Below are 72,089 nucleotides of genomic sequence, written 5' to 3'. Positions count from 1 at the left end.
TTCCAAGGAACACGTAGCTACCGACAATTTGAATGCTCTTCTAGAGCATTCAAATTGTACGTATGTATGTATATACATACATAGATATATATGTATGTATGTATATATATATATATATATATATATAGAGAGAGAGAGAGAGAGAGAGATAAATTGAAGGCTGAGTGGTTAGGGCATTCGGCTCACGATTGTATGGTCGTTAGTTCGATTCTTGCCGACCCGTTGTGTTCTTGAGCAAGACACTTTATTTCACGTTGCTCTAGTTCACTCAGCTGGCAAAAATGAGCTGTATCTGTATTTCAAAGGGTCGACCTTGACACGCTCTGTGTCACGTTATATGTGTATACACATATATGTATACACACACACATATATACATATATATATATATGTATACACACACACACACATATACATATATTAGAAGAAATAAGGTACTCAGAAATCTGGTTCCTTATATATTTACAGATGTTTATTAATATGTCATATGTTTTTATAAATCATATATAAGTGCTTGCATCTACTGTAGTATACTCTTCAGATTTGATTGTATTTGAGATGATTCCTCTGGCGAGAGATATAGGATAGTAAAAAGGTGAGGAATTGGAAGAAAGTGAGAGAGAGAGAGTGTGTGTGTGTGTGTGTGTATGTATTTGTGTCTGTGTCTGTGTATCTGAAAGGGGTGTCAATGGAAAAGAGAAGGAAAGAAAGAAGGAAGAGAGAAAGAAGAAAAAAATTGTTCACATCTTTACAGGTGGTGAGTTCTTTCAATAGAAAGTGATGAGCTGATTCTTGACCTTTAAAATGGTAAATCGCACACACACAGACACACATACATAAAACACACACACACTCTCTCGCAGGAGAATGATGATGATGATGATATTAAATCCAGACAATTTTTTGAAAAATAACTTTTATCAAGACCTTCCTCGGAGTGGCCCCCTGATTTTACCACTTTTTAAAGGCCTAGAATCAACTCATCCCTTTCTATTGAAGGAACTCACCACCTGTAAAGATGTAAACAAATTTTGTATTCTTTCTCTCTTCCTTCTTTCGTTCCTTCACTTTTCCATTGACACCCCTTTCAGATACACAGACACATACACACACACACACATACACACACAAAAAAACACACACACTGTCTCACTTTCTCCCCATTCCTCACCCTATTTTACTATCCTATATCTCTCCTCAAGCCCACGCACTTTATAATACTATGAAAAAGAGAGGAATCCTCTCAACCACAATCAAATCTAAAGAGTCTACTAGATTAGATACAAGCGCTAATATATAATTTATAAAAACATGTGACATATAAAATAAATCTGTAAATATAAAAGCATCCACATTTCTGAGTACCTTATTTCTTCTACTATAGCTTCGAGTGGATTTGGCAGATGGAAACTTAAATAAGCCAATCGTATATATATATATATATATATATATATATATATATATTATATATATATATATATATATATATATATATGTATATATATATATATATATATATGTATATATATATATGTATATATTTGCGTGTGTTTGTCCCCCACTATCGTTTGACAACCGATGTTGGTGTGTTTACGTCCCCGTAACTTAACGTTCCGGGAAAAGAGAACGTTAACTACTAGGCTTACAAAGAATAAGTCCTTAGTTCTGCTAAAAGTGGTTTTGGAGCATGGCCTCAGTCAAATGACTGAAACAAGTAGAAAAATAAAAGAATGCAATACATGCACACACACACACACACATGCACACACACACACACACATGCACACACACACACACGTGAGTGTGTGTTTTTGCTTGTGTGTATTTATTTGTGTCTTTGTGGGTGTGTATGTGTGTGTTTGTGTGTGTGCGTATTGCTGGCACAAAGGAAGAGCGACAAAAGGAAATTTAGGGATAATAGGTAATTCTCTGTTTCATGGGTTTTATTAGGTCATTGTCAATAGAATTGCAATATCATGAGGAATTGTTAACAGATCCATAAAGTATTTTATGACAGATTTTTCATTAATTCTGCTGTGAATACCTCTATATTGCATCTTTTCATCTAGATTTGCTCTTTCTTGCCTCTACAATATTGTTATCTTCTTCAGTATAATAATGCTACTTCATACTTGATACATTACAATAAGAATGTCATCGCTTCATAATATATTCATTAATAATATTATTTTTTGTCACCTGTTTGATCGTCATATCACCTACTACAATTATTTTCCGTACGATATAAAGATCACATTGATCTGAGAATATTACTTTAAGTAGTTCTGATCTTTGCTGCGTTGGGTTATTTTTTTTTTCTCGTTTCTAGAGGAATAGAGAATAGAGTTAAGTGTAATTTTACATTAAGAATTCTATGAATTGATGTTATAAACCTATATCATGGCAACAAGGAAAGGAATATAAATGAGAAAATATCGATTATTATGCGGTGGAAGTGAGATAAATGCGATTTATTTCAACAACTGGAAAACTAGTACGCCTAAAATTAGAGGGCATATCATACGCATCAACTATTCATTTATGTTATATATTAGGAATCCTGTATATTACGCTCGTTATAAATACGATATTTTTGAAACACTGATTTATCTGTTATAATTTCTTTACTGCCTTCAATTTCTATTTTCTACTTCGTTAACTCTTTGTTAGCTCTGTCACAATCAGCATATATGTCAACTTAGAACTCCTTGTCAGAGTTGGTATATGTGTCTTATAGGACACACATTCGGATTTTTCAAATAGAAAAAATTGTCTTTTTGAAACCCGATGAAGGAAACTGAAATATATTATATACAGCAGAGTTACGTACGATTTATAGTTAGGTGGACCGAAATTGCAATATTAGCTATAGAAAAACACTCAGATAAAAATGTTTAATATTTTATGAACTATTTAGTCGAGCATTAAATATTGCATTTCTAATTAATATGCATGATAACAATTAATATAATTTGGGGGTGAGTAAAACTGGGAAGGATTTAGAGTATCCATTTAGTGCTTAAAATCTAGTCTTCCTGATTTATTCTATGTACTTAACTCCTGTATCTTTCATCAGGAACATTTGTCTAACGTCGGTTAACATTCCGTTTATAGTGAGATGAAATAGAACTTTACCAAATAGTATGGGATCATGCAAACGTATTAGGATGTGTACGGAATAAACAACTCAGGAGCCTATTCACTCTTTATGTTATCATATAGAATCTCATAACCGAAAACTTGAAGGACCGAGTCGAACTTAAACGGTTAGCATTTCCATGAAACACTGTTATCTCCTGCAGATTCATTGAGTGAGTACGTACTTCACAGCCGTTTGGGAAATGTGAGTATCATCAAATCAATTTTCATCTCCTTTCCTAGAAACGCCTAGTTTAAAGTCAGTAATTCGTTAACATTGATACAATTCAGTGCTAATTATGCTCGGCTGACAATATGTTACGTCTCCCATTCATGTAAGAAAGGCGAACAAAATAATAATAATACGCTCTTCCTAACTGAAAATAAAATGTTTCAATCATTTCACTTCAACACAAAGAGCGTATCGTAACATATAGTAAATCCACCTATTTTTCTCACACTCTAAATGTAGCACCTCCACAACATTTACACAAAAAACAAACAAGGCATAGGAGTGGCTGTGTGATAAGTAGCTTGCTTACCAACTACATAGTTTCCGGTTCAGTCCCACTGCGTGGAACTTTGCGAAAGTGTCTTCTACTATAGCTTCGGGTCGAACAAAGCCATGAGTGGATTTGGTAGACGGAAACTGAAAGAAGCCCGTCGTGTATATGTATATATGTATATGTGTGTGTGTTTGTGTGTCTGCGTTTGTCCCCCCCCCCCAACATCGATTGACAAAGGATGCTGGTGTGTTTAAATCCCCGTAACTTAGCAGTTCGACAAAAGAAACCGATAGAATAAGTACTAGGCTTACAAAGAAAAAGTCCTGGGGTTGATTTGCTCGACTAAAGGTGATGCTCCAGCATGGCCGCAATCAAAGGACTGAAAGAAGTAAAAGAGAGTAAAAGAGAGTATACTAAGAATTGCAAAATATCGTTCCAAAATGTTTACAGTTTTCCAGCTTCGACATTTGACCAGTTGAACAAAATAACAAAAACATTGCACAAATCAAAATCTTAGTTACCTCATGAATTAGGCCGAGCATGCTTGAGGCCAGAACCTCACAAAGATTACAAAATAACGAACTTACTCTCTTCAAGGAACATACGCCTTCAGATCGCATGCATAATGGAAAAGCATAACTATAATCATAAACCTTGCAAATTGTACTTGTTGATATTGTATTACACTCCATTTCTTACATTTCATATCTCAGCAACTAAAGTCACTGTAATGCACGGATTTTTCTGCAACTGTCAACTAAATCACTCCTATCCTTCCTAGTCAGAAGTAAAAATAGACATTTACACACAAACCTTAGTTCAGTATCATTCGGCGTATTAATGCAAGAACTATGCAGTGGAAAATTGGGCTTTTGTTCGTCTTCTGCCCTGATCTAATCAAAATACTTTGCTCCCCTTCCTTACACTCATCGCCGGATTCTCTAGAGCCAATAAGGAACACTCTAAGTGTTTGTTTAAATAGCTAAAACAACATTTAAACTATGTAGGATACCGTTTCTTCTCTCTTAGAAATGAAATGACACTTTGGGATTTGTATAAATGACGAGAAAGAAAATATAATTGAGATATCTTTAACCTGATGTCACTTTGGTCAAGGTGATGAAAACCGTAATAAATGTGCGTATAAACAAATGAGGGAAATATTATTTAGTCGTTCATCCTGATAGTAACAGTCGCCAATACTTTTTAATTAGATTAGCCATTTATATAATATAGTCTGAGAAAAATCGGCTGTAAAACAAACAGGATCATCGCTTGTAGAATTTGTTTGATCGTTATTCTATTCTATCAATGCCTACCTGGTGTTAAATAATAACGATGTGTGAAGAGAAATAAGCACGGTCAAGAGTGAGTACAAAATATCTAGACTGCAATACTGCGCTCCGAATAACCGAATAATATACATATCAGAATATGCACTGTTGTCCTCCGTTAAGTAGGGGCACGGTACATTAAATATGTAGGTTGCGCAATATTGTCCGGTCGTCAGACTATGCTGGATAAAAACATACAATAAAAATATGGCATGCTCTCTTTTCGATGACTGATCACGACTGGCTAGCCATCAAATATTATGTAGCCGTAATTTGTCAGTGCACAGAAAGAAAAAAATGTTCTCTCTTGCCAAGAAGAGACTGTTTCATAAGATCAGAAACATATATGGGTTATGGAGAAAACGTGGAGAGGTGAGTAGTCTGAAGACTGTTTAATAGAGTAAAATGAATTCTTGAATTTCATGCGAATCGAAAGCAGCTCTTATGGTTTCTGTCCAGAGAGGGAGAGAGAGATTGAGAGCGACAGATGGGAGAGAGGGAGAGAGAATGAGAGTGACAGATGGGAGAGAGGGAGAAAGAGAGGTGTTTTACGTAGCTTATCCATCAATTCTCCTTTTCACATTTGCGAGATGAACATTGTGAAATGTGTACGCTTTCCCAAAGGGAAAGTCGTTATGTAATACATAAATTTTCTTCGACTGGAATCTCATCGGGTATTGATGGATAATATTATAAAATAGCTTACTTCTTATTTTATGACATTCTTCACCAAATACTGAATATTTCAACGTAGTTAATGGCGATGATAAAATATTGGATAAAAATGACTCTAGATCCTCATTAATCACCTTTAAATATCAGATCAAACTAATCATGCTGCTACATCTATATAAAATGTTATTTAAATATAGGAAACAATATTTTAAAATCATCTTCCAACAGTGAATAGAAACCTTCTCTATAACGAATAACATCGATATCACACCGCTGTTTCAAGCAATGGTAGCACCTTAGGTAATAACATTATCGACAAATGAAATAGAAATGCCAAAAGCAAACAGCAGCAATAGGATCTGCTACAAGGCCTAGACGTGGACGCATCAAGAATAAATAATGAAAACATGGTAATTTTCGCTTTCATTTTCTTATTTGCTAACGTGGTGTGTTCAATCAAATGTGTTGTGAAGTAAATATTAGAATCTCTTATTGAAGAGTTTGAATCTATAGGTTTTCATAAGTACGTCTAAAACTAACACATTCTAGACAGAAGGCATTCTGTTAATTTAATTGGGATTTTATATACTGGGCAGGAAATTGCGTGGATAGTATTTGGTAGACGAATGATAATATATTAGGTAAATCTTGCGTTGGGCTTCATATAAAGAAGCCCGTTCTAGCCATTAATATTGCCAGTGTATCAAAATATAAAAGGAAATTGACTGCTAAGTTAACGAATTATACATGGCGGATGCTTTTGTCTTGCTTAAAAAAACATTATATGAAGCTGAAACTGTTGAGTTCCAACAAAAGAGGGAAAAAAACCTAGTTTCAAAGCGATGCCACAATAATGAAAATATTTAATGCAAATATAGATACTGGTTATCGTTATCTCTTTTAATTGCAGATGTGTATTTAATTTGAATGGTCCACGAAGAGATAAATCAATAAAAAGAAGTAATAACTGAGACTATTGATTGCTTTGGCGAAAGGAGATATATTTGCCATTAGGATAATCTGTTAAATAATACGTGCCTGAAATTTTTCAGTTGTTAAAACGTTCTGTTTTCTGATACTATGAACTGTTATGCATTTTATAGTATAACTATTATAGTATAACAACTTAACGTGGGAACATCTTTAAAGTTAAAATTATATTTTATGAAGATCGTTCCATCTACTTTGGTTCATGGAAAACTCCAAATCATAACTAGTCGCATAGGAAGATTGTCATCATACCTCATTTCATGAGTGCCAGGATCTCTATCAACAGAATGATAAAAGTAGCAACAACATAGTACATCCATAACTTCAGCAGCAGCAGCAGCAGCAGTAGTAGTAGTAGTAGTAGTAGTAGTAGTATTTGACACTACTTGTAACAATTTGAAGCAGAATAAAGTAAGAAGTATTCTTTTATTCTTTTACTTGTTTCACTCATTTGTCTGCGACCATGCTGCAGAACCGCCTTTAGTAGAACAAATCGACACCACGCCTTTTGTAAGCCTAGTACTTATTCTACTAGTCTCTTTTGCCGAACCGCTAAGTTACGGGGAAGTAAACACACCGACACCGGTTGTCAAGTGGTAACGTGGGGGACAAACACAGACTCACGCAAATATACAACAACGATAAATGAGTCTATAGAAATGAAAAATGACTAATGTAAATTTTAGACTAATTTCAGAGTAATTTATATTTAAGGAACAACATCTCTCAACGTACACCATAAGACATATTTTTCAAGGCTTTCAAATACACGCAGTATTACTTGAGTGTCTTTAAGATCTTATTATTCAAAGTTTTCTTATCCAAAATTTAAGCAACAACATGATATAATCTATATGTTATACAGTTCTCCTTTTTTAACTTTCATTCGAAGAGCACTCGTAGTAATTAACTGTTTAGAGATAATGTGTCAGAAACAATTTGTCTGCTCTTTGTCGGAATTATGGATACTCGTTTGGTAGAACGATGCGATGAAGTAATTAGAAGGTAGCTTTTTACGTTTGTTTCTGCCCCGTATTTCATGAGCATATTCAAGTATTGAGAACGAAAACATACAGTGCTCCGGAGTCGATAAATTTCCCATTTTACTATGTCACAGCTTCGTTCCTATTTAATATATAATCTTACTATAACGGGTATTATGTCCGTATGTCTGTCAACTGTCTGCCTGTTTCCTCTTCGCAGCCATCGGCTGGACCAGTGGTCAAGATGTTTTTCGGGATTACAAAGGAGATAATCAGGAAGGTTTTTAGCAAAACAAAAAGTGAAGAAATATGATTATTTAATGGGTATTGAGTTCTATATTAATAATTCACCTTTGGAATTTTTTTATTTGTTAAAATTACGGCGACGAGGATTAACTTTAGATTTCACCCCGTATAGTTCGGGAATTTAGACGATTTAGATTTGCGATATTGTCCCTTTATTTCCCATTGTAGTTAGGCAGATTTGCTATCTTACTATAATGGGCGTTATGTCCGCTTATCTGTCCATCTGTCCGTCTCTTTGACCGTTCCCTCTTCACAGCCAGACAGCTGGACCAATGGTTACGATATTTTTCGAAATTACAAAGGCTGTAGTAAGGAAGATTTTTAGCATTAAAAAATCAGAAATTATTATTTCACGGATATAGCTTTTTGAATTGAGAAAGAAGATTCGCATTTTATTAAAAATTCACCGACCATGAGTAACTCGGGATTCGTATATTTCGTATTTTTCGTGGCCCCATCGTTGATACGAGGAAGGTTGCAAGACTTAACAGTGAAAATAAAGTTGGAAAAGTGTGTCAGTATATAGTGTGTGCGATTATTTTATGGTTATTGAAGCGTGTCATGTTCGAGATGGATTCGAAACGGCTAATGGAGGCAGCTGTTTTTTCCGTCTCAGTTTTGTCAAATAACCCACGGTACCAGAACATCCAGACATTATTCACACCGAACAGTGTGAGGTATGTTTTAATGGATTTTTGGCAAACTTAAAGTTTCCGCTCACAAATTCACATCAAACAAGGCATAGAGCCAGTTATAGGTCACTATGAGTAGAGCAACGGACTCCAGTAATTTAAAAATTAGTGTCAGCCAAACCGAAAATATCGTCCACAGAGAAGTTTTTATCGAAAGGAGTACGATTCATAATTTAAATAAGGAAATTTATGAGCTTTGAATGTATAAGAGTATAAACAAGCGCAAAATAGTGTAAACAACTAAACTACAAGTATATTTAAATAACATTTTTTTATGCAGTGGTCGAAGGAAGCTTTGGCCTTTAGGAGTGGTTCACATAACCATTCATGATACAGAGCCTGGGAGCTTATTTTATTTCAGGAGTGAATCATCACATGTCAATTAGTCGCAAACACATGTCATATAGTTGCAATAGAATACTGTATCACCAACAATAATGTGATTTCTCTAAGACTTCATCCAGTAATCTATCAAGTCCATTGACACATTTCTCAATACATACTGCTGTTATGACTTCCCTCCCTCATCTTATGCCTCAGTCGTAGAAGGGCAAAATTGCGAGTTTATATAATACATGGCGAGATCCGTTGCACAAAATGTCGAAGCACCACTGAAGTCACATTTAGTCTTCAGTTACTCATTAATATCATAAGCATACACTTAACCGAAGGAGCAGAAAACAACCCACTTACATATATCTATTTTTTTCCAGCCATAAACAAACATCACATTTCCTATTTGAAAACGGTTATAAATTGCTTCCATTGTGGCCTTTCAGAAGACAAATATTAACAATAGAACTGTAACTTCTTAAATGAAGAGAGCACTCAGTAGTATATGCTATCTGACAAAATTGCAACATTATCCCTGATTAATGTAATTTACTGTTGGAAGGAATTAAGAAAAGGTATTATGTACATTTACTATCTAGTATAGTAATGTATATTGGAAATGATTATAGGGTAACATGAATTGAAAGGAAAATTAAATATTTAAATACATAAGATTTTATTTTATAACACTGCCTGCGATTTCTCTACAAGTAGAGGAATTCAAATTAAAACGTTTCATCTTAATGTAACACTTCATGCAGCATCTATCGGAATATTAAATTCTATTTAAAGACCAACATCAATGGGTAGGGCATAATTGGATTCAACAGTTCTAGTATGCAGTGACAATGAACAAATTCACACAGGTACTCTAGAATTATATGAATTAAACATTCTATAATATTTAGAAATTTCAATGGATATATAATACAATTAAGGCAGCATACATTTTCATAATTGAGCTAAATTCTCAATAAAAAATTCTTTCAACGTACTCTCCAAATTTGTTTTGATCTTCAATAGGAACTTATCAGTTATTTTCTCAGTATTTGAAGCAGTTTCAGGGGAAAAAGATACCGATCAGTATTTTTGGTTGTTAATTCATGTAGATATTCTTCAAGTAACCTTACGTTATCAAAAAGGCTTACTTATATCAGTATTCTTATTAGAAAAAGCACACACCTATATTGTATGTATATATATATAAATCTATGTGAGTGTGTATGTATTTGTATTAATAATTTCACATGGTGTACATATATATATATATATATATATATATATACATGTATATATATAGAAATGCATACAAGCACACACACACACACACACACATATATATATATATATATATATATATATATATATATATATATATATATGTGCAAGAGTGGCTGTGTAGTACGAAGTTGCTTCTGCGCATATGTCGTTGTCAGTGTACGCATGCGTTGTTTGTCAGCGTTGTGCGTATCACCGAAAGATGTGGCCAACCTATGTACAGCTGGTGAAAAAACCTCAACTTTAAGGTATGGCTTGTGTTTTGGGAGTCCAGTGGGGTTTGTTGTTTGCGGTAATTATTTTTGTACAAACAAGAGGTCCTCGCTTGATTCTAAAGACTGGTATGTCTGCGGTTGAGCAAAAGTGGTTCATGTTAAGTAAATGTTTTTTCTCACTTAATTGTGAGAATTATTGTTTGGGGCGTATCGCCCCTCCTAAAAATTTCTTCACTTTTTTGTGAATTTTAAAAATAATTGTGAGAATTGCTGTTTTGGGGGAGTGTCTCTGCCTCCGAAGACTGAACGACTTGTAAACCAGTCTTTGTGGAAACTGTGTTTCAGTTGTAGCATTCTGGGTTCGACCTTGGCCGGGAGTAGCGAGTAGACAGAAGATTTTTGTTGCTGTGTTTTTGAACTATTGACTTACTTTCTTCTAAACTTTTTTGACTTTCTTCTTTTGTGAATTGTTTTCTTTTTCTTCCTTCCATTTTATTGTGACTTTCTTTTGATTTCTTTCTTTTTAAGTTATATTTTGAGCTATTTTCGAACTATTATCACAAGAAAAAAACATGGCAATGAAAAAGACAATGTTTTGGAGTGGGAAATTGAAATTGAAAAGACTGTAGTTGAAAAGGAGTTGGCAGAGTATCTGCCAACTATTAAATTCATGTCCAGCGAGGTCAAATACGCAACGGTGTGTTGCTATTTGACACACATGAAGAGACTAGCAAATTTGCGAGTTAGGCTTTTAGAGGGGAAAGAAATTTTGTTTCTTCCCACGTGTTGTGGGAAGAGGTTGACAAGAGCTTGGGTCTGCGGGTTGCCACCCGGGAAAAAACCCGAGTGGATAGAGGAGACTATCCTCCGTCGTCTGGGGGGAAGTGGAGCTAAGCACCTTAAGTTTTTTCTGCGGCTGATTCGGTTGGGTCATAAGCTGTTCTGACCCTGTGAACCCAATCATCCATTATGGTTTTACCAGATATTTTGAAAACGGCAGGTTGCAGGTACCCGGTGATTATTCAGGGTGCCCCCTTCAAGTGGTATCGGTGCCTGGAGCCTGGCCATATAAAGAAAAAACTGTCCCTAGGAACAAAGTAAGGTCGTGGAGCAGTTGTTTGTGACCTCTGTAGAAGAGGGGACGAAGGCGGCCGAAGAGGTGGAGGACTCCTCAAAGAAGGGCTGTAAGAGGAAGGTAAGCTACAATGAGTGCTCACGGAAGGATCCTAGGGATGAAGGAGGGGAGGCGAATCTCCCGGTCACGGAGGAGACGCACCCTCCCTCAGGTGAGAAGAAAAAAGAGAGAGAGGCAGCGAAACGGGACATTGCTGGCAGTCGGTGATATAGTAGGAGAATTCCGGAACATCTTCGGTGGGGGTTGTGCCACTGGCAGGAAAAGGGATACTGTCGGTGGGAATTGTGCCGCCGACAGTAGAAGTGACTGCCTCGCCCTCAGAGGAAGAAGAATTATTGGTCTTCTTCTACAGTGGCGGAGAGTTGGAGAAGGTGTTGGAAAAGCACCCTAAGGGAGTACCTTTAGCCTGCACACGGGATCTCGAATGGCCTCCGCAGATAGCTGTCTAGGTCATAACGTTGCCCGTGTTGCGTTCACTGCAAGTACTCAACCAAGGATATCGCTTGAGGCCGGGTGACGCCGATACGGCACCCGCCTTGTGCTTGAATGAGGCGTGGATGATGGCGGAGGATGGGGTCACAAGCAATGAAGGGGAGGAATATGGATAAGATGTTGAAAAGCCTCAGTGCTATTGAAAGTTCCTAGTATGGGAAAAAGGTAAGAGTCTTATGCCTGATTTTGTTATTTAATTGTGAAGAATGTAAGAAGTTTCTTGCGTCATGAATAATATAAGAGATCAATGTTCTCGGGAAAAAACGATCGGCGGGAGTCACTTTTCCCCCATTAATCATTTTAATTTTTCATTTCATATAATATTATGTCTGTGTCCAGCCCGCAGCTTCCTATCTCTATGTAAGGCCTTTGTGGCCAATATAATGACATAAAGAAGCTTGCTTCCCAACCACATCGTTCTTGGTTCAGTCCTATTGCGTGACACCTTGGGCAAGTGTCTTCTACTATGGCTTTAGGCCGACCAAAGCCTGGTAGACGGGACCTGAAAGAAGCCCATCGTATATATATATATATATATATGTGTGTGTGTGTGTGTGTGTGTGTGTGTTTGTGTCCGTGTTTGTCCCTCTGTTACCGCTTGACAACCGGTGTTGGTGCATTTATTTCCCCGTAACTTAACGGTTCGCAAAATTAACCGATAGAATGAGTAACAGGCTTCAAAAAATAAGTACTGAAATTTCAACTGAAAATTCAAGGCGGCACCCCAGCATGACCACAATATTCTTGTATTCAATAGAGTTTGTGCTCCTGCTTCATATTCACACTTTTTGTAGTCAGGTTACCTGTTTTCTTGTTCTTTCTTTTTACCTGGTGTGACCTTGCATGCTAGGTCCTTGCCGTCACCAGCTAGAACTAGTAGCGGGGTAATAATTATTATATTATTTGTACACTGTTACTATTTAATACAGTTACATTGTCAAAGGATTTTGTGAACATGAAGCATGTCGTACATGAAAAACAAAATATTATTATGGTACTTTCAGACTGAAATTCATCCAACACAGCAGATATGAAATATTACTGCTAATTATTAAATTTTGACTGAATTCAAACATTAAATTTATACCTTAGATGCATAAACAGCATATGAATGAAAAGAAGTTAGAACTCACTCGTAACCAGTAACTAATTACTGACCTGAAAGATATTCGTCAGAATCTCTGGGCTCAGATTTAGAGTGTTGGTCAAAGATTAAATCTAGCTACGGAAAAGAAAAATTTTACTGCAAAGCAGAACATGTATTCTTCATTACATTGTTATCATGTTATAAATCGCCATCATGACTGAACTTATATATATATATATATATATATATATGTGTGTGTGTGTGTGTGTGTGTGTGTGTGTGTGTGTGTGTGTGTGTATATATATATATAATATATATATATATATATATATATATCCATGTATGTACGTATGAATATATGTATGCATACATGTATCTATGTATGGATAAATACGTGTGCGTGTGTCACTATCTATCTGTATGTATGTATATACATATATAACGTATGTATATCAAAGGCAATGAAGTCTCATGACACTTGAACGCTGAGTTTTATTAGAAACACACATTTATCATAATCACACATATACAATATAAAAAGTCAATACACAGGCGGTTCGTATTTACATTTGTGATAATATTTTGAGGCATTTGCTTTCAACTATAGCCATTTCCGTTACTTGTGATTTTTATATAAAAATACTATACAAACTAATATACAAAGTAATAACAAACATGTCATCCTATCGACGCATGCTCAATTTTATTTATGTACATATTTGTCTTCAGGAAATTGTCTGCATATATCAAATTATAGAAAAGTACTGCGTCTGAAGCCAGCAGTGAAACAGAAAACAAATAAAGATTTTATCATGTTTATGATTTTACTGTGGTCTTTTCATTCATTTTACAATGAAAATGAGTTACTTCGAAGTTGATATGTAGTGATGCATTACAATCATCAAAGAACAAATTGATATTGGTGAGAATAAAGTTGAAAAATATCATATTTGTTATTTGTTTCAGTCACTGTCCTTTTTCTGGTCATCATTTTAACTTTTGCTAATTTTTCTTTGCTTTTGACTCTTTCCTGTAGAGTATGGGGTTCTCTGCAAGAGATGTAGTAACAAAAACATGGGTTGCAATTTCATGGCATCCTACTTATTTCAAAATAGAAAGTTTCCAATAATTTGTTTGAGTGTTTATATAAATATCGAAAGAGCAAGGATATTTCAAGGCAATCCAGTTACAGAGAAACGAAAGTCTCTTTATTTGAGGTTTTCTCTAACGAAAGATTATGATTAAAATGATATGAATATCTCTGATTCGTGGAAAGTTGGAAAGTAATTTCATATAGTTGACGGGAACTGTAACTTTAAGTCTTGAACAACACTAGGCTCCAAGTGTACATTCATGTGTTCGATTTTTAATATTAAGGAGATTAAAAAATAAGTTAACATTAGCGCGCAACTACACTAGCAGCATAATGCGAGTATGACAATAAAGGAAATTTGTGGCAACTGGAGCTTTAAATCTTATCGTCTCAGCGCTACATTACGCGCATAAAGTGAGAGCTATGTTGGCATCGAATGATATGTGGTTAAAAAAGTGTTTTGATAGGTTGGTATCATGACTACTAAAGATTCAGAAAAACCCGGCTAGGTATTTATTGTTAATGCAGAAAGAGGTACCGGTAGTATTTTGTTGAAGCAAAGTTTGTACAATTGTTCTATGAAGATAGACAACCTCGAAAAGCAGAGTTGCAAATCGTCACGAAGCAACATTTAGTTGAGAAATAGCACCGAAATGTTGAATGTATTATAAAAGTACTGCATGAAATTTACCAGAATATTTCAGAAAAAACATCCTCGTTTTAAACAAACATTTATATGCAATTAATATTAAAGGGTACTATTACCTACGGTCTCTAATCTCAATAAACTCACTGTAATATGAGAGGAGACATCCGTCATATTTACACAAAACTTTTTGACCAAGTGTTATCTTGCCTACCCTGCTTTCTTCTTTCTTCATTTCCCATTTTCATGCTACGATAAAGCAAAAATTGATAAAGCCGTTTTGTCGAAAACGCAACGCAGGATAGACTTCTGTTCATATATTGAATTTCTTTATTTCTGTATTTAATTTCATTTTTCCTATTCAGCACAAGGAGAATAAACATAATGTCAAGTTATTGTTCATCTCCGTTTCATACAAATCATATCGCACTCTTCTAATTGTTCTTCTTCTTCATCATCATCATCATCATCATCATGTTATTATTATTATAATTATCATTATCATAATCATCATCATCATCATCATCATCATCATCGTCATCATCATCATCATCATCATCATCATCATTATTAGTAGTAGAAGTAGTAGTATTAGTGCTAATATTAGTAGTAGTATTAGTATTAGTGTTATTATTATTATTATTATTATTATTATTATTATTATTATTATTATTATTATTATTATCAATTTGGTTTGGTTCAGGTTCAGCCTTATTCCCGGTAGGAAGTATGTGGATAATGTTGTGTATCCGCAAGTATTCAGCAGACTTCCTTCATAATTCCTGCTGTCCCTAAGAGACAAACTTTCTGTAGGAGACCTACAAGCATTCTATTTGAATGTTTTCAGGTATTTGTCTACACCTTGCGTTACTGTTCCTACGGCCTAATCGTTAAAGACACGACCGTTATTTTTGGCACGCTCCAAATTCTTCCTATTTCAAACTTCAAGGGATTGTATTTTCTTTGTTTTGTATTTGTTCTTCTTACATTACGTTCATGGAATCAAGCGGGCACGATGGGTCAATAATTAAGCAATTTCGCTTTTCATTATCTACAATCAATTTTTCTTCTTCTTCTTCTTCTTCTTCTTCTTCTTCTTCTTCTTCTTCTTCTTCTTCTTCTTCTTCTTCATTATTATTATTATTATTATTATTATTATTATTATTATTATTATATTATTATTATTATCATTATTATTATTATTATTTTTATTAGCCTCTTCTTTCAATTCTTGCATGCTGGATACCAGAGACTTCGTTTATTCCTAGGTATTTATAGGTTTGTTCCTGCTCAAGTTCCTTTATTACTGTTTCGACATCTAATTCCATTGAACTTGACTTTACCAATTTCCCTTTCTTAAAAGTGGCTTTGGCACGTTATTATTATTATTATTATTATTATTATTATTATTAATGTCCATTTCACATCTGAGTTCAAATTACACCGAAGTTAACTTTGCCTTTCATCTCTTCGGGCTTCATAAAATAGGTAGTCTACTTAGCACGGCCCTTGAAGTAGCTGGCATTATACTAAAATTTGAAACCAATGTTATAATTAATGTAAATGCGTCACGTTGGCAGAATCTATAGCACGTCGAATAAAATATGGTTTTCAGCATTTCCTCCGTCTTTATGTCTTAAGTTCAACTTCCATTTTCTCTTTCAGTGACGATGAAATAATTATCAGTTACATACTTACATTCATATATATATATATATATATATATATATATATATATATATGAATGTAAGTATATATGTACATATGTATGTATGTATATAATTTTAGGAGGGAGAACTTGACAGTGACTTCAGTTTTTAAATTTGATCATCTCCGTAGCTTCAGCACACTGTCGTAGTTGACAAGCCAGTCGAATGCTGGAGATCTTTGTGAAAGTTCTGTTTGTAAAGCCAAATAAGCATGTACTCTATAAAAGGTATTGAATAATCCTTCACTTTAAAGTTAAATTCTCCTTTGTATATAATTTGACAAAAGCAAGTGGTAATACGCACATGCACGCACGCACACAGACGTACACACCCACCCACACACACACTCGCACACACATAAACTCAAAAAAACAAAAGTACATACACACACTACATAAACCCAACATCATTGTCTTAATGCTTTCACAAAATTATTATCTCACTACGAGTTGCTGTTGCCATGAGTAACTACCAAAATAATGTTTATTGATGAATGTTACTTGCGTAAACTTTAACACCCAAACTTGTTTTGACATTATCATCAGAATTAAAGTCGTTTCTTAGATTTATAAATCATCATTTTTAACTATAGAATTCTCCACAAAATTAGATGATTAATGATGGAACGATTACATCCACCGTAAAATAATATTAATGTAAACACGAAGAGGAAATATACACGTCATAAGCAAATATTCCTGGTGATTGATGACAGAAATTGTAGCGATTAAATTTTCAAATTTCATCGATAAAATCTAAAATAGTTCCAGTGATAAAGCCTGCACATCTTACACTCGAATAATATACGAATATGATATTTGATATACACGCCAGTATGTGAATGTAAATACTGTATGCTCCACGACAAATCACAATCAGAAAATGATGCGAGAAATGTTTGGAGTATTTGACGACGAAAGAAGTAACTTTATTTTCCAAAATAGAAATAAAATACGCAAGTGTCTCCTACAAAATTTTAGACAGAAACAGAATCAGTATTTAAAATTAGAGCGTATTCAATACATAACAGAAAATATGTTTTGCACAGAAACAACAACTTTCTTCCTGCTCCTCTTTTTTCTTTACATTCTCTTTCTGCCCTTGTCTACTCCCATCCCATAACCGTTTTTACTTCACCATCTTACGTCCCCGTTTTTGCCATTTCTTTCTGCTTCCATTTTGACCTGGCAACTTTACTTTTGATTTCAATACGCTTGACTAGGACAGAGAAAATAGAAACGTCTAGCGAGGAAATGGAAACAGAAGAGAACAAAAGAGATAATCCTATCGGAGGTGCGTGGCAAAGAAACAACGAACAAACAAACGAAAGAAACTAATAAACAAAGGAAGGAAGAAAGAAAGAAAGAAAGAAAGAAAGAAAGAAAGAAAGAAAGTAAGAAAGACAGACAGAAAAAAGAAAGAAGGAAAGTAAGAAAGTAAAAAGGAAAGAAAGAGTTAAAGTAATGCCGAAACAAAGAACATGACTCTAGTTACGAGAAAACAACGAACAAATCAACGCAAAAACACCCAATCCGTGTCAAACATGAGATTTACTAAGATTCAATGAATTAGGCACTGTCATAAAACTCGAGACGTCAAACTGAAATAGACATGTACTACACACACCTATATATATATATATATATATATATATATATATAGGCACATCGAATACCTATGAGATAGCCTGATCCATAATATAAAAAATAATCTAGTTTCATGAGTCAGCTATCAACTTATTCTAGTCCATCAACTCTAACAGACACACAGGTATTAATTTCTGTTTTCCACCGATACCATGCAAACTTAAAAACAAAACCTTGTACCGGGTTCTTCCTTACTAGAACTTCAGTCATCTACGATTGCTTTCTCCCTCGTGTATATTGCTTAATAATTGAATTACATTTGTTCAGTTTTAACAATACCAGTATCAATATAACCTGCCTGGAACGGTCTGAAAATGTCAAGGATAATCCTCATCCTGTTCTAGCTAACTCATAACAACAATTCTGGTATCTTAATATCTTTATATTTATTGTCTTTACAAATTCATTTATTTTATTGTATCTTATTTGATCTTCAATATTATCCTTTCTGTATTGATCAACTGAATAGTTCCGGGATGAAATTTAAGAGATACGAGATATATACGATAGTAAAAAGTATTATACTAAACAGAAAATGATTCCTAATGAAGTGGTATCGCGTGACTAACAATGGGGGCGATTGTATTACATTTATGTTTTCAGAAATGGCGTAGTAATGACCATTAACCCTTTGAGATCTGACCTCCCGAACCTTACTTGACCATATACCTGGCACTCCACCGGTTACGGTATTGAGTGGCGCTACGGTATAGAGAAAAATAAGGCAGTCACCGATAAACCGGTGTTACACGTTCAAAGGTTTAATGTTGATTTCAAGTTTGTAGCAATTAATTTTTGTCTGGTAAGAATGATTTCTGTATATATAGTCATTGAAAACTATTGGCAGTAGAAAATTATTGGCCTTCCTTTCCATCCTTGTTTCTAGTTTTGTTTACAGAATTGCATTCTTGCAGAGTAGCCATTTCGTCTATTATTAGTCGGTTACGTCGACCCCAGCGCTTTCTCGAGTACTGAAATCATTTTTGTCATAAACAAAGAAATGCAAAGGAGATAGAAACGAGTGACAAGTTGGATTCAAATTCATTAGGTTATTTTTGTTCAGTGACATCGATGTCTCCACTCTACTTTAATGAAATCATTCTATAATATAATAAATATGTCAAAGAGGAAGCTTGTGATTAGTAACTAATATAATGGATATCTATGAGATTTTATGGTCATGAATTTCCAGTTTTAACACCGAATAATCTGTTCATTGAATTAGGGTGTTTGTGTTTGACCATTTAGAGACACGAATAATTCAAAGTTAATCGCAGGTAGATTTAGCATGCCACTGAGTTTGCAAAGGTTTGTGTTTTAGATTATAGGTAATATTCATTCGACGGTATTCCCTTTTGTATAGATCTATTCAATAGTTCCGCAAAATATTCTAAGAGATATGAGGTATATACCATAGTCAAAAGTATTGTACTAAACAGAAAATTGTCCATATTGATACGACAGTGTATGTCTAGGAACGGAGAGGATAATAATATATTGAAATTCGTTCCAATAAATTGTGTCGATTTAAAACACGCACGCGCTCGCACATATAGACATATAAACACACACATGCACGCGCACTCCCGAACATTGCTCATACAGCATAGAGAGTGAAATCAAAATTCAGAGCTCATGAATGCGAAATGAATTTAGCATGCACTTGACTTAATATGTCTTCAGTAACTAATATAATGTTCAATGAAGAATATTAGATGTGTATTGCAAAAGAACATAGTTTGACGGAAGATATTATGATTAAATATAGTGCAGCGAAAAAGGAAGCTAGTTAATTGAAATCATAATTTTGATATGAGAAAAAGTCATTAATTTTAAAATCAAGCCAAAATGAAAGGATAGCATGAAAGAGAGGAGGGTGTTAGATAGCTTGCAATTAACCAAACGTAGCTTATGCCCAAGGCCTTTTGGGAAAACTTCTCAAAGCCATTATTTTTATATATGTAATCAGTGAGTGGCGTGTACACTCAAAACTAAAAATATTCTATACATTGCTTCTCACATCTTCGCATCTATTGTGTACACGTTGCGTCGTTGAGAAGTTATATTAAGACTAAAAGTTATCCGAAATTTTTACATTCAGGAGTAAAGTTCAAACGGGCACAACTACGACCTCACATTACCTATATACTACCATATTTAGTAGCTGATTAGAATTTCTGGTGTACCCTATCTCGGTTTTTCTCAAATCAACTGTGATTAAGACTGAATAGATTGTTCTTCGCATTAGCGCTTTAATTCTAACTACTTATAAAAGTATTTTGGTTTATCTTTTTAATTGCTATAGTCCACACTAAATTATATTTTTATTATGAGATACATCACACTAAATGTAACGACAAAATCGTTTTTAATTACTTTGCAATTTAATGTCAGACGCAGCCTATGTAATAAAAATAATTTTAAAATTTATTGAGTATTATTTCGCGTAAGACGAAGCTTCTATTATACGACTTGTATGTACCATAAATTGTCGTGTCCCTCGGTGTACCATCATGTGAAAACCCTTCTTGCAATAACGTGTATTTAGAAACGGGCTTACTGTTATGGTGCTTTAGTCGCATTTTTAATGGATGTTGATTATGCTACATCTTCTTAGGAGGTAAAAATGTTTACCATTTTAAACCAATTTATCTCATCCATCAATATTTTAAAAAACGATACGAATATCTTACATCTAGCCGTTAATTATGTTGATTAGCAATTTTGTTTATCATATGTAGACTTACTTTGAAAAACATGAACTTTAAAAACAAACAACAGCTGCCCTATCACAAAGTCTGTGTTATGGATCAACGAAAGATATTTCATGCAGTCACTCGTATAGGTAGATATAGCAGTTAAATCACATTCAAATCACAATTGGAATCAAAGATTTGCTCCATTATGTTTGATTCTGAACCTAACAACGCTAACCTATTTATCAGTGACTTGATATATATATATATTATATATATATATATATATATATATATATATATATATATATATATATATATACATATACTTGACTGCATTAAATAATCTGAAGCACTAATAACAGTTATTGTTAACTGTGTTCTATTTTTCAAGAAAAGAGCAGTTTGTTAGAAAAATTGAAGTTACGCATAGTCGTATGTAGGCGTTAGAGTTTAATGTACCAAAATTAGAGTTCTCTGATATATGTAAATGATTTCCAAACAGGCAGATAAATATCTAAGGTATACGGCTCGTAAAATTTCTAATGTAATTTCAATGACACTTTTTATATGCCAAAGGCGAGTGCTTGGATTTTAGGAACTGAGTCTATGGACTTCGAAGCAAACAGCTTTTACATTGAAAACTTGATAGTTATCAGAAAGTATGATAGAGTACAAATTAAGTACAAGACCATTTTGAAATTCAAATTGAAACTATTTCTTAATAAATTTGCAAGATTACAGAACTATTAAAAAAGGCAATTAATTATCCTAATTTTAAAAATATTTAATGGAAACAGAGGTAAATAGAAAGATAGAAAACAAAATTTTTCTTACATTAATACCAGCACTTATTCTTAACTCATTTGAGCATGTTGAAATCCAATCTGAGGTTAGTTTTTCTCTGTAAGGTCTAGATTTAACGCAATTCAGCTTACTCTGTTTTTTCGCGATTTGAACACCTGATACATGGTGACATGGCCTATCTGAAACATTTATGGCCATACAGTCTTAGAATTAGACTCAAAATAATTACCTGATGCATACATACATACATACATACATGCATATATATATATATATATATATATATATATATATATATATATATATATATATATATATATATATATGAAGGTGCATGGCTTGGTGGTTAGGGTGTTGCACTCACGATTGTGAGATCGTGCTTTTGATTCCCAGACCGGGTATTGCATTGTGTTCTAACGACGGGACAGTTTACTATTTATCTATCTTTATATGTATCTATGTGTGTGTTTGCATTGATATCAACACTTGGTATCGTCTAATTTGAGTGGATAGGTATCAGGTCTGAAGTTGATTATTTCCTAAATACTCTAGTTTTTTTTGTAATCAAGGTATTTCAAAACCAAGGTATTTAAAATTTCTTCTTCATCACATTGACGTCACAGTCTATCAGGAAAAATATCTGATGTTTTAAAATGCAACATAGTATAAATTTATTGAAGAACACAATCGGAAATATCTTCCCTAATAAGCGAAGGTTATAGTAAATAAAACTTATTGATAAATAAGAAATTAGTTACTATGAGGATGTAAAGCTCAATTGTGGTCTATTCGGGCAGGAAATTTTCGCTTCAAGTTTTGGGTTTGTGAACTATCTCAGGGCTACGGCACTAGTCTGCCACCATGTGTTTGTTCCATATCCCTTGGTAAAACTCTTCCATGGTCTTCAGGTCCTGATGTAACCGCTCGCATTGTCCTTCATTTACTGCTCCTAGGTTTTCAGGTAATCTATCAAGATGAGTGTGCGTGAAATGGAGTTTGACACTCATGTTACATCCCAAATTATGAAAAGCTGACAACATATTAGCTACAGGAGTTTCATAGTTGTCAACCATTTTATTACCGAGAAAGTTTTCTATTGCCGCCAAGAATGAAAACCACGCAGTCCTTTACGTGCCATTCATCTATCTGACAAATTCTTTGTCACATACAAGCTACGAATCAGCAATGTATCAAACACACTTGTTTTCATCTTCTTCGACAGAGCAGCGAGAGCAGAGACTATGTATTGGAAGCATTTTAAATAACAAACGTCTAATTAATTTGACCGCAAACAGCTATAATGCAAAACTTAAATTTGCCTGAAAAGTAGAGGAAGTAGAACATAGGCGTTTTCAGATTTGAATTTAGCAGGTTAAAAATAGTAAGAATCAGTTTTTCAAATCTTATGAAACTGAAATTTCGAAAAAAAATGTTGTTTTGTTTTATTGAAGCAGAGCAGAGACTACGTGTATAAGTAAGTTATTCATAGATAATTATTCATAATACATAAAAGTATAAAGTAAAACAATAAATCAAAAATTCATTTGCCAGAATATTTGCACTCTTACGTCATTATAGATCGCTTGGTCTTGTATGCATACATGCAGTTATACACTTCAATACTACATGACGAATGTCTTTAAGCAGTATATAGGAAAGCACATTTACCAACAACACTATAATCAGTCATACAATATCCTATAACTTTGAATAGGCATCACAAAACCCAGTTTATGACTATGAAAACTTACGACTCCTCAAAAGATTTACTGTTCTGATACTGTATGATTCATAATTCATACGCCGTTTCGTAATATCACACTAGACTTGTCTATTTTACACATCCATATCTCATGAAATCTCATGTAGATTAACTATTAAACTACAGTAAATTAGGCATATTATTCTTATCCTACAAGTATGAATAATTTGAAACATTCATAGATATTGCTATCCGCAGATTAACAAAGGGATTTTAATATTTTGATATTTAATTTAAGATGATATTTCAGTATAGAACCGTCGCAGCTGCTGAATAATATATGATTTCTGAGAGTTATTACTTTCTCAATTAATGCGTAGGATAATCGAAATACAAAGTTAGAATGTAAGGTTTCATGACTTATGAACATTTTCGTATCCATTGGTAAGATATTTCTGTTATGGAAACTATATGAATGAAATCAGACTGAAATATAATAGCAACAAAGATTGGGCCACCTCATCATGAAACACTAATTGGGCTGATGTACGAATGTATCACAATAAGGATAGTTGTAACTCGTGAAGAATATAATACACGGATTTTTTTTTAATTAGAATTGCGTTCATTTTGAAAATGGAACTTAAAATTTAGATAGATGCTATCAAGTTAATATCATTATTAGTAAAACAACTTTTTGTTCACATAGATGCAAGATTAAATGATAGTTCATTCATACAATATATTAATCATATATGATATTAATTAATATATTACCATGAAAAAGGCGGCTAGCTGGCAGAATCCTTAGCTGCATTTTGTCCGACTTTACGTTCTGAGGTAAAATTATGCCGAGGTTCATTTTGCATTCTGTGTTTTCGGGGACGATAAAATGAGAACAATCTAAACATTGAGGTTGATGTAATTAACTTATCATTCCTGTGAAATTCGTGGCCTTGTCCCACTAATTTGAAATCAATACAGTAGCATAAACAGCATCACATACATATTTGTTTACATATTAATGACCCACTGACGCACCCTGTCGTCGAATGAGTGATTTCAATGCCGACGAGGGAATTCAAAAGCAGTTAGCAGTGTGAATAGTTGAAAGTTTAGCATTTGTCAATTTAATTATATTTTATATTCCTCAGCGTAGACAATATTAATGTTTACTTTTTCTAGTAATTCAGTTAAAATACAACTATCCATCAGGTCTAATATATGTATCTGCATATAGCGCAAAACATGAAAACATGATTGTTTTTAGAACTCTCGCATATCACCCTTTTCACGTCGACAAAATGTATCCAGGCGAAAGGTCGCCGATTTATCTCCAAACTCACATAGAGAAGCAGCAAAAATAAGCAAAGTATATTTCCTGACACCTTGATACAGGTTTCTCCAAACAGCAACCTTGGAGCTCTACATATTTTACCAATCCCAAGCAGTTGAGAAGAAACATTAAGCACGGAAGAAAATGTGTTCTGGAGAACATAAAGTAATCATCTTCAGCAATAAAATATTTCTAGCACTACATAAAAAACAAAAAAGTATGGTTAGAGAAAATATCTTTGAAGAACTATGTTGCAGTAAGTTCATAATTCAGACTTATATCACAGAAAGTCTAATCAGGCATTTATATGGCGCAAACATTGGTTTGGTCAACGTTTTGAAAGTGTGAAACAGGAATAGGATTTTTTTTTACAGCGTGATTTAAGTTAAGAAGAAAAATTAAACGACATTCTGTTCCGAATTAAATTCCAGATATCTACCTTCATGATTTTAAGTTTCTTGTGAATTTCCAGAACATAATACAATTCAGTAAAAAATCAAATTTGTAGTTTTTGTCACCAGTGTCTTTATAAATGATTGTTTAACTGTTGCTACATGGATGGGCATCTGTCTGTGATTCTATGGTTACTATGTTTTTTGTATAATTCTTAAGACAAACATACAGACATACACATAAATACAAAAAACGCACACGTAGTTACGCACACATAAATATGTACTGACTTTTACTTTGCTGTTCGTAAGATTCTGTTCTGTCATGTGGATGTGTGTGAGCGTATGTGTGTATGCATGTGTCTAATATATATATATATATATATATATATATATATATATATATATATATAGGAGGTATATGTGCTACATTGAATAGCTGTAGGAATCTTGACCTGTGTTCACCAGGTGCTAAATCTGGCGAATAGGGCGGGTGCAGAAGCGATACCATATTGATTTTGGCGAGGAACACACGAGGGACGAGAGCTCGTTAACAGGGTGTATTATCGTTGTGAAGAACCCAATTCTTTGCGCTCTACAGATCCGATCGTTTTCATCGAATGTCCTCTCTCAAAAGCTTCAAAACGTTGGAGTACAACTCTCGATTGACGGCCTGGCACAGGGAGACGAATTCACGATGCACAATACCGTGGATGTCAAAAAAATATAGCATGGTCTTGAGTGAGCTGGAGCTCTGTAGTACATTCTTCTGTCGAGGAAATGCAGGGTTCTTCCATTTTGGCGACTGCTGTTTCATCTCAGTGTTGTACCCGTAGACCCAGCTCTCTCAACATGAAGGATGAGTCATAAGCAGCATGCTCACTGAGATCTTGACAGACGTCCACGCGATGTTCTTTATACACAGTGGTTTGTAGACAGGGGACAAACTTAGCAAAGACACGCCGCATATTCATTTCAGACGTTATGATTGTCTGTGCGGACCCATACGACATACAAGCAACATTAGTAAAGGCATTGATTGTCTTCCGACGATCCCTTTGCACAAGCAGGTGAATTTTCTCCACATGTCTGGGGGTGATGCTCGTAGCAGGACTACCATGTCACTCATAACCTTCCATGAACTTCTCTCGGTTTTTGAAGTGCTTGTTACACTCGAAACATTGCGCGCGACCCATTGCTTCGCAGCCGTAAGCTTGGCTTGGCACACTCAATTTCTCTGTAACTGACTTCCCAAGTTTAACACAAAGTTTCATGTTGGCTCTTTGTTGCGCCTTCCTGCCCATGACAAATAGAAGACTATAGCGTTATCTTGATCACAAGAACACAAATTTAACAATTTGCGAAGTAAACAAAAGTATGTCACTCGGCATACTATCTCAAGAAGGTCACTGTCAGTTCTCACTGCACACGCAACCGTGTATTGTCATCTATCGGTGCGCTGCAAAAAAGATGTCCGGGAGCTTTTTGATACTACCTTGCATATGTGAGTGTATGTGTGTGTGTATGTGTGTGTGTGTGTGTGCGTGCTAATGTGTTTTACTAACCTTCTTTCTAGCTAGAGTTTTCCGTTTGTTTCGTTCACCTTTCTTAAATTTATATTATTCTTTTTTTGGAGATTATATATCCATACAACGCTGAAAATTCATTCTCGATTGAATGAATCCATACACAAGCATTGTGAGTTTTCTTTTTGCTTTTTCATGTTGTTTTTGTAGTATGTTACTTATGGCTCAAATTTGCAATAGTGGAAGCCAACATTAGCTTTATTATATTTTGATATTGCTGTATTAATATAGTAATAGCGATGAAGTTCCAAAGTTTCATTTTATTTTACGATAAGATTTATAATTCAATATTTGCAGTCGGACATCGATTCATACTAAAGGAATACCATATGACTTCAGAGAAAAAGTGTGTATTCTTTTTGTTTTTGACATGTTTATTGCAACATCTTGTCTGTAATAGCACTCTCTTTCTTACGTTTGTGTAAAAAATTATGATGACTGCAAGACATCGAGAAAGTTTACTATTTTAATCTTATTATCAACTTACAAAATTGGTTTATATATGACATTAAAAGACTTTCGTTTAAAAACAAACTGTAAAAAATAAATTTCTTGTTATTAGCAAAAATAATTTTCTTGTTTTTAGCAAAAATAATTTTACTATTTCCTTCTGTTTTATTGTACATAAACAAATCCAAATACCTTTAAACAGAAAAACCATATCGAGAAATTAAAAAAATTATAAATCCGATCATAGTCTTTAAAAGGAATTCTACGTGAAATATATATTTTGACCTCTACCTGATATATGTTGTGAATGGTTGTCCCATAAATGAAATTCCCATGTCTATGAAAAAAAGACTTTCAAAGAAAGAGCTTCCATGTTTATTTTCTGAATTACGTATGATACTACTTTCATCAGACCATATATTTACGCGAAGTTTCAGTCTCATAATTTCATGCTTTTCTTTGAATATTTTGACATAGCGAGATACATACATACATACTGACACCATAGACACACATACATACGTATATACTTACACATATACTGTATATATATAGGAAGATAGATCAATAGAAAGAGAGAAAGAGAGAGAGAGACAGAGAGAGAGAAAGACAGAAACAGAGACAAACAGACAGACAGACACACAAATTGATAGATAGAAAGAAGGAGAGAGGGAGAGAGAGAAAGAGAGAAAGAGAGCGAGAAAGAGAGAAAAAGAGAGGGGGAGAGAGAGAGAAAGAGAGAGAAAGAGAGGGGGAGAGAGAGAAAGAGAGGGGGAGAGAGAGAATGGTCGATAATTATTCACTTCTGAACTTTTCATGTGATTGACTAAGTTCATGCTTTTGTTCATGCTTAATGAGACACGTATTTTGGTTTACGATTATTGTGTGCCAAGTTTACGATGAATAAGTATGTCTGCCAAAGATCCCGAAACAACTTGACACTTTTTGTATTTTACCACTTTGACCCTCTAAAGACAGGTTATACTTTGGTACTCAAATATCACGAATGCAAAATAGATGACCTTACTAGCACTGTTGATAAATAAGACATGGCATAACACATACAGGACCACTTCTGAAAGCTAGAATATAATTATTTATCGTAGCAAGTGATATTCAGGATTTGTAAGAAATTTTGTTGGAACATCTTAGGTTCTTCATTTTCAGACACTACGTTCTGCGATGGAATATTTCCACGAGATTATGAATGAATGCAGTAAGTGAGGTTGCGCACCATTAACTTAAATGTTGTATTCTATATCTGGTTAGGCTTCATATAAACGTGAGCGCATATAATAAAATAGAGATATGTCAACAATATATTATGACTTCACAAATGAAATTACTATATTTGATCTTACATTTAGCAGTTTCGTTTTAAACACAAAGTATGAATAAAAGCCAGGTGCCATGGAATTTGAGATCAATTTCCTCTTCTACCATAACTTTTGGGGAAAGTCACCTTACCGGAAACCCTGAAACTTTAAATACTTATATTGAATATATGCAAATATTTTCCGCTTATCTGATTTCTTGCCTATCATTTTGTTAATAATTTGTATAACTCTTAAATGATATATCGCTGCACGAATTTTAATTCAAACCAATATATGAATTTGATCGATTTTGATAGATATGCCCTTAATCAGTTGTATGTATGTTCAATTAGCATCATATATTTTAATAGTTAAATGATCAATAGATCAGTTACGTAAGTTGTCTATTTCTTTTAATAGTTTTACGCATATCATTTGCTCACAATTTAAATGAAAGTATTTTAAATGTAGCCATATAAAAGCGAACCTTCAGTGTGTGTGCGTATGTGTGTATGTCTGTGTGTTTACATACATGCTCCCCCATATATATATATATATATATATATATATATATATATATATAATATATATATATATACATATATATATATATATAATATATATATATATGTATATATATATATTTATGTATATATATATATGTATATATATATGTATACATGTTAGAAGTAAATAGACACTCCATAAAACATCGTTTTTTGATTATATATAAATATATAAAATAAGATACAATAAGGGAGAATACAAATAGGTAATAGGAAATTATTACATGAAACTTAGCAAGAAATTCCACTTAGCAAGAAATTCCACGTAGCAAGAAATTCCACAAGAGAATATTCACCACCTGATCAGTAACATGCCTAATACGGCAGACAAAAGGCTGAAAAAGAAAGACAAATCATTGTGTATGCACGTCTATATGTGCGGTAAACTATAACATAATAAGAATGAAAAGCTAACAGGTATGTTTAATAAAATCTTAACAGGTCGAGACAAGGTATGGTAAACGGGAGCGTGTGTATATAAGAATTTAACGTAACAGGTGGACATACCAGTTAGCTTTTCATTATTATAATGTTATAGTTTACCGCACATATAGACGTGCATACACAATGATATGTCTATCTTTTTCCGCTTTTCGTCTCTCTTACTATTATTATTACTATTATTATTATTACAGTTATTTTCCACCTTTTAAAATTTGCTTGCAAATATCTGATTTTTTCCTATTACACCACTTGTATTCTCCTTTATTGTATCTTATTTTATTTTACTTCATTCTATTAAACCTTATTTTCGTGTCCTTACAAAATACTTCTTCACACTGATGAAAACCACAATGCATAAATGTAATTATAATTACTACGGTTATAATATTTTTTCTTACATTGTCCTTTGAAACGCGCGTATGTATTGAATCCTATTTTGTATTTCATATATATATATATGTGTTTGTGTCTCTGTGTGCGTGTATATATATATATATATATATATATATATATATATATATATATATATATATATGTATGTATCTATAATAATAAAACGTAAAATTAATTAATTAATTAATAATTAATAATTTTAGCAAGTAGTTCGGTATGTTAAAAGAACCATTATCGGTGACCTTATACAAAAATTCTATAATTATAAGCATAATTATAATTAGGGTTCATTTTACCCTTTATTATTATTGAAAATATAATTCATTCCCTGATAGTAAACTGCAGTTTCTGCAGGATTACTCGTAATACACGTGGGTGATTGGGGAAGAATGCGAGTTCGCACTCGTCTGTATAAATTCGGAAGTGCTGGTTTTTGGATATTAGCTATTCGATATCGCTTGGTCGAATACGAATTTAATTATTAATACTCTCAAATTTACAATTGAAATACTAAACTGAAGACGGAAATAAGTGAGTAAAATAAAAAAAAATTACAACTCTTCAATCCAAAAACGCGTATGTGGTTGATCAAAGCCAGGTGAATTCGTTATTTTTTCTCTTTACCTGCGTGAATTAAGAGTATTTCTGTCTGAGGGATATCTTATGGTAGAGGAATAGTATTTAACTGCTATTTATAAATTTCGGTATGTGGTAAGGCAATTTGCTGAACCCTAATTATAATTATGCTTATAATTCTAGAATTATATATATATATACGTATATATATTACGCCATTTGGGCTTAACTCTGCTCCCCTCTTCATCTAACCTCCTCCCCGACTCTTACTTCTCTTCATTCCTACATCTTTTCACCCTTACTATCTTTCCCTCTTCTCTCTTACTCTCTTTCTCTCTTCTCTCTTTCTCTCTGCTCCCTCACTCGCCTTCTCTCCTCTCTCCCCCTCCCTCCTCCTTCTTCCCACCCAACTCTCCTCTTTTGCCCCGACTCCTACTACTCTTCACTCCTACTTCTCTTCACTGCTACTGCTCTTCACTCCTACTCTCTTTCCCTCGTTTCTCTTACTCTCTTTCTCTCCTTGTTTTTTCTGTGTCCCTTTCTGTAGAAGAGCGTAGGCTCGAAATGTAAAATAACCTTTCTATTCCTGAGCGTTATACTGATATATCTGTTTGTTTTGTACACCACATGTCTTCGTCTTTTGTTTATTTTCGTAAACTCTCCCTATGTATATATATATACATATATATATATGTGTGTATGTATGTATGTATGTATGTATGTATGTATGTATGTATGTATGTATGTATGTATTTATACGTATATGTGTGTATGTACATGTACATATATGCATATCATCGGACGCAAATGAGAAATTCTATATAGATTTTCCTTGTGAAGTATACTGTAGAAAAAACTTAATGACACTTAATCCTTCTCTATGAAATATACCGATTTATTTTGTTATCTGTTGTTTCATATCTCACCATACATTTGCAGGACATATTTTGTGGTTGTTCTGATGTATCGTTTACCAAAATTATTTCAATAACAGAAGCCAACACAAAAATTATTTCCTCAGTTATCAAAAGATTCGAACCTGAACTAGAGGCTATTTGAGACAAAGAAACCGATAATGACATCCATTTATTACCGTTGCATCAAGATTGTAAAATACGGGATACATAGAATGTCATTGTTTTCTCATGAAGCAGCTTATAAGAAACTAACAAAAAAGCATACATAGAAATTGTATTAAAGTCCACACTTATCAAGATGTTTGGGGTTGTTTGGGTATCTTGAAATCTACAAGTGCTGGTAAAAAAAGGTGAGCATTCAGCATATCACAAAAGCTTCAAGTCAGGTAATGATGCCTTGTCCACAAAGTAGCTGTTGGGTTGTGCAATTTACCACTTACTCACTTCGGGGTTTATATCTTAAATTAGTTCAATTGAATACACTATTTTGAAATATGTAAAGTTTTGTTGCGAATGTAGATTAATAACATGAGCTTTTGAGAATATACCATTTGTTTACATACATACATACATATATAACGGGAAGCTTTATGAAAATAAACAAAAGACGAAGGCAGGTGGAAAACAAACGAACAATTGTATTAGTATGGCGCTCAGGAAATATAAATAAAACAAGTCTTTAACGTTTCGAGCCTACGCTCTTCAACAGAAAGATACACAGAGAGAGAAAAACACAGAAAGAAGGAGAGAAAAAAAATACGTGCAGTAGCTAACGAATCAACATGGCGATCTGATTTCGGCCAGAGGTCAAAGATCAAACATGAGACGCGAGAGCGAAATAAGGGGAGATAATAGGGTTGATAAAAGGGTTGAGGGACCAGCTAATAGTGCGTAGGAGGGGTCTGGATGTGTGTATGTATAGGGTTGGTGTATGTATTAGTATGTATAAGGGGGTGTGTGTGTGTGTGTATGAGAGAGTATTAGTGCGTAGGATTGGAAGAGGAGAGGAGGGGGAGGAGGGGGATGAAGGAGGAAAGATGGAGAGGGGGAGAGAGAAGGGGAGAGAGAAGGGGAGAGAGGGAGTGAGGGAGCAGAGGGAAGGGGAAGAGGGAGGGAGAAGGAGGGAAGAAGGGAAGGGGAGTAGGGGTGAAAGTATGAAGGACTGAAGAAGTAGGGGTCGGGGGGAAAGGATAGGTGAGGAGGGGGGAGAGGGGGGTTAGATGAGTAGGGGGGGGGGAAAGTTGAGACCAAATGGCATATAAGAGCGAAGAGAGAAGATTAATTCCTGTTCACGGCGCAAACGGGAATCCGGATGGCCTCTGTGTAAGGACAAACCGAACACAGATAGGTGTTGCAAGGAGTGACCGGTGGAGCGGAAATGGCGTGAGACCGGTGTGTCGTTCGCAAGGTGGATGTCACGAAGGTGTTCCGCGAACCGGTCAGCCAAGCGGCGTCCCGTTTGTCCGGTGTACAAGGAATTGCAGAGAGAGCAAGAGATGCAATAGATAATATTGCTGGAGGTGCAGGTGAAGGAGTGGATGATGGGATAGGGTCGATGGTGGGTGCTAGTGAGGCGGATGGTGTTGGAGAGGTAAGGGCAAGTGCGGCAACGTGGGCGGGAGCAGGGGAACGAGCCGGGTTGGGAGGTAGGGTCAGGGAAGGAGCTATGGACCAAAAGGTCTCGAAGGTTGTGGGCTCGTTTGAAAGAGGGGAGGGGTCGGTTAGGGAAGAGGTGTGAAGTGGACGGGTCGGACTGGAGATGACGGAAAGCTCGAAGAATGGTGCGTTGGAGACGTAGGGTCGTGGGGTGGTAAGTGAGGGGAAAAGGGAGGCGGGAGACTACAGGGCGGGTTCGGGGAGAGAGAGCAAATACATGGTCCACGGACCGTGCTCTGGCAAGGGCGGTGTGGATAGTGGTGAGGGGGTATCCACGTAGGGTGAAGTGGTGAGCCATACGTCGAGACTGAGTCTCAAAGTCATGGTCGTCACTACAGAGCCTACGTAGACGGAGGAATTGGGAATAGGGGATGGAAAGCTTGGTGTGTTCTGGGTGGGAGGAAGAGAAGTTGAGGTATGAGTGTGAGTCTGTGTGTTTGTAGTGAATGGAGGTGGTAAGAGTGGAGTGAAGAATGCTAACCGAAATGTCGAGGAAGGAGACAGAGGTGTTGGAGATAGTGGAAGTGAAGTGGAGGGCTGGATGGAAAGATTGGACGAAAGAGAGGAAGGAATCTAGATGTTCGCGGGAGAGTGAGGTGGCACCGATAATGTCGTCAATGTAACGACCATATAGTTCAGGAGTGGGACCAGTGAAATTAGAGAATATTTGGGCCTCAACATAGCCAACGAACAGGTTCGCATAGTTGGGGCCCATTCGCGTTCCCATGGCCACTCCCGAGACCTGATGGTAGAACTCGCCCGCGAACGAGAAGCAGTTCAGAGTAAGGACAAGTTCAGCCAGACGAATGAGTGTGGAGGTGTCAGGTACAGGGTTAGAGCGGAGGTCAAGAAAGTGTCGAAGGGCCTGCAGTCCTTCGTTTTGGATGTCCATAGTAAAAAGGATTTTGGAGGAGCCGGGAGGAAAGGAGAAAGAGTTGAAAAGCCGGAGAGCATGGTTGGTATCGTGGATGTGGGAAGGAAGAGATGCCACTAGGGGGGCAAGGACACGGTCGAGGTATTTAGAGATGAGCTCCGTGGGGCAGTTACAGGCGGAGACGATGGGGCGGCCAATTATTTTTATTTTATCTAGTTTCAGCTCACGAGCTGTGGCCATGCTGGGGCACCGCCATTTGGTGCTGGTACCTGATTTTATTTCACGAAGCAACACCAAATTATATATATATATATATATATATATATATATATACATACATACACACACACACGCACACACACACACATATATATATATATATATATATAATATATATATATATATATATATATATAAACCTGTCATCTACATTCCCAGTGAGAAATCCGCAACTCTATTATAAACACAATCAACAAACATGTATCACATTAAAGTGAAAAAGTAACTTTGAAAACGTTAAAAATGCTCTATGTTTTCAGAATGATGAGAATTCTGTTGTTCAAGAGGATTGTTCTTCATTTTAGACTGAACAAAATTGTTTATCCTGAGATCCTACCCGTTCTGCTAGATAATATATTAGTTATATATACGATCCACTGTGGTTGTGTTTATATGAATATTAAAAGGTACACCTTCTAGTCTTGTACAAAAATAATTTAATTCCACCTAGCATTTTCAGATGATCAATAATTCAATGTATCCCCACTTGCTTCCGTTTGCAGCATTTAACATTATAAAAAATATAAGTGTGTCATAATTGCTTTTCATTGAAACGCAAAACATCATTTTAAGACAACATAAAAGAATATTTGCTTCTGTAGGAATTTAAATAGAATTAATGAGATATTGGGCATCAATGGCGATATTAATCATCTTTGATCTAAATGCAATTTTACTAAGCAGTGAAGAAACAATTAGCGTAGAAAAAATTTCTTTAACGACAAACGCCCAAATGAAACTGCATAAAACTTCAATCACTGTTATCTTTTCCTTATGGACTCAAAAGAGATCTTGTGAATTCAAGAAGATAAAAGTTCAAATAATTTGCTACTTTTGCTTGATAAATTTCATTTGCCATGTTTGCCTTTGAAAGCTGCAGGTCTGTAAGATTGTGTAGTGCGTGATAATGTCATATGATTTTTTTTCTTTACTGCACATAATGTGTGTCTGTTTGATATTATGGTTCACGTGTGACATTAAAATGTTCAGATCAAAGCCCTAATATCGTGCTTTGGTTAAAAGATCTCTTCCTAAATACTAAACTAAAACACCATAACCACTGAAATTGAGTCCAAAATTATATCAGAATATACAGCATTGCTTAAAATCTAAAGATGTTTTTCCTAAGTCATGTGTCAAGTCATAACCAGAAACAAATAAATACATCACAAAAATATTACCATCTATGAAGAATAGTTGATATTTGTGTATATTATACCATATTTGATATATAATGCGAATTATAGTCTCATTACCGATTTAATTTTCCTGATATAAATCCAGATGTGCTTTATAGCGATATCTTGATTTGAAACTATTTGGTTTTTAAAGAAGAAATATTAGCGACAGTATTAATGCGTAATAACAATGTTTAATTCCTACTCAACCTGGACGTATTGTTAGAAGCAATTTTATAGACCTGGATGTATTGTTAGAAGCAATTTTATATTAATAGTGCTTCCCTTGCTAATATTTATTTTCCAAAGAACCTGCCGGCGATTTGTGACATAGTGACTGAAGAGTTATTATTATTCTATATATTGTTGCCAATGGAATTTTTTTGATGCTAATTAGAAAAATGAAAATGTCAGAGAATTGAGATACCAGAGAGCAGCAATGGGAACATGTCAATATAAGACAAATTAAAAGTTAGTGGAATTGAATATAGCAAATCCTTCAGAGATGTAACATAATTAAATAAAGTCTTCTATTGAGGAGAGACGGAAAAATTAACGAGATGGAGGTTTTTTTAAATAATTTGGATGAACAATATGTAAACAGTTTATCGAAATTGTACAGAAAACAAAGTAAAATAATAGAATATTAACAACGGATCTTCATTTAATTAAAAATTAAATACTCAATTTTAAAATCCATAAAATGTCAATATAAAATTCGACATCAACAATGTTAAGAAGATGGTGAATTTTCCAAGGAGAGCCTTTTTACCCCACATTTCTGACCTACACTGAACCCATAAACAAACTTTGTAACTGACACTATTATAGGTTACAAATGCTATTAACTAAGAATAATCCATCTTCTGACTCGAATATATTAGAAGGAATAACTTTGAACTAGACATCCTTATAAACATTTGTTTATGTGTTTATGTGTGCCAAACCGAGTTTAAGAAAATTAAAATCAACCAACACTGAAAATTTAAAACTACACAAAGGCACTGAAAACAAAATATTAGTCCACAATCACCGACACAAATACCAATGTCTAAAGCAGCCCGATAAATTACAAAAAGTAGGAATGACTGAGAAAATTTGGAACGAATACTAAACAAGAGCCACACAAATATTACAAAAATCAAACCCAATTCATGGAACAAGATAATGATTACAAATCTGCTGTCATAACATTCATAAATTGCAAGTTGAATATAATGAACTTCAATCTAAGTAAACTGAATAGAGAATTAGAAAATTCATAGAACTGCTAACAGCATACCTGAGTCACCATCTCAACGTAAATGTAGTCAGAAAATACCTACATTACTCACAAAAGGGATTGTGACCTGATACAAATAGAAAACTACTTTGAAATAATAGCAGTTAGACTGGAAAAATCCTTAGAAAATATCAATAGAGGACGTATAAATTCAAAGAAGCAATAAAAGAAAAGAAAGAAGCGACAAGATAGAAAACAGAAGATTAAAGACCGAAGAAGACGACATGAAAAAATGATAAAAGACGAAGAAATAAATGATGAGAAAAGGTCAACAGCGATGAATAGAGCCAAAATCAAAATCAAAACCAAGAATGTTTGATATATGTGGAAAAGAATGATTGATTCTTTTTTTTATCATTAACTTGTATCAATCATTAGACTGCAATCACGCTGGTGCATAGCCTTCGAGAATTTTAAGTGGAATGAATTGACCGCAGTATTTATATTCTTTAGTTTGGTATTTACTCTATCAATCTCTTTTGCCGAACCTCTAATTTACGGGAACGTAAACACAACAGCATCTGTTGTCGAGCGGTGGTGGGGAACAAATGAAGACACCGAGATACACATTCGCGCACACACATATATATATATATATATATATATATATATATATATTATATATATATATATATATATATAATATATATATATATATATATATATATATATTATATATATATATATATATATATATTATATATATATACATATACATAGGCGCAGGAGTGGCTGTGTGATAAGTAGCTTGCCTACCGGGTTCAGTCCCACTCCGTGACATCTTGGGCAAGAGTCTTTTGCTATAGCCCCGGGCCGACCAATGCCTTGTGAGTGGATTTGGTAGACGGAAACTGAAAGAAGCCTGTCGTATATATCTATATATATGTATATATGTGTATGTGTTTGTGTGTGTGTGTTTGTTCCCCTAGCATTGCTTGACAACGGATGTTGGTGTGTTTACGTCCCCGTCACTTAGCGGTTCGGCAAAAGAGACCGATAGAATAAGTACTGGGCTTACAAAGAATAAGTCCCGGGGTCGATTTGCTCGACTAAAGGCGGTGCACCAGCATGGCCGCAGTCAAATGACTGAAACAAGTAAAAGAGTAAAAGAGTAAAGAGTATATACATACACACGTGCATAAATGCATACATACACACACACATATATATTTATGTATATTTATATATATATATACACACACACACACACACACACATATATATATATATATATATATATATATATATATATATATATATATATATACACGACTGGCTTATTTCAGTTTCCATCTAGCTAATACACTCACAAGGCTTTGGTCGGCTCGTGGCTCGAGTGGAAAAAACTTGCCCAATGTGTCACGCTGTCGAACTGAACCTCGAACCATATCGTTGAGAAGCAAACAAATACCAATGTCTGGCTACAAGTAACTATCAGAACAAATTAACTGAAAGTACTCGTCACATTAATTCCTAGTAAAGTTATTTCGCGGGGTCCGCCTTCTGCTCTGAACATTACGCCATTCGTAAACACAAGCAAGAATTGTAAAAACATGTACCAAGGTTTGTAGAAGGTAGCGATTTGATGATAGTTATCCATGATAACTAAAAACGATATTCTTGTACGCCGACCAGACACAATAATAAAGAACTTGAAACAAAATCACAAAACCAATCTTTTCTGGCCAAAATATTGGAAAAACTGTCAAATTACAAAGATCTCGTAATTCAAATATTTAATATGTGTGGCATGAAATGAATACAATGATTGGAGTATTATTTATGATGAAATTTGTGATCGAAAGCATAAAAGCCATGCCAACATTTATAGTATTAAAAACTGTGCCAAATATAGCTATACCAGCAACCGCCCACATACTGCACAAGATAATTGAATTAATAGTGCCCCCAAAATACAACAATCTTCGCACAACATACACCCAATAAAAACAATACAACTATCCGATAAAAACAATACAACTCACATCAGACGCGGGGCAAATAGAACAGACACTAACATAACACAACTTGCAACTAAATAAACCCATTGCTCAAAAGTAAAACTGAAAAGTGAACTTGTAAGTTTAATATTGAAACAACTTTAAACACGATTTAACCGGCATCTGCATTCTTTAAGGAGAGCAGACACGAGAAATTAGGACTCCAACTTCTCAAAATACAGACGAGCATTCAAACATACAGAATTACTGTGATTTGTTTACAATAAGTTACAAGGCGCCAGATTGTACAGACAAGACGCAATAGGTGTGAATTATATGGCCACGGGCATATGGCGTACTGGTTAAGAGCGCGGGCTACTAACCCCAAGATTCCGAGTTCGATTCCAAGCAGTGACCTGAACAATAACAATAATAATAACAATAATAATAACAAGAAGAAGAAGAACAAGAAGAACATCGAAAAATAGGTTAGGAATGAGAACCCAGGTTCGAAATTTCCCCAAGGCACCTGAAAAACGCTGGAGGGTATATCAGCCGAAATGTTGTGTTAACAACAAACAAGATGAGGACAAATATCCGTCGAATATAAATAGTGTAAATAATGTAAATAACGTACATAATTCCTCATCTCTTAAATATAGAATAATGAATTATATAATTTAGATAAAATTTGTAAACATACATGCATAGTCACAGTTAGATATGTCTATACACTGACATGGAGGTATGTGTGTGCGTATGTGTGTGAAGTACGTATCTTTGTATGCCGTTATATATGCATGTATATGTAACGAATCTACCTGGAGGTCAATCTCAAAGTTGATATATTACTGTTGTCATTAATCATATTTTCTAACATCATTTGAATGCATTAACAGGTAAAAACGGAAATGTCGTGTGAAATGTTGCCTACACTCGCGAAAAATTGAAGAATTGTTTTTGCGGGTAACGTGATTAAAATAATGAACCCAACGATGCGAATGGCTGATATGTCCTTGTAATATTGTCCAGTCTAAACAAATTGAATGTCTAATGTGCTCATTTACAGCAGTGTATATAATTACAATATATATACGTTATACACTTACAATATATTCAAATATTTCCCATAATCGTTTGAAAATACATCAAAAGCAAGCAAATAGTCACATTCCAAGTTCAAATTCAAATATAATAAATAACAAATAACACGCTACATCTTTGCATTGAGTTCTTACAGCCCTGGGCAATCAACACACTCAAATAATAACTTCCTGTTTCTCTCTCTCTCTCTCTCTCTCTCTCTCTCTCTCTCTCTCTCTCTCTCTGGCCCTCTCTCCTTCACATGGTCTCATTATGTCTCTCTCGGTGTCTCTCTCTCTCTCTTTGTCTCCTTCACTCTTAACATAAATTCATAGATAGATAGATAGTAAGGAGTTTTGATATGTTTGCGAACACAGACGGACTGTCCAATGTTCTTTCATATTTTATGCATTTGTGGATAGATGCATGATAAAAACTATCAAAGCTATCAGATTTTTGTATTTGTCATTAACGTACACGAGAGACAAATATTGCATGATGTAAGCAACAATAGCAATTATATTTCTATCATACACTTACATTTTGTCAGTCGATTGTTCTAAAGAATGCAGATCATGATCAACGCTGTTACTACAATCTCAGCTAAAACAATATATATGCTAACAATAACAAATATAGACGCTATATCTTTCGATATCCGATTCAGAACCATTTCATCATTTAAAATCTAGGAAAATGACGTAAAGTCATAGATCGGACGTGTCCATTAATCATTCTCATATATATTGGTAATCATCTCTTTATACAAATGTATATTTCTTTATTCCCACAACGTTATCATTTATCACTCAAATATACTTATTCTCAAAGAAAAGTTGTGCCCCTCCTGTATCGTATCTTTTATTTGGCTTTTCAAATCATCTTTTTCTTCAGTTCAGTTTTGTAATTTGGTATCTTTCACTTACTTTCTGATAAACTATATAAAGCTCTTTCCCACTCGCATGTTCATAATTGCTATTATCTATCTTAATCAAAGTTTTCTTACGTTCATCTCTCTATGACGTTAACAGTCCACATTACTACTTTTATTTCTACCGTGCCCTTTACTTCTTTTGATATTCAACTCCAACAATCAATCTCCAACACTGTCTTCCCACTGTTGATTATTCTTTTGAAGATAACGATATAAATATAACGTTATTTCCTTTTAAATGCTCTCTCTCTCTCTCTCTCTCTCTCTCTCTCTCGATATATATATATATGTATATATATATATATGCACACGCACCAAACACGCACACACACACACACACACACACACACACACACACACACACACACACACACACACACACACACACACACACACACACACATATATATATATACATATATATATATGTAAATATAAGTATATGAAAGAATGGAGTTGAACGACGTAGATGTGAGGTGTCGTTCAACTCCATTCTTTCATATACTTATAATTTAAAATAAACATACAAATTTCCGCACGAAAGCACGTAGTCTATGCCCTAGGGACGTAACTTAAACCGTGTTCTTTCTGATGTGAATTTGCTACCCAGGTATCGGTTATCTTTCGAATTATCCTTAATAAGTTAATTCATTCAACTACTCAAATATATATATGTAAATATATATATATATATATATATATAAATATATACATACGTACATAAATATAGATACATATATATATATATATATAATATATATATATATATATATATATATATATATATATATATATTCAAATACATCTCTCTCTTTCTCTCTCTCTCTCTCTCTCTCTCTCTTACTATATATGTATACATATATTATTTTTAATATTTTTAATACGCTGCATTGCGTATTCGTTTCTCTTTTTGTCATCAGTGATTTTATTTTGATCTTCTATATAAATGAAAATATACTGCTTTTCTTTCTAGAAAACGGGAAGTTATATTGCGGAACAATTATTTCAGCGAGTTGTATTTATTTATCGTTCGACATGATAAACCTGCACCGCCAGATGCTCCTGAACCAGCTGTTGAGAGTCCCACCCACGAGGAACGGTTGCTAGATGTGTCGAAACAATTGTCGTGATTAATAATAAATTCTCGTATATTCCATCTTCCGTCTTTAATTCGCCATAATATATATATATATGCATGCATGTATGTATTGTATATACATGCATATATGGAAATTATAAACAATAAGGTTGGTTAGACGCAATACAAAACCAAAAAGCGACACTTGAATTGCCATTAATAGTGACTGAGGGTGCATTGTAGCACTTACATTGCTAGACGTATTATGTGTTTTATACGTGTATGTATATGTGAATATTTCTCTCCCTCTTCCTCTCTATGTCTCTCTCTCTTTCTCTCTCTTTATATATATATATTATATATATATATATATATAATATATATATATATATGTATATATGTATGTATGTATGTATATATATATATGCACTTACATAAATGAGTTAATTTATAAAATTAATATTCACGTACTTATGCCCCATGGTCAGGAACGTCAGGGATAATTCCTATACGTCTACTTCTCATAGGGCGTTTTCTTCTGTACATTTCTTTATGTTCCCTATTTTATTGTACTACCCTCATAATTTTCATCGTTAAACCAGTTTTCATATACCCATATCACCTCACAAGGATGCAGTCACAGAAATTCCAGTCCCTGATAATGCCTTGAAAGCATTCATATTTCACCCGCCTGCCGTTGGACAGAATTGTTTTCTTGTATGAGCACCAACCAGTTCCTCTGCATACTTATAGCTCTCTGATTTCGAAGGTCTCAGTCTCAAGCTATCTTAAAGTGCATGTTTTTCCCCCATCCAACCCTACTGACCAAACCACATTTCAGGTTTGAATAATTTTTTTCATTCTTATAGGGGTCATTGGTATTTACATGTTTTATTGCATGACTACACATCATATAATCTTCCAGCAGGTCTTCGTTTGATCTCCTGAATACAACCCACTTTCTGGACAACAATATAGCTCAGGTATCAGAGGGTGGTGTCAGAACATGGGCTAGACCGACCCAATACTGACATCATATGCTAGGCTATTCTTTTAGCCTAATAGTTGATATGAGCGTGGCCATTCGTGTAAGCTCTGTACATTAAACTTTCTACATTGTGAGTGTGTGTATCTCCCCCCTTCTTTCTCTCTCTCTCTCTTTATATATATATATATATATATATATATATATATTTATATATATATATAATGGAAGAAAATGCAATAGAGGGACAGGAGAAAAAATGAGTCATTCGTGGCCTCCTTTCGTCAGGCAATTTACTAGATGTCCTTACAGTTTCGGGCAGTTATACTTGAGACTGTTCGATCTGGTTGCCCCCAAAACGGTCTAAGCTAAGAGCATTAGATTTTCTATAAGAAACCTAGCGAATGTGTACGACAACGAAGATAAAAAGGGAGAAAATGGTATACAATCACAAATACGAACAAGAATATGATAACAGGTGTCTTTCGACTGAGGACAAAACAAATTGTATATGTATATTTATGGGCATATATGAGTGTATATGTATACATCTACACGCATATAAACACATATATAAGATATATTTATATGAACAAATGAAAGAAAATTACCCTCATTATTGTTGCCTGTACATTTCCAACACTGAGCAACAATGAAGTACTTTGATGGATCTTTTCAGTATGGATTTTTCATGCTAAATCTCTAAGGAATCATATGCTTTTCTCTATTCTTAGCTTCTTTCTTGCGACGCATTTCCCTATATTGTATTTGTTGTTACTTAATATAACCATTATTCGTCATATTACTACTAACGTATATCTTTTATCTTTTAATTATTTCAATCATTAGATCTCAACCATCATGGGGTAGCGCCTTGAAGAGTGTTCATTGGAATGAATTTACTCCAGTACGATTTTCCTTTTTTTTTAACCCTAGTATTTATTTTATGTTTTTTTTTATGAATCGCTAATTTACAGAGACGTAAATATTCTTATATACACACATAATATAAGACGCGCTTTTCAGTTTCCGTTAACTCGCAAGGCTTGGGTCGGCCCGAAGCTATAGTAGAAACCACATACCAAAAGTTCCACGCTGTAGACTCGGATCCGGAACCGTGTAGTTGGTAAGCAAATTTCTCACCACATAACCACACCTGTATCTATATGTTGCAATAATGTATATATAAAAGTAACACTTCTTTTTTAGTAAAAACTGTGAAACTACTGGATATTATACTGGAACAAAAGTTGATGCTTTTTGCAGAATACTTAAAACTGTTCATATGTGAGCTTTATATCTTTAAGCAGAGTAGCTTCAAATAAATCTACCTTTAAACACTGAAGCATCAATAGGCATTTTTTGTAACTTCATTTTATAATCGGATCGTCATGCCACAGACCTGTCTCGATCATTAAAATTCCTTTGTTACGTATGTTATATCTTTGGAATGGTATTAAAATATATATGTATATTATTAGTAATGAAAAAACATGACAAGATTTACGAGTGAGTGCTGAAAAGTTCCTGGCTTGGGATGAAAGAAAATACAGGAGATCTGTGAATAAAAATTTTATTCAACATATTCCCCTCTCAGACATATTCCCCTCTCACATATTGCAACAGTCCTTTATATTTTCTAAGCCCTGTAAAGGAACACGGAAGGTTGGGCCTCAGACCAGGTCTTTTGTGACACCCTCAAAGCCAGGAACTATCTGTACCCCATTGTATATTGTTCTTATATCTCGTATGCAAAAAGACTGATTAGAGCAAGTGTTCATCGCTTCTTTTTTACAGCATATCCTTTCCTTGCTTCAGTCGTTAGACTGCGGCTATGCTGGTACATCACCTTGAGGAATTTTTTTCGAATGAAACAACCTCAATACTTATCTTTATTTCACCTGGTATTTTTATTCTATTGTTCTCTTTTTGGTCTCATATATATATACGCCGGTTTCATTCAATTTCCGTTCACCAAATCCAATCACATGGATTTGGACGCCCAAAGAATATATCAGAAAATACTTTCCCTGGGTGCTACACGGTGGTATCGGCTCCGGAGCCAAGTGGTTGGGAGCCCCGTTTAAGAACGATAAGAGTAATAATCCGATACTTTCACACCATATTTGTCATTGCATTTATTTTGTGCAGTAAAAGATAGCAGAGCAGATTGTAAGTTCCGCTTTGTAAGTACAAAGCAAATATTGTAATTACATATCCGAATATAACGACTCTAATATGTCTAGATCTCCCCCATGCATAATTTCTAGAAACCGTAATCGTTCCAAGCACGTTATTTTAAGTGAAAGGAATCGGTAGCATGCCATTTCCAAGCATATTAAATCACTAAAAACAGTCCTTCCTTGGGACATAATAATCGTCGCTAAAAGAAAAAAGCATGATAGTGCCTTTCTCTGTTTTCATCACCATTATGATCCTGCAAAGATAATGATAGATTGTTTTGCTTGTGGTGTCAAGCTTTCTAACTTATATCTAACATTATATGTATAAATATATATACATATATTATATATATATATATATATAATATATATATATATATTATATATATATATATATATATATATATATATATATATTTGTAAAAAATGAAGTTCGAAAATGCTGCTGTATTATACAATTTTTAATTTTTATATATACATTATAACATGTTTCAGTTCCTGAAATGAACCTTATCAAAAAAGTTATATATAAAAAGAGACAGCTCATGCCGTCAAACACAAGAAATTCATTTATAATACACAACGGAGTCAGACATCTTAGAGTTCATGTATAGTTGATATATAGTTCATGTATAGTTGATATATAGTTTGAAGTATATGTTCAAAGTGTTCGATGCAGTGGCCCACGTTGGCGATACGTATTCAATACAAAAAACAGATCAAAGTGGTGGAAAGCGGTCAATACAGAAGATTGATGTTTCCGAAAGAGCGAGGAATTCATTTTTACCTTAAGCAATTGTGATGACCCATGGTGGAAGTTCGCTGGGTGGTTCTAGTGAGTTTTTGTGAAATGCTCGGTTTTATAATGCCTGTTAGGTGGTCAATCTAGCGTAGCGTGACGTCATCAATGTTTTGACCAATCGTTTCGTTAGGTGGCTTTAACCAAGTGGAACGGGACGTCATCATTATTTTGACCAATCGCTGCATTATAATTCCCTCTTGTTTGTTTCCTGTCTTGACCAGTCGCTTCGTTAGTCAAGCATAGCGGGACGTCATCCAGATTCTGCCCAATCACGACTTATAGCTACATTAGATCTGCCCCCTGTCTGTACTTGTTAGGTGACTATTCAAGCAGAAAAGGACGTCATCAATATTCTGACTAATGACTGTCCCCTGTTTGTATCCTGTCCATTCTAGCAGAGCTAGACGTCATCAACTTGTTGACCAATCAGAATCGGGTCTGACCCATAGCTGTATCGTATGTATCAGGGTCAGATTTGCACGAAAGAATTTTTTTCCCTTTTTTACTAAGGCATATTTCCGTCAGAGTGAGTGTCTGTTTGAAGTAGCGGCCGTGGTGAAATTTGGTTCTCCTTTTCGGAGGACTTACCTTTTGTTTTAGTATTCCTGGCCCGGGTGTTTAAACTTGGTCTAAATTTTTTTATGAAATATACTTCTTTATTTTGGCGTTGTGTGAAGGTTGCGTTGTCACTGAATTTATAGAGCGGGTTAGTTGTAAATTTCGGATTTACATTTCCAGCACATCTATCTATGTGTCCGCTGACCGGTATTTTGCGGTAATCAGGGTTTCTAATTTGTGATTTATGCACCGCCATCCTGTTACGTAAGCTATTTTTTGTATGGCCTATATACTGCCTATTGCAGCCTGCGCATGTTATGACGTAAATTAAGTTTTCTGATGCGCAGGTGAAGTTTGTTCTAATGGTGAACTGGTGGCCTTGTTCCAGTATAAATTCTGATCCTTCTTTCAAGATGACACAGATTCCGCAGTTGGGCCTTCCACATTTTCTAACTGCTGGTTTTGTGGTTGATGTTGAGTGCAGTGTAGCTTGGGTTAAAATCCTTTTCAAGGATTTTGGTTGCCGTTTACTTTTAATGATGGTGTGTGTTTCGAGGATCCGGTTCATCTTTGGGTCTCCCTTTAGTAGGGCTGTGCTTTGTAGTATGGTGTTGAAGGCCTCATTGTTGAGTGGGTTGTGCGTAGAGATGTAGGGAAGGGTTTTTAATTGTTCTTTCTTTTTTGGTTTTGTTTGTCTCAGGTCTTCTATACTTAATTTAAGTACCCGTTGGATTGCACTGTCTATTAGGGGCTGTGGATAGTTTCTATTTGTGAGTGTGGTTCTAAGTTCCTGGAGACGTGTGTGTCGGGTGTTTGTGTCTGATATTATGGTGCAAATCCTTCTAGCTAAACAAAAAGGGACATTCATTCTAGTGTGTCGTGGGTGGCATGAATCAAAGGGTAGGTACTGTTTAGAGTCTGTCGGTTTATAGTAGATATCTGTCTCTATTTTGTTGCCGGTTTTCTTAATGAGGATGTCTAAAAATGGTAATTCTTTTTCGTTGTGGTCCATCGTGAATTGTATATTGTCATTTATTCCATTTAATAGAATTTTAAATTCCTCAAGTTTCTCTATGCCATTGTCCCAGATGATGAAACAGTCATCGAGGTATCTTTTCCAGTTGTTATGGATATAGGTGGCGAAGGTGTTTCCATATTTCTCGAGTGTCATCCGGTATAGTATTTTCTCGAGGTATCCCATCACTAGGTTGGCAAAAGATGGTGCAGTACGCGTGCCCATCGCTGTTCCCGATCTTTGCCTGTAGAAATCATTGTCAAAAATAAAATAATTGTTCTCTAAAATGAATCTAAGTCCTTCTATTATAAGGTCTTTGTTTATGCGAGTTGGGAGTTCAAAGGGGTAGTTATTCAGCCAGAAGGTGATTGCTTCTATTCCTAGGTTGTGAGGGATGTTGGAATAAAGATTAACTACGTCGAATGATACTAGAAGGGTTTTCTCATTGACTGTTTTAGGGAGGTGGTTGAGCATATCTATATCGTCTCTTACGTAGCTTTTGATGTGTTTTAGGAAAGGTTTAAGAAGTGTGTCTAAGAAATTGCTGAGGCGGTGAGTTTCACATGCTGGCCCTGCTATTATCGGTCTTAGTTTAAGATCATTTGGTGAAGGGATTTTGATGAGTGTGTCGGTGGATGTTTTGCACGTTTCTCTAATGGTTTGGCTTTTGTGTACCTTAGGGATACCATAGAACAAACTCGATTTGCATTTGAAGTTAGTGATGTATTCATACTCCTTGTTCGTGAGTCCTTCTTGGTATGTGTTGATTAATGTCCTAAGGTTATGCATTATTTTTTGCTGGTTATACTGTTGGGCCCTTTCATAATACGTTTCATCTCTTAATAGGGATAGCACTAATTTTTTATAATTGTTTGTATTCATTATTACTATCGCGTTGCCCTTATCTGCCTCCTTAATTGTTATTGTTTTGTCTTCTCTTAGGAACTTGCACAAAGTAGATGTAGCGGTTTTTAAATCAAAGCTGGACATCTTCCTGTCAAGAGTCCCAGATGAACCTACCTCACGGCAAGACGTGCAAATGAGAGTAGCTATATCAAACTCCTTTCTTCATCAAGTGCCACATATTAGACGAGGTTTGTCGTAATAACAGTGTAGCACAAAACGGCGGTGCATCAGCATGGCCGCAGCTCTGACCTGAAACTAGAAAAAAAAAAAAAATAATAATATATATATATATAATATATATATATATATATATATATATATTATATTTTTTTTTTTTTTTTCTAGTTTCAGGTCAGAGCTGCGGCCATGCTGATGCACCGCCGTTTTGTGCTACACTGTTATTACGACAAACCTCGTCTAATATGTGGCACTTGATGAAGAAAGGAGTTTGATATAGCTACTCTCATTTGCACGTCTTGCCGTGAGGTAGGTTCATCTGGGACTCTTGACAGGAAGATGTCCAGCTTTGATTTAAAAACCGCTACATCTACTTTGTGCAAGTTCCTCAGACTCTTTGGGAGAATATTAAAAAGCTATGGGCCCTTGAAACCCAGGCTGTTGCAGAAGCTGGTCCTGAAGCGTGATGGCATTGCTGGGATCTTTGGCACTATGAAGTGTCGTCCCGTTCTAGCATTGGTGTAGCTTACAATGCCAAAATTTGGCACAATTCATTCCAGGATCTTCCAGACATATATCACTGCATACCTCTCCAGTCATCTCTCCAGGGAGTAGAGTCTTAGCTGTTTCAACCTTTCCCAGTAGCTGAGCTGTTGCAAAGAGACGATCTTCTTTGTGAAACTTCTCTGGATTGCTTCAAGGTCCGCTGTTAATTTTACACTGGTGGGTGACCATACCTGTGAGCAGGAATCCAGACGGCTGAGGACGAATGTCTGCCAGAGGACCATTATGGTTTCCTTATCTCTGGTTCTGAATGTTCTTAGGATCCACCCAGCCAGTCGTCTGCACCTTGTCGCCATCCTGGTAATGTGCACTTAGAAAGAGGTATCTTCACTCATGTCGATACCCAGGTCCCTCACAGACTTAGGCTCTGGGATTGAAATTCCCTGTGGACCGGTGTATACTGTAAGTTTAATATTCAGTTTTGGATGCTGGTAGCGCAGGGTCTGGAGTTTTTCAGCATTAAACTGCATATTATTATCCTCAGCCCATCTGTAGACTGAGTCCAACGCCTGCTGCAGGTGTGCAACATCGCTGGGGTTCTGTATTTTCTGCGAGACTTTCGGATCGTCTGCACAGCTGGCCAGAGTGGCTATCCGGGCATTTGAGGGCATATCTGAGAGGGCCACTATAAAAAGCAATGGTCCCAAGACAGTGCCCTGTGGAACACCGCTCACTGTTTGTGTGTTCATAGAAGTGGCTCCATTAACCACTACTGCCTGACTCCTATCTTTCAGGAAGTCGTGCAACCACATTCCAAGTTTTCCAGTTATGCCGAGGTCACGCAGTATGTGGAATATCATACCATAATCCACCTTGTCAAAAGCTTTTGCAAAATCAAGGTAGATTACATCCACATTTGATTTGTTGAGTAACTGCCTCAACACCCAGTCATAATGCTGTAAGAGCTGGGTCAGGCAGCCCCTACCTGGTCGAAAACCATGCTGGGTATCACTCAGCAAGTTAGTTTCCTCAAGGAATGCGATTAGTTTCTTTCTGACTATCCTCTCCATGACTTTGCTGATGTTTGAAGTCAGAGAGATATGCCTATATATTTTGGCATATGCTCTACTTCCCCCTTTATGTATTGGGCATATTATTCCCTCCTTCAGCTTGCTTGGCAGTTTGCCATTCGCAAGAAAGCTCTGGAAGAGAATCTTGAGGTGTTTTGCCAGGGCATGCTTACACGCTTTAAGGAGGATGGCTGGGAAACCATCTGGACTAGCAGCTGAGTTTGTGTCCATTTCATCTATGGCTAGCAGGACATCTTTTTCGCTAATGTCAATTCTTTCTATTGTAACCGCCTCGCTGGTTATAGGTGAGGCGGCAAAGAAGTCCACTGGTTCGTTCACTTGTCTGTGTTCCAACGGGGTGGTAAATACACTTTTGAACTGGTCATTCAGCATCTCACTGATCTTAGTTGGACTGTCAGTGAGGGAGCCATCCTTTTGGAGGAGGGGTCCTATTTTCTAGTGCACTGAGACTGTTTCTTTCGCGTAATGAATGAAGGCCTTTGGGTTTGAATTAATGTTTTTATAACCCAGGCTTCTTTGTCTGCTTTCTCCTTCACATAGGATTGTTGCAGCCTTTTTTCGATCTCCATCAGTGTTGTTTTTAGGCGGGACGTTTCGCTACTTTTGGGATGTTGCTTGAGACGATTTGCAACCTTCGTCCGTCGTCTCATGAGGATCTTCCTGTCTCATGGAATCTTGCTCCTATTTGTTTTGGCCTTGTGCTCTGGGACATATTTCTGGCATACGTCGTGCACAGAAGACATGAAATATTCTAGTTTCATGTCAACGTCTGGTCTGGAGAAACATTCCGGCCAGTCCTCTCTGAGGATCTCTTTTTGGATCGATTTCCAATCTGCTTTGTGGAAGTTCAGATTGGAGAGATGTCGGGTGCTTCCTTTAGGCTGTATGTCTCTGGTTACTTTTGGCCCAAACATAGACAGCTCTATTATGTTGTGATCCGAAACTGATGTCGGTGTCACTTTCACATCATGAATGATGTCCATATTGTTTGTGAAGCAGAGATCCAGAATGTTATTCGCCCTAATTTGGCTTAAGTACAACTTGCTCCATGAATAAGGCATTGGTGACGTTGAGCAGGGACTCCACCTGTACTTGCTTGCAATGATTCATTCCTGAGAGTATGTGACCTTCGGACCATTTGACGTTGGGGAAGTTGAAATCACCCATAAGAAATATGGGCACGTGGTGTTCCAGATTCATGAGGATTTCTTTAATTCTTGTGAGGCAATCTTCAAACTTGCCTGTGTGATTTGGGGCATCCGGTGGGCAATATGTAGTGCATATGACTATTATGTTGTCTTATGTATACAATTAAAGTGTCACATACCGAATTTGAGTATGTCATTAAGATTGGGGTGTCAGGTCATCTCGGATATATATATATATATATATATATATATACGCACACATATAAAGGGAGAGCTAGATAGAGTGTTACATACATACGCACAACTGGGTTTGTGTGTGAGTGTTTGCGCGCGTATGTTCTCACGCATATATGCTCCTTTATGCACACAAAGATACTCAAGCACATACACACAGAAGAACGTATATATATATATATATATATATATATATATATATATATATATATATTATATAAATATACATATATATATATATATATATATTATATATATATATATATATAGAAATTCGGGGTGAGTACTTGATAATTATAAGCACCTGTGTATACCGTTTGGTGGTGTAGGTGGTGGAGTAAATTGATCAAAATAAAAATAAAAATAAAAACATGAGGCGAAGGATTCAGCGGTACATATGTTTCGGGCCTTTATTAGACAGATTCATAACAAATCATAATGTATGTCTGTGGCCTTCTTCAGCCGCGCACAACAGCTTCCACAAGGACATGTGTTACTTCCGAAATTCTTGGTTGGGGATGCAAATCTTCTCGTTCCCGTACGACATAATGCGGCAGCAGCATCGAATTGAATCGTCCATCTCTTTCTTCTCTCAATGTAGAATGAGGAAACTTGGATGTTGAGGTAATGTAAATAAATAAATACGTATATAGAGGTGAAGATGGAGGGGCGAGAGTTCGGGACGAGGGATAAAAAATATAAAATAATATAAAATAATATAAAAATGTAGAGGATAAAGATATAAAGAGTTGTAAGGAGATGTAAAGGGGGTATAAAGAAATATAAAGAAATATAAATAAATGAAAAGGCATAATGTTGTAAAGTAAAAATAGAAATGGAAATAATAGTAAAAGAAGTAAAAGAACCTGATAAAAACATGATAAAAGTGTAAAAGAATGTAAAGATAAGGGATGTATAGAGGTCGCGGACCCAGCATGGTGGTCAGGAGATTGATAAAACTTAGTTGTAGAACTGTCAGTAAATTAACGGTTTCGTCGTAAATCAGAGCTGATGAGAGTTTAATCTGGTTCCTTGAATTAAATGGACTTCCAGTACATACATATCATCATGGGTACATACACCCACATACACGCGTACATATACGTCTCCAAGTCTATAAGCAAACACACGCACTCGCGTGTAAACACGTACATAAACACGCACGCACCCACACGCACGCGCGCACACACACATACATACAACAGAATATCCGCATATATAGACGGACATTACGCGCGTACACGCTCACATGTATATACGCGCGCCCCTCACTACATACGTACACGTATATGCCCACGTCTCTAGGTCTAGGTATAAGATATTAAAGGATGTGTATAAGAATCCCGTACTCATGTTAATACGCGCACGCACACACAGCCGTGTGTGCATGCGCGTATTAACATGAGTACGGGATTCTTTACATACGTTCTTATACACATCCTTTAATATCTTATACCTAGACCTAGAGACGTGGGCATATACGTGTACGTATGTAGTGAGGGGCGCGCGTATATTCATGTGAGCGTGTACGCGCGTAATGTCCGTCTATATATGCGGATATTCTGTTGTATGTATGTGTGTGTGCGCGCGTGCGTGTGGGTGCGTGCGTGTTTATGTACGTGTTTACACGCGAGTGCGTGTGTTTGCTTATAGACTTGGAGACGTATATGTACGCGTGTATGTGGGTGTATGTACCCATGATGATATGTATGTACTGGAAGTCCATTTAATTCAAGGAACCAGATTAAACTCTCATCAGCTCTGATTTACGACGAAACCGTTAATTTACTGACAGTTCTACAACTAAGTTTTATCAATCTCCTGACCACCATGCTGGGTCCGCGACCTCTATACATCCCTTATCTTTACATTCTTTTACACTTTTATCATGTTTTTATCAGGTTCTTTTACTTCTTTTACTATTATTTCCATTTCTATTTTTACTTTACAACATTATGCCTTTTCATTTATTTATATTTCTTTATATTTCTTTATACCCCCTTTACATCTCCTTACAACTCTTTATATCTTTATCCTCTACATTTTTATATTATTTTATATTATTTTATATTTTTTATCCCTCGTCCCGAACTCTCGCCCCTCCATCTTCACCTCTATATACGTATTTATTTATTTACATTACCTCAACATCCAAGTTTCCTCATTCTACATTGAGAGAAGAAAGAGATGGACGATTCAATTCGATGCTGCTGCCGCATTATGTCGTACGGGAACGAGAAGATTTGCATCCCCAACCAAGAATTTCGGAAGTAACACATGTCCTTGTGGAAGCTGTTGTGCGCGGCTGAAGAAGGCCACAGACATACATTATGATTTGTTATGAATCTGTCTAATAAAGGCCCGAAACATATGTACCGCTGAATCCTTCGCCTCATGTTTTTATTTTTATTTTTATTTTGATCAATTTATATATATATATATATATATATATATATATATATATACATCTATATATATATACACTCATAAGAACGCAATATAGCGTTAAAGGCGTCTCAAGTTGCAATATTAATGTACAAATTCTATTTAATTAATGGGTGATTTACAGCACATTTTCCATACAAAATGCAGCACAAGTTTCATTAAGAGAAACCAATACTTGAAATGAATGGAGTATTTTACCATCCTGTGAAAGAAATACAGCACCAGTGTAAAAAAATAACAATATTATCGGCCATAAAAGTAAATGAAATGAGCAAATGCATAAATTTTTTCCGTTATTTCCAATCAGATTTACTGCAAGAAATACCAATGAAAACATAAAAAAACAACCATATCATAAAAGTACTTTGAACACCAGTAGCAGCACTAGTGACGGCATTAATAGCAAAATCCAACGTCGTCGCGTCAGCAACAAACGATAAAAGATCAATGACGGGATCTCGAACAGCTGGACTATAAACATCAACAGATTAATAAAAATATGTATGTAAAATGTTCCACTGTAGTAACAACGCAAAAGTTTTCTCTTGTTTTGTTTTATTATGCGTAACAATGACAGCAATGGCAGCAGAAAGGACCACTAGGGGCACTAAAAACAACATGAAGAAGACTCGACAGCGGTAATAGTAAGAATTACAATCAGCACAGCAATAATAAAACATCAAAAGCAACAGTCTATGCAATAGATAATGGAATGACATCACAGATAGCAATAACTAAATTACAGAGACATGTTTCCATTAACAAAGCTCACAATAAATATTGCTAATATACCACGAGAGTTGTTTCGGGTTTCTACTTAAACAGAATTGAAGCTACTTTGAATGTAAGACAATATACGTTATTTAAACAAAAGTGTTATTTTATTTAAAGCTCATACGCTTAGATTTCAATGCACCTCAGAACGATTTCACTATTTGACTGTCTTCGTTTAAGGATAGTCATGCAGGCATTAAATCTTACTTTATAAAACATACGCTGATCTGCGTCTGTCTGACCGTCACAACATCTGTGTACGGAGGACAGAAGAGGAGGAGAAAAGTTTTTTGCTTAGAGAGATATACTGTGAGAGAAAGTAGAAGAGCGAGAGGAGAGAAAGAGTATGTATGTATGTTTGTGAGTGTGTGTGTGTGCATGCGTGCAAGATAAATGGGTACTCTTATCACCTTTTACTAAGGTGACAAATTTTTATTTAAAACGCAGGAATTTTAAGTGCAAGTCAACACAACGCAGCACAGAATTCAAAAACGACTATATGTTGATATAAAATACAAAGTTTTTTGTTTGTTTATATTGTGTGTGAGTGTGTGTGTGTGTTTGTGTGTGTTTCAACATTACAGGAAAATACTTCCATTTTGAACAATTTATGATTGTACGTGTATGATTAACAAATACTTTTACTGGCAGCGTAGTGACGGGTAACGACCAAGATATCATTAAATAGATGCTGTGAATTGTTTCTAATGTTAATAAAACATAAATCTCTGGAATGATCTCAACGTAAAAAATAAAGAAAACACATCTTTAGTTGATAAGCTATGATTAGTGTTCGTTAGACTTGAAAGAACAAAATGTAAAACAGCAATGATAATGCAGAAGAAAAAACAAGTATACTGAATAGAAAGAATTTACCAAATGCCTAAGAACGACTATTTTAGCCATATACAATATAACAAATTCGTAGCATTTAGATGTATGATAATGAAAATCTCGCTAAATTAGTACCAAATTATAATTTTAAATGGTATAAAAGAACATCCACAATATCGACAAGGAGAGAAACGTCGACGACGAAAACAACGACATCAACAACAATAATAACGATAATAATAATAGCAATAATAATAATAATAATAATAATAATAATAATAATAATATAATAATAATGATAATAATAATAATAATAATAATAATAATATTAATAAAGGCCCTGTTGCAGTAACAGGCAGTGACTTTCGTGGCTTCTGATGTAAACTGATTGGCAGTATTATCATGTACATTGTTTTGACTAGGTATAAAAGATGGGCTACAGTATATGTTCTGCTCAATACCACAGATTTACTCAGTTGCCTGACCTTAACCAGTGGCTGACCATATGTGCTGCTCTCATCACGAGGAGAAGTAGTGGGGGAGCATCATAGCCATGTGTTGTGAGGAATTCTTTGGGGGTTTGAATAATTAACCTCTGGAAACTTTAATGTTTGGTTCAACATTCTTAAACAACCCTTATTCAGGGACATTTTGAGCTGGTTACTCGACCAGAAATAAATTGGAACTAGACCTCACCTGCGATATCATACGCTGTTTATCTTGATATGAGATCACACTGTCACGTATAAATGGTTGTGCTGCATGTGCCTGGAGCACACTTCTCAGACGGATAGTCATGGTGGGCATATCGGGTGTCGTATATTTTACTCGAGTGTCACTTTGATGGCATTTACCGATCTCTCAGTTAATAATAATAATAATTATTTCTACTGGAGGCACATGGCCTCAATTTTGGAGCTAGGGATCAATTCGATTATATTGACCCCGGTGTTTCACTGGTCCTTAATTTATCGGCCCTGAAAGGATAGAAGGCAAAGTCGACTTCAGTAGAATTTGAACTCAGAATGTAAAGGCCGACGAAATACCGCTCTGCCTTTCGCCCGGCACGCTAATGATTCTGCCAACTCGCCGCCTTATAATTCTATGTTGAAGTTTAGTACTACAACTATACCAGTAGTAATTGGTGCATTGGAAATGATAAAGAAGGAACCTGATAAGTATATTAAGCAACTCTCTGGTAATTCCAATCGCCATGAACTACAAACAACAATAAATTTGATGGACACCAAATTTATTGCACCTAAAATGGAATAAATGTGGGGATACTTTTAGCTTGCATAGCCAAACAAAAGTGCCCTTGCTTCTCTTAGCCTCCGGAGGATGCCCGGTACTAAGGTGGCTGAAATGAAATGAAACCATAAATAAAAAGAAACCATTAATAATAATAATAATAATAATAATAATAATAATAATAATAATAATAATAATAATAATAATAATAATAAATACTGCACTAAACTAAACGCAAAAGAAATAGACAAAGAAAAATCCCAGCAATGGTTGAGAAGTTCAGGACTCAAAGCAGAAACAGAGGGATTTTTAATTGCAGCACAAGACCAAAGCCTCCCCACCAGAAATTACCAAAAACATGTAATGAAAAGAAATATTACAAGTAACTGCAGAATATGTGGAGATGGACAAGAAACAATAAATCATATTATCTCTAGCTGCCCAGTCCTGGCTAATAAGGAATATATTCACAGACATGACAGAGTTGGAACCTACATACATTGGAAGATATGCCAACATTATGGAATAACAACAGAAAAAAGATGGTATAGGCACACACCAGAAAAGGTCACAGAAAACGAGAAAGCAACCATACTCTGGGATATGCCGATACACACAGATAGAGAAATTAAGGCCAACAGACCAGATATAGTTGTCAGAGTTCATGAAGAAGAAAAATGCTTTCTAATTGATGTATCAATACCGGCAGATGACAACGTGTCTCTAAAAGAAATGGAGAAACTCTCAAAATACAAAGACCTGGAAATAGAGGTAACTAGAATGTGGAATCTGAAAACAGAAACAATTCCTATCATAGTAGGTGCATTAGGCATGATAAAAAAATATTCAGACAAATACATAACAAAAACACTAGGACTTACAAACACATATAACATACAGAAAATTGCACTACTAGGCACTGCACACATCCTACGCAGAACACTTTCCATACAATAACCATCAGAGCATCACAACAAATCACAGCACATACCCAAGGCACACAGAGCTGCGCTCGGTAGTGAAGTGAAAGCACGCTATAAAAATAAAACTACTGAATAATAATAATAATAATAATATTCTGCTCAATACCACAGATTTGCTTGTCAGTTGTTTGACCGTAACCAGTTGAGCATGTCCCTTAGTGGCTGACGATATGTGCATCTCTGATCACGAGCAGAAGTAGTGGGGGAGCATCATAGCCGTGTGTTGAGAGAGATTCTTTGGGGTTTGAAAACTTTACCTCTGGAAACATGGGTGTTTTGTTCAAAATCCTTAAACAACCCTTATTCAGGGACCTTTTGAGTGGGATGGGTTACTCGACCTGAAGAAAATTCTAACTGGGCCCCACCTGCAAGGTCATGCGCTGTTTCTCTTGATATGAGATCACCATGTCGCGCACATATGGTTGTGATGCATGTGCCTGGTGTACCCTTATCAGACGGGTAGTCATGATGGGTATACTGGGCTTCGTATATTTTACCCCAGTGTCACTTTGATGGCATGCACTGCTCTCTCACTCAATAATAATAATAATAACAACACCAACAACTATAAAAGCAGCACCAATAATAATTCTTTCTAGTTGTGGCACGAGATCAGCAATTTTGATGGGATGGGAGGAATAAGTCAATTACATAGACCCAGTACTCAACCGATATTTATTTTACTGACACCGAAAAGGTGGAAAGCTCAGAACATAACGATTAATGAAATACCGCTAACCAGCGTGCTAATGATAATAATAATAATAATAATAATAATAATAATAATAATAATAATAATGATAATAATAATAATAATAATGATAATGATAATAATGATGATGATGATGATGATGATGATGATGATGATGATGATGATTTTTTTTTTATCGCAACATGCTTAAATTGTTCTTAACGCTTTGCAAGGCATTGATTTACTGACTCCTAATCTCTATCCACACAATGAGAAGTACCTTTCTCTCCAATCTTCCGTTTCATGTCTCAGTTGCATTTGCCTATGCATGAAGCGCTCCATGTATAGTAAGGGACTTTTTTTTTATTATTTCATTTCCTTTGTCTCATGTATTTATTTCATCCAATTCCCTATTCCAGCACGGTAAGTTTTGACGGCAATCTCCTATGGTTTATCGCATTTATCAAATATCTTAAGTTTAGTTTGATCTTCAATAGAAACGTTAATCTTTACGTGTATATTGTTTTCATTGTGTCCTTCCTTTTAGTTATTCATTTATGCATATTATCGAACTCCGATATGCCGAGATACTTGCTTCTATTGTTATCAGGGCATAAAAATCCATTCTTCCGATAAGGTTATTCCATGAAACTCAGCTTACTTGCCTCGCTTCATGGCTAAAGACGCACATTTACATATATGCTTTACGTACATCATTACTAGTGCACCTGAAGGTCCTCCGCCCCCGAAATACAGTATAAATAGCCTCCAGATAATATATCAACGTAAACTCTTTATAAACACCGTCTACAGTTGTCGGTTTTATCGTTATTAATTACTAAATTATTTTTACAGACATCAGTTCCAGCAAATCATCTCTCACTCTGGTGGCAGGTTACTTTTTCCTGGTGTAAATTAGGCCCCTTTGATGCCGGGCGAAATGCTTAGTGGTATTTCGTCTGCCGTTACGTTCTGAGTTCAAATTCCGCCGCGGTCGACTTTGCCTTTGATCCTTTCGGGGTCGATTAAATAAGTACCAGTTACGCACTAGGGTCGATATAATTGACTTAATCCATTTGTCTGTCCTTGTTTGTCCTCTCTGTGTTTAGCCCCTTGTGAGTAGTAAAGAAATAGATATTACTCCTCTTGAAATTATTTTGATCGTAATGCATGCCTTCGCAAGCATTTTTTTTTTGTTTGTGTGGGCAGTCTGCAATTACTTTGGGTTTACTGTTTATTTAGTTTGTGGAAATAGTTGTGACTTTTATCCATTTTATTGTTTCCATTCACTCCGTCAGTATCAATTTCAGTTCTTTAAAAGCATCTTTTATGTTTCTGCTACACACATTAAACAAACTGCTTTGAAATCATTTCTTCTGGTTTACTTCTCTTATTATTGTCAAACAAAATGAGTTTGTTGCCATTATTTCCTTTGTTATTGTTGCTGTTCTTTATCTTCTTCTTTTTCTTCGTCTTCTTTTTCTCCTCCTCTTCTTCTTCTTCTTCTTCTTCTTCTTCTTCTTCTTCTTCTTCTTCTTCTTCTTCTTCTTCTTCTTCTTCTTCTTTTCTTCTTCTTCTTTCTTCTTCTTCTTCTTCTTCTTCTTCTTCTTCTTCTTCTTCTTGTTTTCGTTGTCGTCGTCGTCGTCATCATCATCATCATCATCATCATCATCATCATCATCATAGTCATCATCATTATTATTATTATCATCAGCATCATTTTTATTATCATCATTATCATTGTCATTATCATTAGTATTATTATTGAGTAAGAAAGCGGCACATGCCATTAAAGTAACACTGGACTACAAATATACGAAGCCCAATATACCCATCATTATTATCCGTCTGATAGAGGTACAATAAGCACATGTATCACAACCATATATGCACAACATGATGCTCTTATACCAAGATAACTAGCGCATGTCCTTGCAGGTGGGTACCCACTTAGAATTTTCTTCAGGTCGAGTATCTCATCCTACTCAAAAGGTCGCTGAATTAGAGTTGTTTAAAGATGTTCCACGAAACATCTATGTTTCCAGTGGTCAATTATTCAAACCCTAACGAATTCCTCTTAAAAGATGGCTACGATGCTTCCCAAATACTCCTGCTCGTGATGAGACATACACATATTGTCAGCTCCTAAGGAGCATCAGCAACTGGTTATGGTCAAACAAAGGACTAGCGAATCTGTAGTATTCAGCAGAATATTTGCTGTAGCCATCTTGTATACCAAAACAAAACATGTACATGATAACACTTCTAATCAGACGCCATGCGAGCCAGAGCCGGGTATTGCATCAAATTTTGTAACAGTTCTACTGGGTATTCAATTCCAATTTTCTCCATATTCCTCATGATGACTTCTGTTACTGTTCCCAAAGATCCGACAATAATTGACTCAATCTTCACTCCATTTTCCATAGCCGAGCTATTTCGAACTTGAGAGGGTTGTATTTATCTATCGTTTTGCATTCCTTCTTGAATATTCGTAGGTGAAAGGGGCATACAGCATTAACTATATAGCATATATGGGGCACCATATCTACCATCACTAGGTCCGGTCTGGTATTCTCTAGCCCCTAATCTATTTGGTTTGGAAAATCCCAGAAATTGTTGCTAGTCTCCGACACCACCACTCTCTGTGGTTTGTGCTCATACCACGTCTTGTCTCTCTCTAGCTCCCACTTTTCGCACAGTTTCCAATGTAATACTATCGCTACCGGATCGTGTCCCCACAACTTATGGTTTTGAGCAAGTCTCGGGCATTTATTCATGCTATGGGCAATGGTTTCATCCACTCTATTGCAGACACATGACATGATCACCTCATATCAAGGTAAACAGCGCATGACTCAGAATTTTCTTCAGGTCGAATAGCACATCTCACTCAAAAGGTCCTTGAATAAGGCTTGTTTAAGAATGATGGACACCTATGTTTCCAAGGGTTAATTGTTCAATCCTCCCAAAATTCTCAAAATCTGGTTATGATGCTCCCCCATTATCCTTGCTAGTGATCAGTGATGCATATATTGTCAGCCACTAAGAGACATGCTCAACAGGTTGAGGTCAATCACGTGAGATACGAATCTGTGATATTGAGCGGAATATTTTTTGTTGCCCATTTTAACACCATAACAAAACATGTACATCTAAACGCTTACATTTGGTTAAGATCATTAGCCATGAAAGCCACAGCCTACTATTCCATCAGGGTTGGGCGTTATTAATATTTTTAGTATTGTTCGAGTTGACTAAGGTTTATTCTTATTTGAAGGAGAATTTATGCAGGTAGCAAGTTACTACCTGTAACCTTCGACATCCACAAGCTTTCAATAATCTTCAAGTGCACAAAGCCCTTTTGATAATCTTCCCTATCCCTAAGAAGCAAACTTCCTGTTGAAACTCTTCATGACATTCCATTCTAATATCCAACCATTTGTCTGTATTCTTATTGAGAGTTCCCTAAGCACCAGTCATTACTGGCACAAATTTATATTCCAAATACTCGTAATTTCAAATTTGAAGATATTGTATTTCTCTTAGTTTTTATCCACCTTTCTTTACAAACTTGGAATTAAAGGGACATGATGGATCAATTAGTAAGTATTTTCGTTTTTCAATATCTATCATTATATCTGGTTTATTATTTTCTACCTTCATACTCGTTTGAATAGAAAACTTGCATAAAATCCCCATTTCTCTGACTCAAGCTTTAGTTCAAATCTATGATTATAACAAGAACTTCCAGATTCAAATCCCTATTTCTGACTAAGCTTCTAGTGCAAAACTATTACAATTTGCTCATGCCTCCATTTCTAATATTCTTTCCGAGCCAACGTGGAATATTCTGCAACAATGTCGGCAATTGTTTCATCTCGAATTCCACTCATTGTTCATTTTGTTTATTCCTTCTCCACAAACGCATATTCTCTTAAGTTACTTATTTTTAACGCTTGATCTTCAGCTGCTATAATAAACTTCTGTGTTTCTTCATTTCATTTTCAAACCGGCCCAGGTATTTGTTCCACATACATCCAAAAATCCTTTCCAAAACTAACCAAGAAAAGAGATTTCTCTTCAATCTCTTTAACATGCTCTCTTTGAGTCTCATGTTTGTCCTTTTCACCTATTTCACACTTGATCACCTGTTCTTTATTCACTGCCTTTAGTAGTGCTGTTCTGTAGATATTCTAGTAGGTTTTTTTCCTTTCCTTCTGTACACGCTCATCCACACCCTTTAATATTCTTCCAGCCTGATCTCTTTCCTAATACAGCCGTTTACTATCAGCTTTTGGATGATAGGTTCAATATGTTATGAACATCTTTCTAGTTTTTCTGTCAACTTTCTGTATGTCGCTTTTTGTCCAGTCTACAATTCCGCTACTATTTTCATATCTGTTTACCCGTACTGTTCTTGCATTTATTGTTTCAATAACTTTGTTGAATTCGACTTTGACCGTAATAGATTTCTCACTCTCCTTGTATACTCCCAAATGGTTATATTTTTCATCGCTTCTTGTTTATTACATCTCGCCACAATACTCTCAAATATTTATACCACTGTCCATTCTTAACTGTTTTCATTGTTTACCTCTTTGGCTTTCTTATTATTAATATTTTTGTTATTATTATTATTATTATTATTATTATTATTATTATTATTATTATTATGTGAGAGTGTTCAGCTGGTTCTTATTTTATCGACCTCTGAAGAATGAAAAGCAAAGTCGAATTCGGCGGAATTTGAACTCATATAATATCAATGATAATAACTCACGAAGATTAACGTATCTTGTCATGAAGGTAAATAAACAATATGCATGAGGACAAATATATTTCTAAATTTCTAAATTTCTAATTAATAAAAAGACAGGTAAATTTCATCGCATTTACCCAACCTGTTTGACTAAGTGCTTTCTTCCTTGTTTTCTTTTTCTTTCTCAAACACAATGAGAAAGTTATATACTTTGAACAAATAGAATTCAGTGACACAGGGGTGCCTGAGAAATTTACCCTTACTCATGAATGACTTAATACTGGAGAGAGTGAGATAGTTAATTGGGAGGCAGTCCTCGTGAACAAGCTCAGAGATTTGTTTCAAGCGACTGAATACGTTGTAAATGAATTCTGTGTGGTAAGTGGGGATGCGCGTGTGTGTTTGTACACCGGTACCGCTTAGTAACTTATTTTGGCTTGTTTCCGTCACCGTAATATAGCGGTTCTGGAAAGAAAAGGGATAAAATACGCCCTAGGCTTAAAAAAACATTCTGAGATTGATCCATTCTAGTAAAATTCTTCAAGGCGGTGCTCCAACATGGTCGTAGTCTAAAGACTGAAAGAAGAAACATATAAAAGATAAAAGGATCACGAGGAACAAATGATTATTTGCTTATCGATAAGGTTATTTTATAGAAATATGGGAGAATGTTGAGAAACCTGTCAATGAACTGGATTGTTTAAAAGTAGGCAAATGACATGCTACCTCGCTTGTGGATTTCATTTATTTCTCATTTAAGTACAAGTCTAGTATTGAAAAGAACCTTTAACTAACAACATCGACCCCTGTACTCGACTCACACTTTATTGAACTGGACATTATGAAGGGCAAAGTTGACATCAGCAATAATTGAATTCAGAACATAAAATACCAAAAAAAAAACGTGTAGTAATTTTGGTCTAAAGATTCTGTTGAATGTGTTTTAAAACTAAAAGAAGATATAGAAACACATATAAATAGAATCGCTCGCAATAACTCAGTGAAAGGTGGGCAATATAATCCGCTTCATAGAAAACATAATATTCCGCAAGCGAAAGAAATATATACCCAAGAGACAGCCGCACAATGACCACGACCTTAAAAAGTGAAAATATTAAAACACAAAGCACTGAATCGAATCACAAACAGACAGAAAAAAGAGCAAATAACAAAAGAGTTGATGAAGGTAAAAAAAATAATCTCAAACAAACACGCAACAAAATATACTGCCTCAGCAAAACTGTTTTCGCAAACCCACTTCCGACAACAATGAGTTTATAAATACACATCAAAATAGAGCAACAACTGTTAACAGTGATGAGAATCTAACATGAACAATAAATAAAATAGAAAAGAACATTAGAAAATCAATGAAAACGAATCAACGTAAACACCTGCCCAATCCACAAGTGAACAAGGAGAGCCGGAAAGAATGACTAAACAAATCAAACTCATATATAACAAACGGATATGAGGGAGAAAATAATGAATACTATAGAGGAGGCAGGGTAATTTTAAAAACTCAACTCGGTGCTAGAAATAAGGTAAGAGGTATGAGTACAATACGCTTTCGAGCTTTAAACGACAAATAAAATAAATATCAGTAAGACACTGGGGTCCATGTAATCAACTTACCTCTCCACGGAACTTGCTGGCTTTGTGCCAAAATTGTAATCCAGTATTACAAGCACAACTCACACTGTACAGAACTGCAGTCTATTTACTATACAAAACCTACGATACATATTCTATACTAAAATCGGACACGAAAACTCATATCACCAACCACACAACACCGAAAAAGCAGAAACAGCAGCTAAGATAATTAATTAATACAACATTCTCGACACAGAAAACTTATGGAACATTTGGATAACGTCATAGAAGCAAATAAACCCAACAGCTAGATAAAAAAAAATGAAGAAGTGTCCAAAGTAAATTTAGACATATCCAAATTAATGTAATTTCAAATGGCAATTTCAAAAGATGTGCTGAATTATGCAAAATGCTAACATTAGTATATGTAAATTAGTGAAAATTGAGTGTATTAAATTTAATACAGATAACGAAATCAAAGAATTGGACTAGAAACATCTATACAATTAATTACTAATAGATAAACTGTTAAGAATCAGCACAGAAATGGCGAAGTATTTTAGAAAAAAAATTTTACAGAAGAAATGGATTCATATAGAATGAGTTCAATACTAGGAAGAATATCACATGTACGAAAATGGAAAGCATCCGATAAAAATATCAACGAAGTTGTGAAACGTCATTTGAAATGTAAATACAGATAGAATATTCATAGTTAGACGACGTTGATTCATACAAATAATAAACTACCACGAAATAAAGTAAGATTTAAAATAATTGCACGAAACTATTTGAAGTAATAAGGAAGCAAACAAAAAAAGGATGACTCAAATCATATGGAAGCAATTTGTACAATGAAAATCAACTACAGCTCCTACAAAATCATCATACTCCAACACAAGAAAAATGACAAACAATGCCGTAGAATCAAGCATGAAACTGCTTAAATGGTATAATTTATATTGGCTTCAAATTTTGGGCAAGGTCAACAACTTCAGAGGAGTAGGTACGTCGATTACATCTACTAATTTTCACGACCCCGAAAGGCAATACTAACATCGGAAGAATTAGAACTCAAAACTTAAAGGCGGAAGAAACATCGCTATGTATTTTGTCCTGCTTGCTAACGATTATGCCAACTCCCCGCCTTAATGCAATAACTAATATTGATTTCAAAGTTTGGCACAATACCAGCAATTTAGCGGAACTGGGTTAGTCGATTAAATCGACTCCATTGCTCAAACCAATACTTATTTTAGGGAACCCGAAAGGATAAAAGGCAAATACGACCACCTTGGAATTTGAACTCAAAACAGGAAGGCAAACGAAATGTCGCTATGTATTTTGTCCGGCGTGATAACAACTCTGTCAACCGCCACCTAAATCTTACAACTAATATTAATATTAATAATGATGCAACACTAACACTAAAATAATAATATTTACCTGTAACACAGTACAACATAAAACGTAAAACCTAATTACACTGCAGAAAAATGTTTAGTAGAGAACTAAAGGATGGAAGTGTTACAGAAAATCAATAGATAAAATTAAAGTGAAAAGATAACAAAAGCATAAAATACAGAGAAAAGTTCCTCCAAGCCCCTCCTGCATCACTGATCAGAAAGGAAGTGAGCCAATATAGAAGCCAACAATGCTAATTAAACTCTGAAATAAGTACAGATCTGATATTAGTTGCACACGACAAATTTCTATGCCACAAATAAAATATCAAAATAAAAAGCTAGTATCAGTTTTATATACACAATCAATATAACGACATAAATCAATCACAATTTTTCCGGCGACCTCGTCCTTGCAAAAAAAGTAAGTAAATACATTTTATAATAAACAGATACTACCACACCAAAGCCGAAAATGAATTTTAAAGGATACACCAATTCTTATATTTGATAATTTTGTTTTCTGCCTGGTTGCAAACAAGACTGAAGCCATTCTCGAACACACGATATTCATACTAATAGTTATGTTATTTTAATGAACACGGTTGAAAGTCATGGATTATACGAGATTTTAATTAAAATGGAAGAGCAACTGATGTTATTATGTAGGATTCGAGATTAACAATGCTACCAACAAGAGCTGTAGAACATTTTATCTTTTATTTACTACTTGTTTTAGTCATTAGACTGAGGCCATGCTGAGGCATCACCTTGAAGCGTTTTCAGCTGAATGAATTTACTTCTGTACATTTTTACGCCTGGTACATAACCTATTGGTCACTGAACCGTTAAGTTACGGGGACGTGAACACAACAAAACCAGTTTTCAAGCAGTGGGTGGGACAACCACAGACACACAGGCATACATACACACACGACTTTTAGTTTCGGTCAACCAAATCCACTCATAAGGCTTTAGTCCGCCCTAGGATATAGATGTCACTCGCAGAAAGTGACATGCAACAGAGCTGAACCCGGAATCATGTAGTTGGGAAGCAAACTTCTTACCACACATCCACACCTAAAATCCAGAAAATATTTAAAAAATTAAACCAAGGATAATATTCTCAAGCAAAATTTATAGATATCATTAGGCAAAGTATATTTTCTATTCAAACTATTTTAAATTCAGGAATAGATATAACAGTATATTATTTATCTACATCAAAGTATTATATAATTTTCTTATAAAGTAAATACAACTTTAAATACCCCAACATAGCGCACAATTTCAAGACATGTTATAGATATATGTACGCATGCATCAGGAACACAGAAGTGCAGTGAATGGGCGTGTGAATAATTCGCATAACAGCTGAGTAAATAGAATGACGATGATGATGACGACAACAATACTAATTATAGTTTCAAATTTTGGCACAAGGGCAGAAATTTCCAGGGATGCGGTAAGTCAATTTCATCGATCTCAGTGGTTAAATGATGTTTATAACAACAACAATAATAATAATAATAATAATAATGATGATGATGATGATGATGATGATGATGATGATGATGATGATGATGATGATGATAATGATGATGATGATGATAATAATAATAATAATAAAGACACATGGCTGACGCACTGATGTGATGTTAAGGCAAATAAACATATTGTGAAAATAAATGACCTGAAATTGTTTGCTGCAAATGAAAAAGACCTGGGAACACTGCTGCAGAAAGTACTGCATCTGAAAACTTTATATACTTCACACCAGAAAAATGCACCATAGTTTATTTAAAAATCAGAATTTTAAGATTGTTATTATCGTACTTGGTAAATTGCGATAAGAGAAATACAGCAAATACGCACTTACAATTACTGAGGAATTTGTCACTCAAGTTGGTGGATAAAATATGATACCGTGACTGTGTATTCATGATTTTTCAAAATATTACAGTTCTGTTCTATTTTTATATTTACTATAGACGTTCTTGTTAGTTTCGTCGCATAAATATGTGCATCTGCGTGTGCATGTGTTTGTGTGTAGTTATGATTAATTGTGTAGAGACTCTTAGAAAATGTCATTAAGTCTTTCTAATATCAATTTGCGTATTCAAACCTCGGCGATGCCAATGAATACAGGGATTAGGTACATCTGCATATTCTTAAAAAAAAAATGATGTACGAATTACCGTATTCATTGTAATTGTCTTGAATATACATTTAGTAAAACATTTATAACCAGCCGATTTACCCATCGGATGAATTACAGTTGGACTATTTACCCTATGTAATTTTAGGTGCTCCTTCCAACTCGATGAGGTTAATTTGAACCTGGATTATAACTGAGTGCTCGTACAGTACCCACTTGGATAACTTGCCCAAATCAACTCATGACATAGTTTTATTGTTACATTTGGAGATGGCCATTTGGCCTAATAAACATACGCACTATTTATTTCATCTTCACTTTAGATTCATTATCGGTTATTGCTTATTTGTCAAACTTCTTTCGTAAACATTTTTGACCTCTTCGATATTAGCCTGTTCTTCCTGTCCCCTCTTCTCTCTGATCGTGTCTTATCTATTCCATCGTGTCTTTCTGATAATTAAACAATAACTAATGATAATAAAGCTAAAGTCATAATCAAATAAATAATCTATTTCTTTATCTAATAAATGAATATTGCGTGTATTTATTGGCAAAATGACCAGCCAGAAATATAAGAATATCTGACTGTACACATGAATTTACATCAAGGAATTTGCAAAACAAATATATATATATATATATTATATATATATATATATATATTATATATATATATATATATATTATATATGTTATGTAGGTGTGTGTGTGTGTGTGTATGTCATTATTCAGTTTATTTCAAGATTCCTTGCCAATAGTGAAAGAACTAGTTTCTAATCTAGATCCAAGGTTCCTTGGAATTTCAACATCAACATCAGGGTATTTTTGTTTGTTTGCATGTATGTATGTATGTATGTATATGTGTGCAGATTTTTATGTCTTATGTATGCTCATGCATATAGTTACATATCCAGACATGCTCATATATATATGTAAATCATAAAGTTATCGAAAGTTTTGCAGATTTTTAATGTTCCAGTGATGGACTGGATCTGTAGTCTGCGAATTAGCTTCCTCCTTTCTGGGTTTGAGAAGAATATTTTCTCAAGATTGATATGTATGCAGTGTGTTAAATATCCCAGGGCTCCATGAACTTGTAATCTGGATAGAGTAACTGCAGATATCTCAATATTTCAGCATAGGTCTTATCTTTTTTCACTGAGCTTCAGCTTTATGCAAACAACCGCTGGGCAGGTAATTTCCACAACTGTGCACAGTTTCTGTTCTCTAACCAAAATCCTTATATCAGATCTGTTTTGCTTACATTTTATTGAAGTCTTCATTGGTACATTCCATCAGTTTTCCTTTTCATTCTACCATATTCTGGGATTATATTAGTCCTCGGGGTTAACCTTCCGACGGATCATATTATAGAGTGTCCTAGCTACAACGTAATGTTTCATCGGTAGATAACAACGTGTTGACATTTTCGGACAACTGCTTAAGATGTGGGTGATAGCGTCTGTATGGACTCCACGAAGACTGCACCGGTTGTCGCATTTTACGGCTTTACTCGTATCTCTATACCTTTTGTTCATCGTTCTGTATGGTGTGCAGATGTTAAAACTAAGTAATGACTGGGACCGTAAATTTTCAGTCTTTGACTGCCATTTCTAATTCCTTCGGTATGCGGCGAAGCAGCCTGTTGCCCGCCCTTTTAATTATTTTTACTATATACTGAACTTTACAGAAGTTCCTGACGCTGAAATTGTCATATTTACATACCGAAATTTACCGGTAAATAATTGTTGGTTATATGAAAAACCACTCAAAAATTATTTACCATTTTTATTGTATTACCATGTGGATTTCTTATTCCATTGCGATCACCCAGGCGGCGCGCATAGCAGAATTTTGGAGGGAAAATTTACGGTCCCAGTCATTACTTAGTTTTAACATCTGCATACCTCCCCCCACTATCTGATGGCGCTTGGTCAGAGGTGAAGGCTTGTGGCATTTGGTAAATCTATCGAGTATGGTGTTGACGAAGGAAATCAGGCAATTTCTAGCCTGTGATCTAGAAACATGTTCACCATTGACGATAAGAGATTGTTTTCGTTTATTTGCTACTCCGATTTTGCGTATGTGAATCGCAGGGTTTGTCGTATATGGAACCTCCACTTGTAGAAAATGGAAAAAAACAGTCTTTGACCGCCATTTCTAATTCCTTCGGTATGCGGCGAAGCAGCCTGTTGCCCGTCCTTTTAATTATTTTTACTATATACTGAACTTTACAGAAGTTCCTGACGCTGAAATTGTCATATTTACATACCGAAATTTACCGGTAAATAATTGTTGGTTGTATGAAAAACCACTGAAAAATTATTTACCATTTTTATTGTATATATATATATATACAATAAAAATGGTAAATAATATATATATATATGGAGGCGCAATGGCCTAGTGGTTAGGGCAGCGGACTTGCGGTCGGAGGATCGCGGTTTCGATTCCCAGACCGGGCGTTGTGTGTGTTTATTGAGCGAAAACACCTAAAAGCTCCACGAGGCTCCGGCAGGAGGTGGTGATCCCTGCTGTACTCTTTCACCACTCTAAAAGGCGGTGCTCCAGCATGGCCGCAGTCAAATGACTGAAACAAGTACAGAAAAATATATATATATATATTCATACAACTTATAAACAAGGGCAAACGAAAATTATTTCTATGCCAATATGGCATAGAAGGAATTTTATTTTGCTCTTGTTTATAAGTTGTTTATAATTTTAACCTTTAAAGGTATTTTAATATGTTGCCACTTTCTTCGTGAAATTTCTTGGTAAAAACCTTCATCCTATATTAGCAGTATATATATATATATATATATAAAGACTTTCTCCTTTTCCTGAGCGTCAAACTTATACACCTGCTTGTTGTTCATATACGTTCTTTCGTCTCTTGTTTTTTCTGTAAATTTCAACCATGTATATAATGCTCTTCCCTACACTAATATTGATAATGTTTAGTGGTTTACATAAATTCACATAAGTAAGAGAATGTTAGAGAAAATCCTAATGCTCTTGAGAATGCCATACATTTAAAACTGACCTTTCTTTCATGTACCTTGTTTTAAGATTAATACCCATTATACAGCCAATGGGAATCCATTCCATTGTATGCTTTTATGGCTCTTGTGTGTGCTTAGTTCCTAATCCTATCCCATATTAAATACGATGTGGAATTGTTTAAAAATATCGATTTTTATCTTACGTACACACCATAATTTTGAGAAAGTGGTATAATTGTACGTCGTTACAAATACTCTCCCCCTCTCTCTCATCCCTCCCCCTCTCTATCTCTCCCTTGTTATAACTTGTTTTCTTTTACCCCTTCGAAGCAATTAAATACTAATTTGATTATAAATTACATAGGATAACGAACTACAGTGAAATAGTTTATTTAGGAGCATTCTACCGATTCTTCAATTAATCAGCTGCTGGATTTTCTAACAATATACTCAGTCTATGCATGTTTGGCTGTGATTGATGGAATAAAATACCAGTAATCAACTTCGTGCTGAAACAATTTATTCATAATACACTGTTCGTCGTATTAGAATATGACCATTACACAAAATGATCAAAATCAATATTTAAGAATAATATTCATCATGTGAAGAATACATGAGAAGCGTAAATAATGCCTTCTCTGTTGCCGCACAATTGAACAACAAACACAAAGAGAATATCAATCCGTCCATAACTGTTTGTTGGCTTTTACATGAGACAATTATTATTGTGCTATTGTGTCAACCCATTAACACTTCTTTGTTGCACCACATAATTGTCATATTTCTAAAGAAATCCACACAAGGTCCCCAAGGGGTGATAGCGGTATCAAACCAATAT

Source organism: Octopus sinensis, linkage group LG1 (assembly GCF_006345805.1).
Source record: "Octopus sinensis linkage group LG1, ASM634580v1, whole genome shotgun sequence".
NCBI lineage: Eukaryota > Metazoa > Mollusca > Cephalopoda > Octopoda > Octopodidae > Octopus > Octopus sinensis.
The sequence above is the reverse complement of the archived record's forward strand: the minus strand, read 5'-3'. Positions refer to the sequence as shown.